Source organism: Coffea arabica, chromosome 9e (assembly GCF_036785885.1).
Source record: "Coffea arabica cultivar ET-39 chromosome 9e, Coffea Arabica ET-39 HiFi, whole genome shotgun sequence".
Lineage (NCBI taxonomy): Eukaryota > Viridiplantae > Streptophyta > Magnoliopsida > Gentianales > Rubiaceae > Coffea > Coffea arabica.
In genome coordinates this window covers 14,248,515-14,320,603 of record NC_092327.1, presented here as the reverse complement: position 1 = coordinate 14,320,603, position 72,089 = coordinate 14,248,515, and positions in this window count along the sequence as shown.

Here is a 72,089-nt window from a genome sequence, read left to right as displayed (position 1 = left end):
ATAGTCATGTGGGTTGGTAAACGGTTCACGGTTCACGGTTAACGGTTGAGTAGTGACGGTTATTTGACAGGCATTTGCCATATTAATAGGCCATCATTGGCCGTTATCTTATTTTTATCACGCGAGAGTCGAGGAGATTCACAACACGTAAACTGGTCGAGGGATTCACGAAAACATTTCACACAAGTCACCACTCGAAAGGCTAGTGTGATAAAGTACACACTGCTCACTTCGATGGATCAAAAATCATTTTTCAAATTATCACATATCGAGTCAAGAAAACACTTTAACCAAATAAGCATAGAACAAGCAGGGATACTCATTTTACAAAACCAAGTAGGTTAAGTAAGTAATCTAGCAAATTAAACATGTATCGAGTTCATATAGTCATTTGATATGGTTAATCATTTAACCAATTCCTGTTGGTATACAACGCAAGTATTCATTATTTACATAGACATGAGTATGGTAAAAACTTAACACTTAATAATCATGAAATGAGCATGTCCTAGACTTATTCAATTACGTATTCCTATATGGAACACTCACCTAGCAACAAGAGCAATAGGTTAAATTTGAAGTTCAAGCGTTCTCTGTCGGATCCTGTTGAAGGTCCTCGTGTGCGCCTGAACAAATGGTAATAGTCTATCATTTACAATCCCTACTATTGATGAAGATCGTATCATAGTACAATCTTAGGAAAACTCTCGTGAAACAAGCCCTAAATTATCCTAAATCAAGACTCTCAAGCGGGGTTTCAAAGTACAAGAGGAATTAAGTCTACATCATGAGAATCAAGGATAAAACATTTGAATAATATCGAAGGAATAAGGAGTACTTGAAAAACTCCCTTCCGTGGAATTCGGAAAATTTTCAGTTTTGATACGATATTTTGAAAAATCGTATCTCACATTCTACATGTCAAAAATTAGAAAGATTGGTACCAATGGAAACCTCTTCCAAAGTACTAAAAGTTCCTAGAATACACTTTTCTAAGATTCCACATGGAAAGCATTCAAAAATAAGCTCAAAATCTCTGTTTTGGTTCATAAGGCAGATTTAAGTTGGTTTTTGGCCAACTTTGGAAATTCGGTAAAATTCACTTGATTGGAACTAGCTTTTGAAATTTGGAACTCTTTTAGAGTCGTAATCCATGTTTACAACAAAATGACCGGAACGAGGAATGGAGTTTTGAGTATTAAGATATGACAACTCAAAGTTACCAAAATTTCCTTGTGAATCATGGGTTTTCAAACTCAAGTCATAAACTTTGGTAATTTATTTGAGTCATGAAACGGTCTCGGAATAACACCATAATTAGCAGTATAATACTACTATATAAGGGCTATTCCTCTGTCAAAATTCATAGAAAAATATGCACGGGAAGTCACTTAACAAAATCACTCAAGTTTCCAAAATTTTAAGGCAAGGCTGCCTTGTGTATGAAAATTTTCTTTTCTAAGCTTTTGACCAAGAGCAAATCCTCTAGACATGGTTCATTTGTATAGGCAAAATCTAAGGAGCATTCATGGTACCTTTGGTGGGTGTTTAACACCAAGAAATTTAATTAGCAAGTCTATACCAAGCCTTGCATCAAATCTGTCCAAAAGTTAGGATTTCCAAGAGCAGGGCAGGTTCCGTATTTTGATCACAAATCACTCAATTCAACTCAGAATTGAGCATGGTTAGTGGCGTTGGAAAATAAATTTGTAAGGGTATAATTTCACAGAAGAAATCATTTTCAAATTCCATTCACAAACAACTCGTTTTTGAGCATCAAGATACAAGTCCTGTCCTGTCTCCTAGAGAGAAACGAAACAGGACAGTGATTTTCAATCGGATGGTGTGGCTCACTCAAGTGGAACCAGAACGTGCATTTGATACCAATGGAAATCTGGGAATGTCTAGTTTCAAATGCCACTGACGGCACTCGATTTTGACATCGGAGCTCAAAATTATGGCGGTAATACGAAAGCTGGTCGGAGCATTACGAAAATAGTTTTCCAGATTTACTAGCTTCACGAAATTGATCCAATTGACCACCCAAACTTCAATATTTTTAAATGAAACTTTGTACACCATATCTTCAACATATAAGCATGATATACAAGTCATGAAACCCTCAAAATTTTGCAAAAAGGGGTGCGATTAAAACAGGGCAAATCTGAACATTTTTGAACTATGCATCTCTTGGAGTCTAGACTAGCTAGGTATCATTAATCTACCTATTTAAACACTAACTAGCATTATATCCATCATCAATCCAAGGGTGGGAGTTCATAGAGCCCACCATCAAAATTTTCCGACATGAAATAAAACAAATAGCATGTGATTTTGGCAAATAATTCCACCACAATAAATCTGTCCTCGGCTAAACAGAATTTCCAGCAGCTAGTTGGTCATAGAACCAATTTTTTTTCCTCAGTCAGATCATGGTATTAAGTACTCAAATCCGACATGCAAATATTTGACTAGCTAATCAGATCATCCAAGTCATTGTGGGAATTCATAGAGCCCACTCACCAAGTTTCCATTAAAACTCAAAAGAGCCACCATCGGCTAAGCTGGAAAAAAAATTGCAGCAGCTATGTTTTAACATTTTTGGTCAATTCATCCAACGGATCAAGTACTTTACAACTGAATATCTTACAAGACTTAAGACACATATATTTCATGCATTTCTAAACATTGTTTGCTAATGAAAAAAAATTCCAGAAACCAATTGAAAATTCCAGCTCAACCTTCTTGGACGTCAAAATTTTTCCAGCACTTAAGTGTTCATAAAACCAATATTTCCTCAACTAAAATATTGATTTAAGTACTCAAACTCATTATGCAGACACTTAGCTAGCCAATCAATGTTTCTAGTACCAAATAAGGTTCGAATAGCAACCATTTATATCAAAATTTCCCAGAAATTATTCCTGCTTGGCTCGGACGAACATGCATGAAGCAAATTTCTGTTTTCATTTTATTTTCTTGGTTAGCCGAGCTAGTTAACCTCTTGCAGAACCTAATTATCCTGTTATTAGCTAGTTAATCGCAACTATCAACTCAGATTATCACATTTAATTAGATTGAACTGCAATTCCACTCTCCAGCTCTCGGCAATTCCAATTTTTCCCAAAACAGATTTTCTCAAGCTTCTAAGTTCATCATCCGAACACACAACCGAGACATGCATGACTTAATCATCTCATTTCCACCTAGTTAAACATAGCTATAAGTTTAGAGCAACAAAATTAACCCAAATAAAACTGCATTTTTCAAGACAAGTTCTCGGCAGAAATTATTCTTTTGCATAACAGATTTCTTAAGTCTCAATTCCTCATCTAACCTCACAAACCCACATGCATGCGTTTAGACAGCTTCATCAACCCGTAAACAATTCATCTAAGTCCAGGATTTACCTTAGCTTGAAGCCTATAACACACAACTAGCAGCTGCAACAATTCTCACTCTCGGCTGTCCAGAATTGCAGTCCGCAACTCTCCCTCTCCCTGGCTCAAACTTGCGGCTGGATTGGAGAAGGTTTGGCTCTCGGTTCTCTCCACCAGCTCACGGGTAGAATGGAGAATGAACAGCAGGTCTTGCTTTCTTTTTTTTTTTTTTTTTTAGCTTACGGCAGAATGAAAAAAAAGTGAGAGGCTCGGTTCACTCCCTCTCTGTCGTTAACTCCAAGGAGTTTGCTCACTCACGGCTAAAGAGCAATTAAAATGGATAGATTGCAGTGGGTGGTAGCTGATATACTAGTGTGTGATATAGTGGAGTACGTTAGTGGTTATAAGTTGGCATAAGGATGGAAGGTGCTGGAATGTTAAGTGGAAAATGGAACCGGCAGAAATTGGGAAGTGTTTGGAATTGAGTTGGTTCAAGAATTCTTTTTCTCTTTTTTTTTTTTCCATGGCTGCATGGTGAAATTTGAATTGAAAGAGGGCCAATTTGGTCTTTTCACATTTCATCCGAATATCCACTCAAGCCCTCAATTTTAACCAACTTCTAAAGTTTACCCCAAATGTAGTTTAAACACCTAATGATACACTAATCTCGCAGGAGTTCGATTATCGAAATTTTAACGTCATAAGTATACTTAGTGTTCTTGTAACGATTTTGCCTACAATCTATCAACCTCATCTTATTACTAAGGTTCCTATTAACCCTTAACATTATTAACGATTAAACTTAGCTATCGGAATTTAAAGAATTTATTTCAAGGCAATAATATTAATCTAACTCTAGAAATATTAATTTAGTATAACAAAACCAATTAATTTAATATTTGGCACAATTATATTATTATTATTATTTTTTAATAACTCAATAAAATAAAATAAATTCAAAATATATGTAATTTCTCGAATCGATTATTTACTCCAGTCGCGTATTTACTATTTTCACCTAACGAGCCTTCAGAAATTAAATTTCGAAACGAATCGTTTTAAAAATATAACTAAGCTATGGATACATTTAATTAGGGCTAAAAGGGTTAGAAAATAATAATCGGAGAAATCGGATGAGTAAATACTTATTTGAGCCAATAAAATAAATAAAATAAGCAAAATTTTCGGGTCCTCACAATAAAGATCTTGATAAACTATTGTCATTAATACAAAATGTTGAAAGAAAAGATTTGTTTAAACAAGGGAATAGCCACACTAATACCTATATGATTTCTCATGCTTTGTCAAGCACACCTCATATAGAATATTTTACTGATTTCCAAAATTATTTTCTGAAGTAGAAAAGATATATCCACCTTCGATCACCAATATAGAAGAATTGGATGGTGAATTCGAATTAAATTTAAAAATAAAACCAATGATTAATCCTTAAAACAAGATACTGCCTAGATTATCTTATTCTGATAGGGGAGTAGCAAGTAGTCAAAGATTTAATTCTATGATAACAGCTGATAAAAAGGTCAAACACCAATTATAAGATAGATGGTGAATATTATGATGGAACTAATTATTCTCCATGTAAAATACTTATAGATATAGGTGTAAGTGGTAGTTATATTAACCACAAACTGATAAGAAATTTAGTTTGTTATTGATTACAAGAACCTTATCAATATAAAAATTTTAATGGTGAGGTACATGATGTAGATACGGCAGTAGAAACAAACATACGGTTAGGAGAAGTAAAAATACCTATACGGCTTTTAGTCGAAAATGAAGGATTTAATGATACTTTAGAGATTGTGCTTGGAACTAGTTTTCTAGAACAAGTATCCCCTTACAAGATAATAAATTTTGGGTTACAGATTAATTATACCTAGATGACTAGCCCAACTAGTATCTATATTCCAATTGGAATAACTTATAAAGATTTTAAAGAAAAATATTTGCTTCTTTTATAAATAGTGGGTCAGGATCTTGTTTATGCAAACATACATGTTTTCCTGACCAATATTTAGAAAAACTAAATGGTATCATTGGATTAGACATACTTTTAAACAACAAATACATTTCAAAAGACCATGTGGACATTAGATTATTATCAACAGACTCAAAACTGCTCATGCAAGAAAGACACCGATTTCCTTTTAATCTCGCACAACCCAATGTGGTGATATAGGATACAAAGAAAAGCCACTTTTTTCAAAAGGAAAACCCATGCTAAAGATAGAAAGTATGATAGATAAAACTCCAAAAAAAATGGAAACGATAATTAAGGGATTAGAAACAATAAAATTAAAGATTAGACAATGTTATACAGATAATCTTTTACAATTTTGGGACAAAAATAAAGAAGAACCAATATTAGGAATGGTAGACAAAAGTAAGATAATAAGAGTAAATACAATGAGATATAGTTTTTAAGACCGAGAAGAACTTAAGATACAATTAGATGAGTTAGAAAAACTAAAGATAATTCAACAAAGAAGATCTCCACACTCGTCACCAGCATGTATGGTTAGAAACCATGTAGAGATAGTAAGAGGCAAGCATAGAATAGTAGTCAATTACAAAAAACATAATGATAATACTATTTTTTATGGATATTTTTTTACCTCATAAACCAAGTTTGATTAAAGGTACTAGAGGAAAAAAGATATTTTCTAAATTTGATCGCAAAAGTGGATTTTGGCAAATAAAGATATTATATAATATACAACATTTTCATCCCCACAAGGACAATATGAATGGCTTGTAATGCCCTTTGGGTTAAAAAATGCACCTCAAATATTTCAAAGAAAAATAGATAATATTTTCAAAACATATTCTTTTATACATGTTTATGTTGATGATAATTTAATTATTAGTGATAATATTTCTCAGCATATAAATGCTTTTGCAGATTTGTGTATACAACATGGATTAGCCCTTTCTGAAAAGAAAGCAAAAATAGGATTACAAGAAATAGAATTTCTTGGAATGGCGATAGATGGAAAAGGAGTAAAACTTCAATCTCATATACTTGAAATGATTAATCAATTTCCTGATAAACTAACATATAAGAAGGTTCAGAGTTTTCTTGGAATTCTAAATTATGTATCAGATTTTATACAAAATCTAAGCAAATATAAGAAAATCTTTTCGAAAATTATTAAAGAAAGATTAAAGTTTTGATTTTTCTCGTTATCTAGAAGATCATGTTAGAAAAATTGAATTACCTTGTAAAGATTTACCAAAATTATACTTACCAATGATAAAGATGATTTAGTATTAGAAATTGATCCCTCTGATCACATATGGAGTGGAATTCTAGAGAAAATAGACTACGATAATAATCATCATAAGATTGGAAAAAACTCGTTGTAGATAAACTTCAGGTAACTTTTCAGAAACACAACAAAGATATCATATAAATGAAAAAGAATTATTAGCGGTAGTAAAAAGTTGTCAAAAATTTTACTGCCAAAATGATTTTCATCAAGAACAGATAATACCTAGGCAAAAGCATTTATTCGAAATAATTTACTACCAAAACCTGAATATAAGTGATTTCTTAAATGGTAGATATTATTATCTGAATATACCTTTGATATTGAAATTATTAGATTTGGCAAAAACTATCTTGCAGATTTTTTTAACTTGCGATGGTAGAGATAAATTTGGAAGAACATATTCGTGAGCTCATTGCTCAAATGTCACAAAAGATTGATAGCCTTCAAGGCTCTGTACACGATATTCTTGAAATTGCAAACTTTTAAAGCATATCCAAAGAAGATTTTGAATTCCTTGCTTTGTATTGCAAGAATATTCAGATTAAAATCAATGACTATGGACAAATTGAAAATAAGCTATTTACCCTATTCAGACATTAGTGCTGAAATGTACAGTAAAAGTCTCCTAGAATACTCGATGATAGTATAGTCAAACCTCTAAGAAATTGAGATATGTAGCGTGTTGAATCCATATTCTTATAATATTAAGAATTATTTGTTGAACATGGTATACTTCTTTCTTCTAGACCATTAACAACAATAGAAATAATTTTTTATCAAAACTCTCCACTGCTAATAATAAATATAGATAATATAACTACTCTGACTATAGATTTGAACCGGCAAAAAAATTTGCTTTCTAACGCCGAATAGCACGGCGGCATCAGAGCCACCATCCACATAGATTTTGAATATAATTTAATTTTAAATGAAAATTTTGATAGATTATCTTAGGATTTTTAATATTATAAGAATATGGGTCCAATACGCTTCATACCTTAATTTCTTAGAGGTTTGACCGTACTATCACCGAATATCCGATGAGACTTTTACCGTGCACATCAACACCAACCAAAACGATAATTAAGGGATTAGCAACAATAAAAATAAAGATTAGACAATGTTATACAGATAATCCTTTACAATTTTGGGACAAAAATAAAGAAGAAGCAAGATTAGAAATGATAGATAAAAGCACTCTTTCATACATGTTTATGTTGATGATATTTTAATTGCTAGTGATAATATTCCACAGCATATTATACATTTAAATACTTTTGTAGATTTGTGTCTACAACATGGATTAGCCCTTTCAAATAAAAGCAAAAATAGGATTGCAATTGGTGCTAAAATGCATGGAAAAAGTTTCGTCAGATACTCGATGATAGTACAGTCAAACCTCCATTTTCTACAGATTTCTTTATTGCCTAGATGGATTCAAGAGGGTGTCAAAGATTGTTATACTCTTTGGATGTACTATAACTAGTGTTAGACATACATTTATATGAGGATTTTCTCGTAATTCCTCCTTTACATCTACTTTAATATTTACCATATTATCTAAATTCAATTGATCTATCTATTCAATTGATTTATCAATATCTGAATCTTCTCCCTTAATTATTTTATCCATTTTTTGGCAATTTTATTGTAGCAATCTATTTAAATAAATGTTGTTCCATCTTGTTTTCATATCTTTTAGGCGTATAAATTGGCTCAATCACTTCATTATTTATTTTTTTAAATTCTATTTTTTGGAGTCGATCCTGGGTTATCTTAACTTCATTTTCTAATTTTTCTATTCTTTTTGTTATTTCATGTTTGAAATATTATCATTTTTTTGTATTTTTTCTAAATCCTTTTCTAATTTGAGTCCTTCTGATTTTATTATTTTGAATTCTTCCATTAAGCTAAATGATATCTTTTATAATGGTCTTGTAACTCAAGATGATGATCTATCTATTCCTATATCTGTTCCCCTTATATATATATATATGTGTGTGTGTGTGTGTTCCTTTTTGCAAAATTGATCCCCTTAAAGTATATCTCATTCTTACTTTACCCATAAACTTTTTTGTCTCACTTTATCCCATGTCGGAAAAAAATTACCCATCTATTATTCTGAACTCTTATTCTTTTTCTCTCTTTTGTTTTTTTCTTTCCCCTTTTTCCTTCCTTTATTTTCTTTGTCTATTTCTTCTTTATTTAATTCTTCCTCTTACCCAAAAACTTCATCTTAGTGACTGAAACTAAGAAAAGAAAATTGCAAATATTTACGCAATTGCTGCCCTTATTGCATAGGCTAAACTCCATATGCTACTGAAAGGGTTGAAAAAAAAGTCCTTAGGGTGGAGTTTTTTCCAAGTTGTGGTGACAGATGTATCTGCCAATGCAACGCATTCTTAAGGGATAGCAGGGTAGTATTTCAGAAAAATAGCTTGATGTATTAACACTTGGAAAGAATATACAGTACAAGCTACTAACAGAATGTTTTTGGTTAATATAATATAATTCTTTAGAGTTTGCCAATAGATTGTAGGATACCATATTCAGGATTCTGCCTGTTGAATTTAGATAGATCAGGGATGGGACAAGGATGCAAAAGTACTCTATCATCTTATACTCAAAGTGCTTTGATTAAATCAAAGTTGGCATATTGTATAAACATCAAATATAAATTTTTATAATACAAAAGTGGGAATGATGTTATTAAGTTGATTGCATGCATGTGCCAAAAAAAAGTTAATTGCATGTATACCTCTTATGTAGTTGACTTTTCCCTCGTTCAATTTTTGTGTTCAATTTTTGTGGTTGTCCTTTTTGGTGAGTGTTTGTGATTATGGGACTCAGAATTGGTTTTTGTCAAATAGGAGAGTGGCCACTATGAAATGTCTCATATTCGTACTATTCACCTATCAGGGACTTGCAAATGCATTGAAATTTATGGAGCAACTAAAGGAGATGGAGGACGAGTGTAATGAAAAACTGAATTTTCTAAGTGGATGTGTTTGATAAGTGACTAATTTACGTAATAATTGTATGACATTTTATATTATTTTTAGTCACTTTGGTTATATTATTGGAAGAATATGAATCATTTTGGCTATAATTGGTGAAAAATGCTTTTAAGTGATTAAATGAGGTTTTTATCACTTTTTACTTGGATTTTGTGTATTTTGACAGTTTTGACACATTTTCGTATTTCGGCTATAACTTGAGTTACAATGATCGGATTAAGATGATTCTTGAACCAATTTGAAGATAAGAGATAGATCTACAACTTTGGTGAAGACATCTAAATCCAGTTTGAAGGTTTTCCAGGTCAAAATGCCGAATTACAGTAGCAAATTTCTACTGGTCGAAGCTGGAACAGGGCAATGAGCAGGCAAGGATATTTCTGTCATATCTCAGCCTACACAGATCCAAATGAGGTGATTCTTGATGCATTAGAAAGATAACTCAAAAGGCTACAACTTTCGTGTTTTAGACATGAGCTGGTTCAGCCTCTAACATCAAGAAAAGATTGGTTGAAGTTGGGCCAAAAACAGAGCAAGTGATCCACACTCGGATCCACTATTCATCCGAACCCTCGGTTGTTTCTGGGTTAGTGGATCCGAGCTCGGATCCATACGGATCCGAGGTACTGTAGCAGCTCGGATCACTGGTCAGAAAAGACTGCTCTGTACGCGTAAAACTCAATTTCACCCCCACCAACTCACATTGGATGCTATACATGTGAGAAACATTCCCAGCTGTAAAAGGGAGATGTAATCCTCATTTCTTGACCACCTTTCATCATTAAATAGCCAAATGCATTGCAAAAAATAGGAGATTGTAGAGATTGGAGTCCATAGCAGAAAATAGAGAGTGAGCTACGGGAGAAAGCTTGAAGCTGCAGAAATGTAGCTCTTTCATCTCCCTAGTGTTAGTTTAGCTTAGTATAGAGTAGTGTAGCTTTTCCATTCTTGTTTATTATCTAGATTAGGATGAAGATGGAGGATGAAGAAGGCAAGGAAGAAAGCTCATGTGACAAGGGTTGTATTCCTTCCAATTTCTTTATCTTTTGTATTTGATTCCAAGTTTAGTTAATATACAAGTTCTGGATTTTGTGTTCATTATGTGTTTCTAAAGTTTATACCTTGGGTTTGGTTGAACTTTCTATAATTGTTAGTGTTTATTATTTGGTTATTTGATTGCTATGATTTGAGCAAGTTATTTAGCACTTTGGCTCTTTAAATCATGATTAATCTGGTACCATTGATTGTGATTATCTAAGGTGTTGTTTCTGCAATGGAAATTGAGATTTAACACTAGTTCAAAAAAGTGCTAAACATAGGGAGTACACTCACGAAAGTAGAGGTGCACTTATGTGGTTTTTAGTGATTCATTTCATGTAATTTCATTGAAGAAATGAACTTGTAGCTAATTTCATAACCATGAAAATAGGTATGGATTAGTTATGAGTATAGTTGATTCACTACGAAAGTAGGTTTCACATGTTTAAGGAAATTACACTATAACTAGCCTAGATGTAGTAATTAATGATCCAAATATAGCACTTGCATGAGTAGTTAGGGATACCACAACCCAAGGAGCTTTTATTTGCTATTTTCTTGCATAATTTCAGTAGGTTTTAATTTGTTATAATTCATTGATAGTCTAAATAATAGAGAAGCTTAAGTAGTACCGGTAATTGCAATCTTCCTTGTGGGATCGACCCTTAATACCCTATACTAGCTCACGATTCGTATACTTGCGATAAATCGCGTGTGGGGTATTTAGGAGTTTATAAATGTAAAACTTGATTAGGATGAGCTTAATTGTATATGTATACTCCGCGCACGTCAAGTTTTTGGCGCCGTTGCCGGGGAAGATTTGGCAATATCGGTGTGAAGAGTAACTTTATTAGTTTAGACATTTTATTAGTTATTGTGTGAATGTTATTTTCTGTCATTTTAGTATTTTCTGTGTGTATGCATTTTATCACCTATTCTTCTTACTAATTTTGCTCTTAAGTTGTTTAAAAGTAATTTTAGGTGATGAGAAGGGTAGGACAATTTGGAGGACAATGCTTGAGAAATGGAAGATTGGTAATGGATGGTTACCAAGTGCAAAGCTCCTTTAATAGAGGTAACCAAGAATTTACTGAATGTATGTCTTTTGAAGATGGTTTAAGGTGCTTAAAGGCAAAATTTGATGTAATTAAGTTACAAGTTCAAATGGACACCATGATGCATGAAATTGAGCAGAGAAGGAATGTTAATACTTTTAATTCTTATCATGTGATTTGTGACTTGTGTGGAGATTATCATGCTACTAACACATGCATGCAAGCACAAAATGTGGATTATTATGATGAATTAGAGCATTACAATCCCTGTTTTGATCGATATAGTGCTAATGCTTATGGTTGGGATAATCAATGTGTATATAGTGATTCTCCATATTCTTATGATTACCAATCTGAAAGTGTCCAATATGAATCAAAACCATCTTGGGAGTTGGCAATTGAAATGGTAGCTAATGATTCTAAGCCATCTTGGGAGTTAGCTTTAGAAAAATTAGCTAATGCAACTTCCAACCGTTTTGACAGGATTGAGGAAAGGTTAGATGAATTAGCTTCTCACTTTGGTAATATACATGAGCAATTGAATGTATTGTGTGAAGTTATTTCTTCTAATAATTTGCAAAATGATCCTAGCATGAATCGTGGAAATGTTGTATGTGAAAATGGATTGCATTTGGATGAAAATGATGAATCTCAATTATATTTCAATGAGCAAATATCCATTTCACATGATAATACCTTTGAAACTAACTTTGAGCCTCAAGAGGTGAGTTTTAATGACTCATTTTTCACCCCTCTTGAGGAGTGCATTGAAAGTATAGGTTCTAAGGGTATTGCTGCCCAAGATACTCTCATGACATTTCCTTTGGTAAATTCTCAAGTGGTGCATATTCAAGGTAATATCTATGAAACACTTGGAATATGTAAGTCACTTCCATCTCTCACATCATTAGATCATGTGGCTTTTTCTATTAAGTCACCTTACAATGATCCACCAAGGCCTAAAATGGTGGATTATTCGTTAACTAAACCTCCTTGAAAAATGAGGTGAAATAGTCAAGCTATTGACTTTAAAGAAGCGCTTATTGGGAGGCAACCCAATGTTTGTTTAAGTTTATGTTACTTTGGAGTGATTTTATGTTTAAAGTATAAGTTTGAGTAATTTTGTTGTTTTTCATTTGTAGGTTTTGGAAAAGTGACCAAATGAGGTGAAAAAGGCGAAGTTTGATCAAAGATCTCAATACCTCAAATTCAGTAATTGTGAATTTTGATGCATTAAAGAGGTTTAGAATGCATGTTTAGATCATTTTACATGTGCGTGAATGATTTATTTTGACATAGAAATGATCTAGGGTGTATTTTGAAGAATTGAGGTCAAACTGAAAATTGCAAAAATTCTGCAAGAAGTGCAGATTCAATGGATCCAAGGCCTCGGATCCATATGGATCCAAGGCCTCGGATCCACTTCTGCAATCAGAGAAAAACTTCGAGCTTCTTGATCCGAGCTCGGATCCATATGGATCCGAGGCCTCGGATCCACTTCTGCAATCAGAAAAAATTCGAGCTTCTTGATCCGAGCTCACTTATCATGATCCGACCTCGGATCCTTTCAAAAACGACCTCGGATCCTTTCCAAACGAAGCCTCGGACCACTTTTCCTCATTCTTCTCTCTTTTTCCTCCTTCAACTCCACTTTTCTTCTTGTTGGTTGCAAGCTTTTACTCTTAAGAATTGTATTTTTGTTTTTTTTTCAAGGTGCATTAATTGAAGTCTCCATTCTTTCAAGTAAAGTTGGAAATTCATCACATTGCCATGGATTCGGATCGCGCAAGTTCATTAGGGGAGTATTACTTTCTCTTATTTTCGTTATTTTTCCTTTCTCACATTGAGGACAATGTGAAGTTTAAGTGTGGGGGAGGAAAGTATTGAACTTGCATTTACTTGCCATGTGATGATATTTTGTGGATTTAAATGCTTAGAAATGTTGGAATTATGTTTGAACTATTTGCCATGTGGATAATTTGCTTGAAATTGGATTTGTTGGCACAGAGTTTTCATCCATTTATAAGGAGAAACTCTGTAAAAAAAAAATTTTCTAAAATCTTTTCCAATATTTCACTATGGCCCAAAAGTTCTTCAAATTTTTGTATTTTCATTCAAAAAGGGCTAATTTGTTCCAACTTTAAGTGTTTTATTCTTCCAATTGTTGAAACTTTATGTGTATTTTGGAAGGTTTAGTCCTCATTTAACTTGGAAATAGTTATTATGCAATTAGAATTTTTACATTTTAGAAAGTATATTTGGTAAAGTGAGGAAAATTATGCCTATAATTTTACATGTTTAATGAGATTTCTTCTCTTTACTTAATTTTGCAAGTAAGTGATTGATATAGTTGATAAAGGTTATACTCCTTCTTTGATTATTTTTATATATTTTTCTATGAGGGAAAAATAAAAAAAGAAAAAAAGAAAAAAAAAGAAAAGAAAAGAAAAGAAAAGAAAGTAAATAAAAATTGTTCTACTCCAATGATTCATGTACCGAGTAACCGGGGGTTGGCATCAACAAATGTCGACATTCGCGTAAAAAGGTACTTGAATTAAGAGTATGCATAGCAACTTGAATAAGTGAAATGTTGAGTAACCGGGGATCTTCACCTAAAAGTGTCGATTTTCGCGTAAAAAGGCATTCTCACTATTTAAGTAAAATTTGTGTGAATAAATCCCTCTTAGTTATAGAATTTTGAGAAAAAAGATGATTATAGGAGGAGGAAAGCTATAAATTGACTATGTGATTTGCTTATTTGTAAAATTAAGTTAGGGTAAGAGATTAAGTTTAACTTGTTGAATTTAGGGTATAATTATCTTTCCTTTACTTGATATTATAAGTATTTAGTGTAAATTGAATAATTGTATAATGATTATTTTCCAAGTCTTGAGGAATTAAATTGGACAAAGTGCATATATTGTTTCACCTCTTGAATCATTGCATTTGATTATGTGTGAATTGCTTGAGGACAAGCAATGATTTAAGTATGGGGGAGTTTGATAAGTGACTAATTTACGTAATAATTGTATGACATTTTATATTATTTTTAGTCACTTTGGTTATATTATTGGAAGAATATGAATCATTTTGGCTATAATTGGTGAAAAATGCTTTTAAGTGATTAAATGAGGTTTTTATCACTTTTTACTTGGATTTTGTGTATTTTGACAGTTTTGACACATTTTCGTATTTCGGCTATAACTTGAGCTACAATGATCGGATTAAGATGATTCTTGAACCAATTTGAAGATAAGAGATAGATCTACAACTTTGGTGAAGACATCTAAATCCAGTTTGAAGGTTTTCCAGGTCAAAATGCCGAATTACAATAGCAAATTTCTACTGGTCGAAGCTGGAACAGGGCAATGAGCAGGCAAGGGTATTTCAGTCATATCTCAGCCTACACAGATCCAAATGAGGTGATTCTTGATGCATTAGAAAGATAACTCAAAAGGCTACAACTTTCGTGTTTTAGACATGAGCTGGTTCAGCCTCTAACATCAAGAAAAGATTGGTTGAAGTTGGGCCAAAAACAGAGCAAGTGATCCACACTCGGATCCACTATTCATCCGAACCCTCGGTTGTTTCTGGGTTAGTGGATCCGAGCTCGGATCCATACGGATCCGAGGTACTGTAGCAGCTCGGATCACTGGTCAGAAAAGACTGCTCTGTACGCGTAAAACTCAATTTCACCCCCACCAACTCACATTGGATGCTATACATGTGAGAAACATTCCCAGCTGTAAAAGGGAGATGTAATCCTCATTTCTTGACCACCTTTCATCATTAAATAGCCAAATGCATTGCAAAAAATAGGAGATTGGAGAGATTGGAGTCCATAGCAGAAAATAGAGAGTGAGCTACGGGAGAAAGCTTGAAGCTGCAGAAATGTAGCTCTTTCATCTCCCTAGTGTTAGTTTAGCTTAGTATAGAGTAGTGTAGCTTTTCCATTCTTGTTTATTATCTAGATTAGGATGAAGATGGAGGATGAAGAAGGCAAGGAAGAAAGCTCATGTGACAAGGGTTGTATTCCTTCCAATTTCTTTATCTTTTGTATTTGATTCCAAGTTTAGTTAATATACAAGTTCTGGATTTTGTGTTCATTATGTGTTTCTAAAGTTTATACCTTGGGTTTGGTTGAACTTTCTATAATTGTTAGTGTTTATTATTTGGTTATTTGATTGCTATGATTTGAGCAAGTTATTTAGCACTTTGGCTCTTTAAATCATGATTAATCTGGTACCATTGATTGTGATTATCTAAGGTGTTGTTTCTGCAATGGAAATTGAGATTTAACACTAGTTCAAAAAAGTGCTAAACATAGGGAGTACACTCACGAAAGTAGAGGTGCACTTATGTGGTTTTTAGTGATTCATTTCATGTAATTTCATTGAAGAAATGAACTTGTAGCTAATTTCATAACCATGAAAATAGGTATGGATTAGTTATGAGTATAGTTGATTCACTACGAAAGTAGGTTTCACATGTTTAAGGAAATTACACTATAACTAGCCTAGATGTAGTAATTAATGATCCAAATATAGCACTTGCATGAGTAGTTAGGGATACCACAACCCAAGGAGCTTTTATTTGCTATTTTCTTGCATAATTTCAGTAGGTTTTAATTTGTTATAATTCATTGATAGTCTAAATAATAGAGAAGCTTAAGTAGTACCGGTAATTGCAATCTTCCTTGTGGGATCGACCCTTAATACCCTATACTAGCTCACGATTCGTATACTTGCGATAAATCGCGTGTGGGGTATTTAGGAGTTTATAAATGTAAAACTTGATTAGGATGAGCTTAATTGTATATGTATACTCCGCGCACGTCAAGTTTTTGGCGCCGTTGCCGGGGAAGATTTGGCAATATCGGTGTGAAGAGTAACTTTATTAGTTTAGACATTTTATTAGTTATTGTGTGAATGTTATTTTCTGTCATTTTAGTATTTTCTGTGTGTATGCATTTTATCACCTATTCTTCTTACTAATTTTGCTCTTAAGTTGTTTAAAAGTAATTTTAGGTGATGAGAAGGGTAGGACAATTTGGAGGACAATGCTTGAGAAATGGAAGATTGGTAATGGATGGTTACCAAGTGCAAAGCTCCTTTAATAGAGGTAACCAAGAATTTACTGAATGTATGTCTTTTGAAGATGGTTTAAGGTGCTTAAAGGCAAAATTTGATGTAATTAAGTTACAAGTTCAAATGGACACCATGATGCATGAAATTGAGCAGAGAAGGAATGTTAATACTTTTAATTCTTATCATGTGATTTGTGACTTGTGTGGAGATTATCATGCTACTAACACATGCATGCAAGCACAAAATGTGGATTATTATGATGAATTAGAGCATTACAATCCCTGTTTTGATCGATATAGTGCTAATGCTTATGGTTGGGATAATCAATGTGTATATAGTGATTCTCCATATTCTTATGATTACCAATCTGAAAGTGTCCAATATGAATCAAAACCATCTTGGGAGTTGGCAATTGAAATGGTAGCTAATGATTCTAAGCCATCTTGGGAGTTAGCTTTAGAAAAATTAGCTAATGCAACTTCCAACCGTTTTGACAGGATTGAGGAAAGGTTAGATGAATTAGCTTCTCACTTTGGTAATATACATGAGCAATTGAATGTATTGTGTGAAGTTATTTCTTCTAATAATTTGCAAAATGATCCTAGCATGAATCGTGGAAATGTTGTATGTGAAAATGGATTGCATTTGGATGAAAATGATGAATCTCAATTATATTTCAATGAGCAAATATCCATTTCACATGATAATACCTTTGAAACTAACTTTGAGCCTCAAGAGGTGAGTTTTAATGACTCATTTTTCACCCCTCTTGAGGAGTGCATTGAAAGTATAGGTTCTAAGGGTATTGCTGCCCAAGATACTCTCATGACATTTCCTTTGGTAAATTCTCAAGTGGTGCATATTCAAGGTAATATCTATGAAACACTTGGAATATGTAAGTCACTTCCATCTCTCACATCATTAGATCATGTGGCTTTTTCTATTAAGTCACCTTACAATGATCCACCAAGGCCTAAAATGGTGGATTATTCGTTAACTAAACCTCCTTGAAAAATGAGGTGAAATAGTCAAGCTATTGACTTTAAAGAAGCGCTTATTGGGAGGCAACCCAATGTTTGTTTAAGTTTATGTTACTTTGGAGTGATTTTATGTTTAAAGTATAAGTTTGAGTAATTTTGTTGTTTTTCATTTGTAGGTTTTGGAAAAGTGACCAAATGAGGTGAAAAAGGCGAAGTTTGATCAAAGATCTCAATACCTCAAATTCAGTAATTGTGAATTTTGATGCATTAAAGAGGTTTAGAATGCATGTTTAGATCATTTTACATGTGCGTGAATGATTTATTTTGACATAGAAATGATCTAGGGTGTATTTTGAAGAATTGAGGTCAAACTGAAAATTGCAAAAATTCTGCAAGAAGTGCAGATTCAATGGATCCAAGGCCTCGGATCCATATGGATCCAAGGCCTCGGATCCACTTCTGCAATCAGAGAAAAACTTCGAGCTTCTTGATCCGAGCTCGGATCCATATGGATCCGAGGCCTCGGATCCACTTCTGCAATCAGAAAAAATTCGAGCTTCTTGATCCGAGCTCACTTATCATGATCCGACCTCGGATCCTTTCAAAAACGACCTCGGATCCTTTCCAAACGAAGCCTCGGACCACTTTTCCTCATTCTTCTCTCTTTTTCCTCCTTCAACTCCACTTTTCTTCTTGTTGGTTGCAAGCTTTTACTCTTAAGAATTGTATTTTTGTTTTTTTTTCAAGGTGCATTAATTGAAGTCTCCATTCTTTCAAGTAAAGTTGGAAATTCATCACATTGCCATGGATTCGGATCGCGCAAGTTCATTAGGGGAGTATTACTTTCTCTTATTTTCGTTATTTTTCCTTTCTCACATTGAGGACAATGTGAAGTTTAAGTGTGGGGGAGGAAAGTATTGAACTTGCATTTACTTGCCATGTGATGATATTTTGTGGATTTAAATGCTTAGAAATGTTGGAATTATGTTTGAACTATTTGCCATGTGGATAATTTGCTTGAAATTGGATTTGTTGGCACAGAGTTTTCATCCATTTATAAGGAGAAACTCTGTAAAAAAAAAATTTTCTAAAATCTTTTCCAATATTTCACTATGGCCCAAAAGTTCTTCAAATTTTTGTATTTTCATTCAAAAAGGGCTAATTTGTTCCAACTTTAAGTGTTTTATTCTTCCAATTGTTGAAACTTTATGTGTATTTTGGAAGGTTTAGTCCTCATTTAACTTGGAAATAGTTATTATGCAATTAGAATTTTTACATTTTAGAAAGTATATTTGGTAAAGTGAGGAAAATTATGCCTATAATTTTACATGTTTAATGAGATTTCTTCTCTTTACTTAATTTTGCAAGTAAGTGATTGATATAGTTGATAAAGGTTATACTCCTTCTTTGATTATTTTTATATATTTTTCTATGAGGGAAAAATAAAAAAAGAAAAAAAGAAAAAAAAAGAAAAGAAAAGAAAAGAAAAGAAAGTAAATAAAAATTGTTCTACTCCAATGATTCATGTACCGAGTAACCGGGGGTTGGCATCAACAAATGTCGACATTCGCGTAAAAAGGTACTTGAATTAAGAGTATGCATAGCAACTTGAATAAGTGAAATGTTGAGTAACCGGGGATCTTCACCTAAAAGTGTCGATTTTCGCGTAAAAAGGCATTCTCACTATTTAAGTAAAATTTGTGTGAATAAATCCCTCTTAGTTATAGAATTTTGAGAAAAAAGATGATTATAGGAGGAGGAAAGCTATAAATTGACTATGTGATTTGCTTATTTGTAAAATTAAGTTAGGGTAAGAGATTAAGTTTAACTTGTTGAATTTAGGGTATAATTATCTTTCCTTTACTTGATATTATAAGTATTTAGTGTAAATTGAATAATTGTATAATGATTATTTTCCAAGTCTTGAGGAATTAAATTGGACAAAGTGCATATATTGTTTCACCTCTTGAATCATTGCATTTGATTATGTGTGAATTGCTTGAGGACAAGCAATGATTTAAGTATGGGGGAGTTTGATAAGTGACTAATTTACGTAATAATTGTATGACATTTTATATTATTTTTAGTCACTTTGGTTATATTATTGGAAGAATATGAATCATTTTGGCTATAATTGGTGAAAAATGCTTTTAAGTGATTAAATGAGGTTTTTATCACTTTTTACTTGGATTTTGTGTATTTTGACAGTTTTGACACATTTTCGTATTTCGGCTATAACTTGAGCTACAATGATCGGATTAAGATGATTCTTGAACCAATTTGAAGATAAGAGATAGATCTACAACTTTGGTGAAGACATCTAAATCCAGTTTGAAGGTTTTCCAGGTCAAAATGCCGAATTACAATAGCAAATTTCTACTGGTCGAAGCTGGAACAGGGCAATGAGCAGGCAAGGGTATTTCAGTCATATCTCAGCCTACACAGATCCAAATGAGGTGATTCTTGATGCATTAGAAAGATAACTCAAAAGGCTACAACTTTCGTGTTTTAGACATGAGCTGGTTCAGCCTCTAACATCAAGAAAAGATTGGTTGAAGTTGGGCCAAAAACAGAGCAAGTGATCCACACTCGGATCCACTATTCATCCGAACCCTCGGTTGTTTCTGGGTTAGTGGATCCGAGCTCGGATCCATACGGATCCGAGGTACTGTAGCAGCTCGGATCACTGGTCAGAAAAGACTGCTCTGTACGCGTAAAACTCAATTTCACCCCCACCAACTCACATTGGATGCTATACATGTGAGAAACATTCCCAGCTGTAAAAGGGAGATGTAATCCTCATTTCTTGACCACCTTTCATCATTAAATAGCCAAATGCATTGCAAAAAATAGGAGATTGGAGAGATTGGAGTCCATAGCAGAAAATAGAGAGTGAGCTACGGGAGAAAGCTTGAAGCTGCAGAAATGTAGCTCTTTCATCTCCCTAGTGTTAGTTTAGCTTAGTATAGAGTAGTGTAGCTTTTCCATTCTTGTTTATTATCTAGATTAGGATGAAGATGGAGGATGAAGAAGGCAAGGAAGAAAGCTCATGTGACAAGGGTTGTATTCCTTCCAATTTCTTTATCTTTTGTATTTGATTCCAAGTTTAGTTAATATACAAGTTCTGGATTTTGTGTTCATTATGTGTTTCTAAAGTTTATACCTTGGGTTTGGTTGAACTTTCTATAATTGTTAGTGTTTATTATTTGGTTATTTGATTGCTATGATTTGAGCAAGTTATTTAGCACTTTGGCTCTTTAAATCATGATTAATCTGGTACCATTGATTGTGATTATCTAAGGTGTTGTTTCTGCAATGGAAATTGAGATTTAACACTAGTTCAAAAAAGTGCTAAACATAGGGAGTACACTCACGAAAGTAGAGGTGCACTTATGTGGTTTTTAGTGATTCATTTCATGTAATTTCATTGAAGAAATGAACTTGTAGCTAATTTCATAACCATGAAAATAGGTATGGATTAGTTATGAGTATAGTTGATTCACTACGAAAGTAGGTTTCACATGTTTAAGGAAATTACACTATAACTAGCCTAGATGTAGTAATTAATGATCCAAATATAGCACTTGCATGAGTAGTTAGGGATACCACAACCCAAGGAGCTTTTATTTGCTATTTTCTTGCATAATTTCAGTAGGTTTTAATTTGTTATAATTCATTGATAGTCTAAATAATAGAGAAGCTTAAGTAGTACCGGTAATTGCAATCTTCCTTGTGGGATCGACCCTTAATACCCTATACTAGCTCACGATTCGTATACTTGCGATAAATCGCGTGTGGGGTATTTAGGAGTTTATAAATGTAAAACTTGATTAGGATGAGCTTAATTGTATATGTATACTCCGCGCACGTCAAGTTTTTGGCGCCGTTGCCGGGGAAGATTTGGCAATATCGGTGTGAAGAGTAACTTTATTAGTTTAGACATTTTATTAGTTATTGTGTGAATGTTATTTTCTGTCATTTTAGTATTTTCTGTGTGTATGCATTTTATCACCTATTCTTCTTACTAATTTTGCTCTTAAGTTGTTTAAAAGTAATTTTAGGTGATGAGAAGGGTAGGACAATTTGGAGGACAATGCTTGAGAAATGGAAGATTGGTAATGGATGGTTACCAAGTGCAAAGCTCCTTTAATAGAGGTAACCAAGAATTTACTGAATGTATGTCTTTTGAAGATGGTTTAAGGTGCTTAAAGGCAAAATTTGATGTAATTAAGTTACAAGTTCAAATGGACACCATGATGCATGAAATTGAGCAGAGAAGGAATGTTAATACTTTTAATTCTTATCATGTGATTTGTGACTTGTGTGGAGATTATCATGCTACTAACACATGCATGCAAGCACAAAATGTGGATTATTATGATGAATTAGAGCATTACAATCCCTGTTTTGATCGATATAGTGCTAATGCTTATGGTTGGGATAATCAATGTGTATATAGTGATTCTCCATATTCTTATGATTACCAATCTGAAAGTGTCCAATATGAATCAAAACCATCTTGGGAGTTGGCAATTGAAATGGTAGCTAATGATTCTAAGCCATCTTGGGAGTTAGCTTTAGAAAAATTAGCTAATGCAACTTCCAACCGTTTTGACAGGATTGAGGAAAGGTTAGATGAATTAGCTTCTCACTTTGGTAATATACATGAGCAATTGAATGTATTGTGTGAAGTTATTTCTTCTAATAATTTGCAAAATGATCCTAGCATGAATCGTGGAAATGTTGTATGTGAAAATGGATTGCATTTGGATGAAAATGATGAATCTCAATTATATTTCAATGAGCAAATATCCATTTCACATGATAATACCTTTGAAACTAACTTTGAGCCTCAAGAGGTGAGTTTTAATGACTCATTTTTCACCCCTCTTGAGGAGTGCATTGAAAGTATAGGTTCTAAGGGTATTGCTGCCCAAGATACTCTCATGACATTTCCTTTGGTAAATTCTCAAGTGGTGCATATTCAAGGTAATATCTATGAAACACTTGGAATATGTAAGTCACTTCCATCTCTCACATCATTAGATCATGTGGCTTTTTCTATTAAGTCACCTTACAATGATCCACCAAGGCCTAAAATGGTGGATTATTCGTTAACTAAACCTCCTTGAAAAATGAGGTGAAATAGTCAAGCTATTGACTTTAAAGAAGCGCTTATTGGGAGGCAACCCAATGTTTGTTTAAGTTTATGTTACTTTGGAGTGATTTTATGTTTAAAGTATAAGTTTGAGTAATTTTGTTGTTTTTCATTTGTAGGTTTTGGAAAAGTGACCAAATGAGGTGAAAAAGGCGAAGTTTGATCAAAGATCTCAATACCTCAAATTCAGTAATTGTGAATTTTGATGCATTAAAGAGGTTTAGAATGCATGTTTAGATCATTTTACATGTGCGTGAATGATTTATTTTGACATAGAAATGATCTAGGGTGTATTTTGAAGAATTGAGGTCAAACTGAAAATTGCAAAAATTCTGCAAGAAGTGCAGATTCAATGGATCCAAGGCCTCGGATCCATATGGATCCAAGGCCTCGGATCCACTTCTGCAATCAGAGAAAAACTTCGAGCTTCTTGATCCGAGCTCGGATCCATATGGATCCGAGGCCTCGGATCCACTTCTGCAATCAGAAAAAATTCGAGCTTCTTGATCCGAGCTCACTTATCATGATCCGACCTCGGATCCTTTCAAAAACGACCTCGGATCCTTTCCAAACGAAGCCTCGGACCACTTTTCCTCATTCTTCTCTCTTTTTCCTCCTTCAACTCCACTTTTCTTCTTGTTGGTTGCAAGCTTTTACTCTTAAGAATTGTATTTTTGTTTTTTTTTCAAGGTGCATTAATTGAAGTCTCCATTCTTTCAAGTAAAGTTGGAAATTCATCACATTGCCATGGATTCGGATCGCGCAAGTTCATTAGGGGAGTATTACTTTCTCTTATTTTCGTTATTTTTCCTTTCTCACATTGAGGACAATGTGAAGTTTAAGTGTGGGGGAGGAAAGTATTGAACTTGCATTTACTTGCCATGTGATGATATTTTGTGGATTTAAATGCTTAGAAATGTTGGAATTATGTTTGAACTATTTGCCATGTGGATAATTTGCTTGAAATTGGATTTGTTGGCACAGAGTTTTCATCCATTTATAAGGAGAAACTCTGTAAAAAAAAAATTTTCTAAAATCTTTTCCAATATTTCACTATGGCCCAAAAGTTCTTCAAATTTTTGTATTTTCATTCAAAAAGGGCTAATTTGTTCCAACTTTAAGTGTTTTATTCTTCCAATTGTTGAAACTTTATGTGTATTTTGGAAGGTTTAGTCCTCATTTAACTTGGAAATAGTTATTATGCAATTAGAATTTTTACATTTTAGAAAGTATATTTGGTAAAGTGAGGAAAATTATGCCTATAATTTTACATGTTTAATGAGATTTCTTCTCTTTACTTAATTTTGCAAGTAAGTGATTGATATAGTTGATAAAGGTTATACTCCTTCTTTGATTATTTTTATATATTTTTCTATGAGGGAAAAATAAAAAAAGAAAAAAAGAAAAAAAAAGAAAAGAAAAGAAAAGAAAAGAAAGTAAATAAAAATTGTTCTACTCCAATGATTCATGTACCGAGTAACCGGGGGTTGGCATCAACAAATGTCGACATTCGCGTAAAAAGGTACTTGAATTAAGAGTATGCATAGCAACTTGAATAAGTGAAATGTTGAGTAACCGGGGATCTTCACCTAAAAGTGTCGATTTTCGCGTAAAAAGGCATTCTCACTATTTAAGTAAAATTTGTGTGAATAAATCCCTCTTAGTTATAGAATTTTGAGAAAAAAGATGATTATAGGAGGAGGAAAGCTATAAATTGACTATGTGATTTGCTTATTTGTAAAATTAAGTTAGGGTAAGAGATTAAGTTTAACTTGTTGAATTTAGGGTATAATTATCTTTCCTTTACTTGATATTATAAGTATTTAGTGTAAATTGAATAATTGTATAATGATTATTTTCCAAGTCTTGAGGAATTAAATTGGACAAAGTGCATATATTGTTTCACCTCTTGAATCATTGCATTTGATTATGTGTGAATTGCTTGAGGACAAGCAATGATTTAAGTATGGGGGAGTTTGATAAGTGACTAATTTACGTAATAATTGTATGACATTTTATATTATTTTTAGTCACTTTGGTTATATTATTGGAAGAATATGAATCATTTTGGCTATAATTGGTGAAAAATGCTTTTAAGTGATTAAATGAGGTTTTTATCACTTTTTACTTGGATTTTGTGTATTTTGACAGTTTTGACACATTTTCGTATTTCGGCTATAACTTGAGCTACAATGATCGGATTAAGATGATTCTTGAACCAATTTGAAGATAAGAGATAGATCTACAACTTTGGTGAAGACATCTAAATCCAGTTTGAAGGTTTTCCAGGTCAAAATGCCGAATTACAATAGCAAATTTCTACTGGTCGAAGCTGGAACAGGGCAATGAGCAGGCAAGGGTATTTCAGTCATATCTCAGCCTACACAGATCCAAATGAGGTGATTCTTGATGCATTAGAAAGATAACTCAAAAGGCTACAACTTTCGTGTTTTAGACATGAGCTGGTTCAGCCTCTAACATCAAGAAAAGATTGGTTGAAGTTGGGCCAAAAACAGAGCAAGTGATCCACACTCGGATCCACTATTCATCCGAACCCTCGGTTGTTTCTGGGTTAGTGGATCCGAGCTCGGATCCATACGGATCCGAGGTACTGTAGCAGCTCGGATCACTGGTCAGAAAAGACTGCTCTGTACGCGTAAAACTCAATTTCACCCCCACCAACTCACATTGGATGCTATACATGTGAGAAACATTCCCAGCTGTAAAAGGGAGATGTAATCCTCATTTCTTGACCACCTTTCATCATTAAATAGCCAAATGCATTGCAAAAAATAGGAGATTGGAGAGATTGGAGTCCATAGCAGAAAATAGAGAGTGAGCTACGGGAGAAAGCTTGAAGCTGCAGAAATGTAGCTCTTTCATCTCCCTAGTGTTAGTTTAGCTTAGTATAGAGTAGTGTAGCTTTTCCATTCTTGTTTATTATCTAGATTAGGATGAAGATGGAGGATGAAGAAGGCAAGGAAGAAAGCTCATGTGACAAGGGTTGTATTCCTTCCAATTTCTTTATCTTTTGTATTTGATTCCAAGTTTAGTTAATATACAAGTTCTGGATTTTGTGTTCATTATGTGTTTCTAAAGTTTATACCTTGGGTTTGGTTGAACTTTCTATAATTGTTAGTGTTTATTATTTGGTTATTTGATTGCTATGATTTGAGCAAGTTATTTAGCACTTTGGCTCTTTAAATCATGATTAATCTGGTACCATTGATTGTGATTATCTAAGGTGTTGTTTCTGCAATGGAAATTGAGATTTAACACTAGTTCAAAAAAGTGCTAAACATAGGGAGTACACTCACGAAAGTAGAGGTGCACTTATGTGGTTTTTAGTGATTCATTTCATGTAATTTCATTGAAGAAATGAACTTGTAGCTAATTTCATAACCATGAAAATAGGTATGGATTAGTTATGAGTATAGTTGATTCACTACGAAAGTAGGTTTCACATGTTTAAGGAAATTACACTATAACTAGCCTAGATGTAGTAATTAATGATCCAAATATAGCACTTGCATGAGTAGTTAGGGATACCACAACCCAAGGAGCTTTTATTTGCTATTTTCTTGCATAATTTCAGTAGGTTTTAATTTGTTATAATTCATTGATAGTCTAAATAATAGAGAAGCTTAAGTAGTACCGGTAATTGCAATCTTCCTTGTGGGATCGACCCTTAATACCCTATACTAGCTCACGATTCGTATACTTGCGATAAATCGCGTGTGGGGTATTTAGGAGTTTATAAATGTAAAACTTGATTAGGATGAGCTTAATTGTATATGTATACTCCGCGCACGTCAAGTTTTTGGCGCCGTTGCCGGGGAAGATTTGGCAATATCGGTGTGAAGAGTAACTTTATTAGTTTAGACATTTTATTAGTTATTGTGTGAATGTTATTTTCTGTCATTTTAGTATTTTCTGTGTGTATGCATTTTATCACCTATTCTTCTTACTAATTTTGCTCTTAAGTTGTTTAAAAGTAATTTTAGGTGATGAGAAGGGTAGGACAATTTGGAGGACAATGCTTGAGAAATGGAAGATTGGTAATGGATGGTTACCAAGTGCAAAGCTCCTTTAATAGAGGTAACCAAGAATTTACTGAATGTATGTCTTTTGAAGATGGTTTAAGGTGCTTAAAGGCAAAATTTGATGTAATTAAGTTACAAGTTCAAATGGACACCATGATGCATGAAATTGAGCAGAGAAGGAATGTTAATACTTTTAATTCTTATCATGTGATTTGTGACTTGTGTGGAGATTATCATGCTACTAACACATGCATGCAAGCACAAAATGTGGATTATTATGATGAATTAGAGCATTACAATCCCTGTTTTGATCGATATAGTGCTAATGCTTATGGTTGGGATAATCAATGTGTATATAGTGATTCTCCATATTCTTATGATTACCAATCTGAAAGTGTCCAATATGAATCAAAACCATCTTGGGAGTTGGCAATTGAAATGGTAGCTAATGATTCTAAGCCATCTTGGGAGTTAGCTTTAGAAAAATTAGCTAATGCAACTTCCAACCGTTTTGACAGGATTGAGGAAAGGTTAGATGAATTAGCTTCTCACTTTGGTAATATACATGAGCAATTGAATGTATTGTGTGAAGTTATTTCTTCTAATAATTTGCAAAATGATCCTAGCATGAATCGTGGAAATGTTGTATGTGAAAATGGATTGCATTTGGATGAAAATGATGAATCTCAATTATATTTCAATGAGCAAATATCCATTTCACATGATAATACCTTTGAAACTAACTTTGAGCCTCAAGAGGTGAGTTTTAATGACTCATTTTTCACCCCTCTTGAGGAGTGCATTGAAAGTATAGGTTCTAAGGGTATTGCTGCCCAAGATACTCTCATGACATTTCCTTTGGTAAATTCTCAAGTGGTGCATATTCAAGGTAATATCTATGAAACACTTGGAATATGTAAGTCACTTCCATCTCTCACATCATTAGATCATGTGGCTTTTTCTATTAAGTCACCTTACAATGATCCACCAAGGCCTAAAATGGTGGATTATTCGTTAACTAAACCTCCTTGAAAAATGAGGTGAAATAGTCAAGCTATTGACTTTAAAGAAGCGCTTATTGGGAGGCAACCCAATGTTTGTTTAAGTTTATGTTACTTTGGAGTGATTTTATGTTTAAAGTATAAGTTTGAGTAATTTTGTTGTTTTTCATTTGTAGGTTTTGGAAAAGTGACCAAATGAGGTGAAAAAGGCGAAGTTTGATCAAAGATCTCAATACCTCAAATTCAGTAATTGTGAATTTTGATGCATTAAAGAGGTTTAGAATGCATGTTTAGATCATTTTACATGTGCGTGAATGATTTATTTTGACATAGAAATGATCTAGGGTGTATTTTGAAGAATTGAGGTCAAACTGAAAATTGCAAAAATTCTGCAAGAAGTGCAGATTCAATGGATCCAAGGCCTCGGATCCATATGGATCCAAGGCCTCGGATCCACTTCTGCAATCAGAGAAAAACTTCGAGCTTCTTGATCCGAGCTCGGATCCATATGGATCCGAGGCCTCGGATCCACTTCTGCAATCAGAAAAAATTCGAGCTTCTTGATCCGAGCTCACTTATCATGATCCGACCTCGGATCCTTTCAAAAACGACCTCGGATCCTTTCCAAACGAAGCCTCGGACCACTTTTCCTCATTCTTCTCTCTTTTTCCTCCTTCAACTCCACTTTTCTTCTTGTTGGTTGCAAGCTTTTACTCTTAAGAATTGTATTTTTGTTTTTTTTTCAAGGTGCATTAATTGAAGTCTCCATTCTTTCAAGTAAAGTTGGAAATTCATCACATTGCCATGGATTCGGATCGCGCAAGTTCATTAGGGGAGTATTACTTTCTCTTATTTTCGTTATTTTTCCTTTCTCACATTGAGGACAATGTGAAGTTTAAGTGTGGGGGAGGAAAGTATTGAACTTGCATTTACTTGCCATGTGATGATATTTTGTGGATTTAAATGCTTAGAAATGTTGGAATTATGTTTGAACTATTTGCCATGTGGATAATTTGCTTGAAATTGGATTTGTTGGCACAGAGTTTTCATCCATTTATAAGGAGAAACTCTGTAAAAAAAAAATTTTCTAAAATCTTTTCCAATATTTCACTATGGCCCAAAAGTTCTTCAAATTTTTGTATTTTCATTCAAAAAGGGCTAATTTGTTCCAACTTTAAGTGTTTTATTCTTCCAATTGTTGAAACTTTATGTGTATTTTGGAAGGTTTAGTCCTCATTTAACTTGGAAATAGTTATTATGCAATTAGAATTTTTACATTTTAGAAAGTATATTTGGTAAAGTGAGGAAAATTATGCCTATAATTTTACATGTTTAATGAGATTTCTTCTCTTTACTTAATTTTGCAAGTAAGTGATTGATATAGTTGATAAAGGTTATACTCCTTCTTTGATTATTTTTATATATTTTTCTATGAGGGAAAAATAAAAAAAGAAAAAAAGAAAAAAAAAGAAAAGAAAAGAAAAGAAAAGAAAGTAAATAAAAATTGTTCTACTCCAATGATTCATGTACCGAGTAACCGGGGGTTGGCATCAACAAATGTCGACATTCGCGTAAAAAGGTACTTGAATTAAGAGTATGCATAGCAACTTGAATAAGTGAAATGTTGAGTAACCGGGGATCTTCACCTAAAAGTGTCGATTTTCGCGTAAAAAGGCATTCTCACTATTTAAGTAAAATTTGTGTGAATAAATCCCTCTTAGTTATAGAATTTTGAGAAAAAAGATGATTATAGGAGGAGGAAAGCTATAAATTGACTATGTGATTTGCTTATTTGTAAAATTAAGTTAGGGTAAGAGATTAAGTTTAACTTGTTGAATTTAGGGTATAATTATCTTTCCTTTACTTGATATTATAAGTATTTAGTGTAAATTGAATAATTGTATAATGATTATTTTCCAAGTCTTGAGGAATTAAATTGGACAAAGTGCATATATTGTTTCACCTCTTGAATCATTGCATTTGATTATGTGTGAATTGCTTGAGGACAAGCAATGATTTAAGTATGGGGGAGTTTGATAAGTGACTAATTTACGTAATAATTGTATGACATTTTATATTATTTTTAGTCACTTTGGTTATATTATTGGAAGAATATGAATCATTTTGGCTATAATTGGTGAAAAATGCTTTTAAGTGATTAAATGAGGTTTTTATCACTTTTTACTTGGATTTTGTGTATTTTGACAGTTTTGACACATTTTCGTATTTCGGCTATAACTTGAGCTACAATGATCGGATTAAGATGATTCTTGAACCAATTTGAAGATAAGAGATAGATCTACAACTTTGGTGAAGACATCTAAATCCAGTTTGAAGGTTTTCCAGGTCAAAATGCCGAATTACAATAGCAAATTTCTACTGGTCGAAGCTGGAACAGGGCAATGAGCAGGCAAGGGTATTTCAGTCATATCTCAGCCTACACAGATCCAAATGAGGTGATTCTTGATGCATTAGAAAGATAACTCAAAAGGCTACAACTTTCGTGTTTTAGACATGAGCTGGTTCAGCCTCTAACATCAAGAAAAGATTGGTTGAAGTTGGGCCAAAAACAGAGCAAGTGATCCACACTCGGATCCACTATTCATCCGAACCCTCGGTTGTTTCTGGGTTAGTGGATCCGAGCTCGGATCCATACGGATCCGAGGTACTGTAGCAGCTCGGATCACTGGTCAGAAAAGACTGCTCTGTACGCGTAAAACTCAATTTCACCCCCACCAACTCACATTGGATGCTATACATGTGAGAAACATTCCCAGCTGTAAAAGGGAGATGTAATCCTCATTTCTTGACCACCTTTCATCATTAAATAGCCAAATGCATTGCAAAAAATAGGAGATTGGAGAGATTGGAGTCCATAGCAGAAAATAGAGAGTGAGCTACGGGAGAAAGCTTGAAGCTGCAGAAATGTAGCTCTTTCATCTCCCTAGTGTTAGTTTAGCTTAGTATAGAGTAGTGTAGCTTTTCCATTCTTGTTTATTATCTAGATTAGGATGAAGATGGAGGATGAAGAAGGCAAGGAAGAAAGCTCATGTGACAAGGGTTGTATTCCTTCCAATTTCTTTATCTTTTGTATTTGATTCCAAGTTTAGTTAATATACAAGTTCTGGATTTTGTGTTCATTATGTGTTTCTAAAGTTTATACCTTGGGTTTGGTTGAACTTTCTATAATTGTTAGTGTTTATTATTTGGTTATTTGATTGCTATGATTTGAGCAAGTTATTTAGCACTTTGGCTCTTTAAATCATGATTAATCTGGTACCATTGATTGTGATTATCTAAGGTGTTGTTTCTGCAATGGAAATTGAGATTTAACACTAGTTCAAAAAAGTGCTAAACATAGGGAGTACACTCACGAAAGTAGAGGTGCACTTATGTGGTTTTTAGTGATTCATTTCATGTAATTTCATTGAAGAAATGAACTTGTAGCTAATTTCATAACCATGAAAATAGGTATGGATTAGTTATGAGTATAGTTGATTCACTACGAAAGTAGGTTTCACATGTTTAAGGAAATTACACTATAACTAGCCTAGATGTAGTAATTAATGATCCAAATATAGCACTTGCATGAGTAGTTAGGGATACCACAACCCAAGGAGCTTTTATTTGCTATTTTCTTGCATAATTTCAGTAGGTTTTAATTTGTTATAATTCATTGATAGTCTAAATAATAGAGAAGCTTAAGTAGTACCGGTAATTGCAATCTTCCTTGTGGGATCGACCCTTAATACCCTATACTAGCTCACGATTCGTATACTTGCGATAAATCGCGTGTGGGGTATTTAGGAGTTTATAAATGTAAAACTTGATTAGGATGAGCTTAATTGTATATGTATACTCCGCGCACGTCAAGTTTTTGGCGCCGTTGCCGGGGAAGATTTGGCAATATCGGTGTGAAGAGTAACTTTATTAGTTTAGACATTTTATTAGTTATTGTGTGAATGTTATTTTCTGTCATTTTAGTATTTTCTGTGTGTATGCATTTTATCACCTATTCTTCTTACTAATTTTGCTCTTAAGTTGTTTAAAAGTAATTTTAGGTGATGAGAAGGGTAGGACAATTTGGAGGACAATGCTTGAGAAATGGAAGATTGGTAATGGATGGTTACCAAGTGCAAAGCTCCTTTAATAGAGGTAACCAAGAATTTACTGAATGTATGTCTTTTGAAGATGGTTTAAGGTGCTTAAAGGCAAAATTTGATGTAATTAAGTTACAAGTTCAAATGGACACCATGATGCATGAAATTGAGCAGAGAAGGAATGTTAATACTTTTAATTCTTATCATGTGATTTGTGACTTGTGTGGAGATTATCATGCTACTAACACATGCATGCAAGCACAAAATGTGGATTATTATGATGAATTAGAGCATTACAATCCCTGTTTTGATCGATATAGTGCTAATGCTTATGGTTGGGATAATCAATGTGTATATAGTGATTCTCCATATTCTTATGATTACCAATCTGAAAGTGTCCAATATGAATCAAAACCATCTTGGGAGTTGGCAATTGAAATGGTAGCTAATGATTCTAAGCCATCTTGGGAGTTAGCTTTAGAAAAATTAGCTAATGCAACTTCCAACCGTTTTGACAGGATTGAGGAAAGGTTAGATGAATTAGCTTCTCACTTTGGTAATATACATGAGCAATTGAATGTATTGTGTGAAGTTATTTCTTCTAATAATTTGCAAAATGATCCTAGCATGAATCGTGGAAATGTTGTATGTGAAAATGGATTGCATTTGGATGAAAATGATGAATCTCAATTATATTTCAATGAGCAAATATCCATTTCACATGATAATACCTTTGAAACTAACTTTGAGCCTCAAGAGGTGAGTTTTAATGACTCATTTTTCACCCCTCTTGAGGAGTGCATTGAAAGTATAGGTTCTAAGGGTATTGCTGCCCAAGATACTCTCATGACATTTCCTTTGGTAAATTCTCAAGTGGTGCATATTCAAGGTAATATCTATGAAACACTTGGAATATGTAAGTCACTTCCATCTCTCACATCATTAGATCATGTGGCTTTTTCTATTAAGTCACCTTACAATGATCCACCAAGGCCTAAAATGGTGGATTATTCGTTAACTAAACCTCCTTGAAAAATGAGGTGAAATAGTCAAGCTATTGACTTTAAAGAAGCGCTTATTGGGAGGCAACCCAATGTTTGTTTAAGTTTATGTTACTTTGGAGTGATTTTATGTTTAAAGTATAAGTTTGAGTAATTTTGTTGTTTTTCATTTGTAGGTTTTGGAAAAGTGACCAAATGAGGTGAAAAAGGCGAAGTTTGATCAAAGATCTCAATACCTCAAATTCAGTAATTGTGAATTTTGATGCATTAAAGAGGTTTAGAATGCATGTTTAGATCATTTTACATGTGCGTGAATGATTTATTTTGACATAGAAATGATCTAGGGTGTATTTTGAAGAATTGAGGTCAAACTGAAAATTGCAAAAATTCTGCAAGAAGTGCAGATTCAATGGATCCAAGGCCTCGGATCCATATGGATCCAAGGCCTCGGATCCACTTCTGCAATCAGAGAAAAACTTCGAGCTTCTTGATCCGAGCTCGGATCCATATGGATCCGAGGCCTCGGATCCACTTCTGCAATCAGAAAAAATTCGAGCTTCTTGATCCGAGCTCACTTATCATGATCCGACCTCGGATCCTTTCAAAAACGACCTCGGATCCTTTCCAAACGAAGCCTCGGACCACTTTTCCTCATTCTTCTCTCTTTTTCCTCCTTCAACTCCACTTTTCTTCTTGTTGGTTGCAAGCTTTTACTCTTAAGAATTGTATTTTTGTTTTTTTTTCAAGGTGCATTAATTGAAGTCTCCATTCTTTCAAGTAAAGTTGGAAATTCATCACATTGCCATGGATTCGGATCGCGCAAGTTCATTAGGGGAGTATTACTTTCTCTTATTTTCGTTATTTTTCCTTTCTCACATTGAGGACAATGTGAAGTTTAAGTGTGGGGGAGGAAAGTATTGAACTTGCATTTACTTGCCATGTGATGATATTTTGTGGATTTAAATGCTTAGAAATGTTGGAATTATGTTTGAACTATTTGCCATGTGGATAATTTGCTTGAAATTGGATTTGTTGGCACAGAGTTTTCATCCATTTATAAGGAGAAACTCTGTAAAAAAAAAATTTTCTAAAATCTTTTCCAATATTTCACTATGGCCCAAAAGTTCTTCAAATTTTTGTATTTTCATTCAAAAAGGGCTAATTTGTTCCAACTTTAAGTGTTTTATTCTTCCAATTGTTGAAACTTTATGTGTATTTTGGAAGGTTTAGTCCTCATTTAACTTGGAAATAGTTATTATGCAATTAGAATTTTTACATTTTAGAAAGTATATTTGGTAAAGTGAGGAAAATTATGCCTATAATTTTACATGTTTAATGAGATTTCTTCTCTTTACTTAATTTTGCAAGTAAGTGATTGATATAGTTGATAAAGGTTATACTCCTTCTTTGATTATTTTTATATATTTTTCTATGAGGGAAAAATAAAAAAAGAAAAAAAGAAAAAAAAAGAAAAGAAAAGAAAAGAAAAGAAAGTAAATAAAAATTGTTCTACTCCAATGATTCATGTACCGAGTAACCGGGGGTTGGCATCAACAAATGTCGACATTCGCGTAAAAAGGTACTTGAATTAAGAGTATGCATAGCAACTTGAATAAGTGAAATGTTGAGTAACCGGGGATCTTCACCTAAAAGTGTCGATTTTCGCGTAAAAAGGCATTCTCACTATTTAAGTAAAATTTGTGTGAATAAATCCCTCTTAGTTATAGAATTTTGAGAAAAAAGATGATTATAGGAGGAGGAAAGCTATAAATTGACTATGTGATTTGCTTATTTGTAAAATTAAGTTAGGGTAAGAGATTAAGTTTAACTTGTTGAATTTAGGGTATAATTATCTTTCCTTTACTTGATATTATAAGTATTTAGTGTAAATTGAATAATTGTATAATGATTATTTTCCAAGTCTTGAGGAATTAAATTGGACAAAGTGCATATATTGTTTCACCTCTTGAATCATTGCATTTGATTATGTGTGAATTGCTTGAGGACAAGCAATGATTTAAGTATGGGGGAGTTTGATAAGTGACTAATTTACGTAATAATTGTATGACATTTTATATTATTTTTAGTCACTTTGGTTATATTATTGGAAGAATATGAATCATTTTGGCTATAATTGGTGAAAAATGCTTTTAAGTGATTAAATGAGGTTTTTATCACTTTTTACTTGGATTTTGTGTATTTTGACAGTTTTGACACATTTTCGTATTTCGGCTATAACTTGAGCTACAATGATCGGATTAAGATGATTCTTGAACCAATTTGAAGATAAGAGATAGATCTACAACTTTGGTGAAGACATCTAAATCCAGTTTGAAGGTTTTCCAGGTCAAAATGCCGAATTACAATAGCAAATTTCTACTGGTCGAAGCTGGAACAGGGCAATGAGCAGGCAAGGGTATTTCAGTCATATCTCAGCCTACACAGATCCAAATGAGGTGATTCTTGATGCATTAGAAAGATAACTCAAAAGGCTACAACTTTCGTGTTTTAGACATGAGCTGGTTCAGCCTCTAACATCAAGAAAAGATTGGTTGAAGTTGGGCCAAAAACAGAGCAAGTGATCCACACTCGGATCCACTATTCATCCGAACCCTCGGTTGTTTCTGGGTTAGTGGATCCGAGCTCGGATCCATACGGATCCGAGGTACTGTAGCAGCTCGGATCACTGGTCAGAAAAGACTGCTCTGTACGCGTAAAACTCAATTTCACCCCCACCAACTCACATTGGATGCTATACATGTGAGAAACATTCCCAGCTGTAAAAGGGAGATGTAATCCTCATTTCTTGACCACCTTTCATCATTAAATAGCCAAATGCATTGCAAAAAATAGGAGATTGGAGAGATTGGAGTCCATAGCAGAAAATAGAGAGTGAGCTACGGGAGAAAGCTTGAAGCTGCAGAAATGTAGCTCTTTCATCTCCCTAGTGTTAGTTTAGCTTAGTATAGAGTAGTGTAGCTTTTCCATTCTTGTTTATTATCTAGATTAGGATGAAGATGGAGGATGAAGAAGGCAAGGAAGAAAGCTCATGTGACAAGGGTTGTATTCCTTCCAATTTCTTTATCTTTTGTATTTGATTCCAAGTTTAGTTAATATACAAGTTCTGGATTTTGTGTTCATTATGTGTTTCTAAAGTTTATACCTTGGGTTTGGTTGAACTTTCTATAATTGTTAGTGTTTATTATTTGGTTATTTGATTGCTATGATTTGAGCAAGTTATTTAGCACTTTGGCTCTTTAAATCATGATTAATCTGGTACCATTGATTGTGATTATCTAAGGTGTTGTTTCTGCAATGGAAATTGAGATTTAACACTAGTTCAAAAAAGTGCTAAACATAGGGAGTACACTCACGAAAGTAGAGGTGCACTTATGTGGTTTTTAGTGATTCATTTCATGTAATTTCATTGAAGAAATGAACTTGTAGCTAATTTCATAACCATGAAAATAGGTATGGATTAGTTATGAGTATAGTTGATTCACTACGAAAGTAGGTTTCACATGTTTAAGGAAATTACACTATAACTAGCCTAGATGTAGTAATTAATGATCCAAATATAGCACTTGCATGAGTAGTTAGGGATACCACAACCCAAGGAGCTTTTATTTGCTATTTTCTTGCATAATTTCAGTAGGTTTTAATTTGTTATAATTCATTGATAGTCTAAATAATAGAGAAGCTTAAGTAGTACCGGTAATTGCAATCTTCCTTGTGGGATCGACCCTTAATACCCTATACTAGCTCACGATTCGTATACTTGCGATAAATCGCGTGTGGGGTATTTAGGAGTTTATAAATGTAAAACTTGATTAGGATGAGCTTAATTGTATATGTATACTCCGCGCACGTCAAGTTTTTGGCGCCGTTGCCGGGGAAGATTTGGCAATATCGGTGTGAAGAGTAACTTTATTAGTTTAGACATTTTATTAGTTATTGTGTGAATGTTATTTTCTGTCATTTTAGTATTTTCTGTGTGTATGCATTTTATCACCTATTCTTCTTACTAATTTTGCTCTTAAGTTGTTTAAAAGTAATTTTAGGTGATGAGAAGGGTAGGACAATTTGGAGGACAATGCTTGAGAAATGGAAGATTGGTAATGGATGGTTACCAAGTGCAAAGCTCCTTTAATAGAGGTAACCAAGAATTTACTGAATGTATGTCTTTTGAAGATGGTTTAAGGTGCTTAAAGGCAAAATTTGATGTAATTAAGTTACAAGTTCAAATGGACACCATGATGCATGAAATTGAGCAGAGAAGGAATGTTAATACTTTTAATTCTTATCATGTGATTTGTGACTTGTGTGGAGATTATCATGCTACTAACACATGCATGCAAGCACAAAATGTGGATTATTATGATGAATTAGAGCATTACAATCCCTGTTTTGATCGATATAGTGCTAATGCTTATGGTTGGGATAATCAATGTGTATATAGTGATTCTCCATATTCTTATGATTACCAATCTGAAAGTGTCCAATATGAATCAAAACCATCTTGGGAGTTGGCAATTGAAATGGTAGCTAATGATTCTAAGCCATCTTGGGAGTTAGCTTTAGAAAAATTAGCTAATGCAACTTCCAACCGTTTTGACAGGATTGAGGAAAGGTTAGATGAATTAGCTTCTCACTTTGGTAATATACATGAGCAATTGAATGTATTGTGTGAAGTTATTTCTTCTAATAATTTGCAAAATGATCCTAGCATGAATCGTGGAAATGTTGTATGTGAAAATGGATTGCATTTGGATGAAAATGATGAATCTCAATTATATTTCAATGAGCAAATATCCATTTCACATGATAATACCTTTGAAACTAACTTTGAGCCTCAAGAGGTGAGTTTTAATGACTCATTTTTCACCCCTCTTGAGGAGTGCATTGAAAGTATAGGTTCTAAGGGTATTGCTGCCCAAGATACTCTCATGACATTTCCTTTGGTAAATTCTCAAGTGGTGCATATTCAAGGTAATATCTATGAAACACTTGGAATATGTAAGTCACTTCCATCTCTCACATCATTAGATCATGTGGCTTTTTCTATTAAGTCACCTTACAATGATCCACCAAGGCCTAAAATGGTGGATTATTCGTTAACTAAACCTCCTTGAAAAATGAGGTGAAATAGTCAAGCTATTGACTTTAAAGAAGCGCTTATTGGGAGGCAACCCAATGTTTGTTTAAGTTTATGTTACTTTGGAGTGATTTTATGTTTAAAGTATAAGTTTGAGTAATTTTGTTGTTTTTCATTTGTAGGTTTTGGAAAAGTGACCAAATGAGGTGAAAAAGGCGAAGTTTGATCAAAGATCTCAATACCTCAAATTCAGTAATTGTGAATTTTGATGCATTAAAGAGGTTTAGAATGCATGTTTAGATCATTTTACATGTGCGTGAATGATTTATTTTGACATAGAAATGATCTAGGGTGTATTTTGAAGAATTGAGGTCAAACTGAAAATTGCAAAAATTCTGCAAGAAGTGCAGATTCAATGGATCCAAGGCCTCGGATCCATATGGATCCAAGGCCTCGGATCCACTTCTGCAATCAGAGAAAAACTTCGAGCTTCTTGATCCGAGCTCGGATCCATATGGATCCGAGGCCTCGGATCCACTTCTGCAATCAGAAAAAATTCGAGCTTCTTGATCCGAGCTCACTTATCATGATCCGACCTCGGATCCTTTCAAAAACGACCTCGGATCCTTTCCAAACGAAGCCTCGGACCACTTTTCCTCATTCTTCTCTCTTTTTCCTCCTTCAACTCCACTTTTCTTCTTGTTGGTTGCAAGCTTTTACTCTTAAGAATTGTATTTTTGTTTTTTTTTCAAGGTGCATTAATTGAAGTCTCCATTCTTTCAAGTAAAGTTGGAAATTCATCACATTGCCATGGATTCGGATCGCGCAAGTTCATTAGGGGAGTATTACTTTCTCTTATTTTCGTTATTTTTCCTTTCTCACATTGAGGACAATGTGAAGTTTAAGTGTGGGGGAGGAAAGTATTGAACTTGCATTTACTTGCCATGTGATGATATTTTGTGGATTTAAATGCTTAGAAATGTTGGAATTATGTTTGAACTATTTGCCATGTGGATAATTTGCTTGAAATTGGATTTGTTGGCACAGAGTTTTCATCCATTTATAAGGAGAAACTCTGTAAAAAAAAAATTTTCTAAAATCTTTTCCAATATTTCACTATGGCCCAAAAGTTCTTCAAATTTTTGTATTTTCATTCAAAAAGGGCTAATTTGTTCCAACTTTAAGTGTTTTATTCTTCCAATTGTTGAAACTTTATGTGTATTTTGGAAGGTTTAGTCCTCATTTAACTTGGAAATAGTTATTATGCAATTAGAATTTTTACATTTTAGAAAGTATATTTGGTAAAGTGAGGAAAATTATGCCTATAATTTTACATGTTTAATGAGATTTCTTCTCTTTACTTAATTTTGCAAGTAAGTGATTGATATAGTTGATAAAGGTTATACTCCTTCTTTGATTATTTTTATATATTTTTCTATGAGGGAAAAATAAAAAAAGAAAAAAAGAAAAAAAAAGAAAAGAAAAGAAAAGAAAAGAAAGTAAATAAAAATTGTTCTACTCCAATGATTCATGTACCGAGTAACCGGGGGTTGGCATCAACAAATGTCGACATTCGCGTAAAAAGGTACTTGAATTAAGAGTATGCATAGCAACTTGAATAAGTGAAATGTTGAGTAACCGGGGATCTTCACCTAAAAGTGTCGATTTTCGCGTAAAAAGGCATTCTCACTATTTAAGTAAAATTTGTGTGAATAAATCCCTCTTAGTTATAGAATTTTGAGAAAAAAGATGATTATAGGAGGAGGAAAGCTATAAATTGACTATGTGATTTGCTTATTTGTAAAATTAAGTTAGGGTAAGAGATTAAGTTTAACTTGTTGAATTTAGGGTATAATTATCTTTCCTTTACTTGATATTATAAGTATTTAGTGTAAATTGAATAATTGTATAATGATTATTTTCCAAGTCTTGAGGAATTAAATTGGACAAAGTGCATATATTGTTTCACCTCTTGAATCATTGCATTTGATTATGTGTGAATTGCTTGAGGACAAGCAATGATTTAAGTATGGGGGAGTTTGATAAGTGACTAATTTACGTAATAATTGTATGACATTTTATATTATTTTTAGTCACTTTGGTTATATTATTGGAAGAATATGAATCATTTTGGCTATAATTGGTGAAAAATGCTTTTAAGTGATTAAATGAGGTTTTTATCACTTTTTACTTGGATTTTGTGTATTTTGACAGTTTTGACACATTTTCGTATTTCGGCTATAACTTGAGCTACAATGATCGGATTAAGATGATTCTTGAACCAATTTGAAGATAAGAGATAGATCTACAACTTTGGTGAAGACATCTAAATCCAGTTTGAAGGTTTTCCAGGTCAAAATGCCGAATTACAATAGCAAATTTCTACTGGTCGAAGCTGGAACAGGGCAATGAGCAGGCAAGGGTATTTCAGTCATATCTCAGCCTACACAGATCCAAATGAGGTGATTCTTGATGCATTAGAAAGATAACTCAAAAGGCTACAACTTTCGTGTTTTAGACATGAGCTGGTTCAGCCTCTAACATCAAGAAAAGATTGGTTGAAGTTGGGCCAAAAACAGAGCAAGTGATCCACACTCGGATCCACTATTCATCCGAACCCTCGGTTGTTTCTGGGTTAGTGGATCCGAGCTCGGATCCATACGGATCCGAGGTACTGTAGCAGCTCGGATCACTGGTCAGAAAAGACTGCTCTGTACGCGTAAAACTCAATTTCACCCCCACCAACTCACATTGGATGCTATACATGTGAGAAACATTCCCAGCTGTAAAAGGGAGATGTAATCCTCATTTCTTGACCACCTTTCATCATTAAATAGCCAAATGCATTGCAAAAAATAGGAGATTGGAGAGATTGGAGTCCATAGCAGAAAATAGAGAGTGAGCTACGGGAGAAAGCTTGAAGCTGCAGAAATGTAGCTCTTTCATCTCCCTAGTGTTAGTTTAGCTTAGTATAGAGTAGTGTAGCTTTTCCATTCTTGTTTATTATCTAGATTAGGATGAAGATGGAGGATGAAGAAGGCAAGGAAGAAAGCTCATGTGACAAGGGTTGTATTCCTTCCAATTTCTTTATCTTTTGTATTTGATTCCAAGTTTAGTTAATATACAAGTTCTGGATTTTGTGTTCATTATGTGTTTCTAAAGTTTATACCTTGGGTTTGGTTGAACTTTCTATAATTGTTAGTGTTTATTATTTGGTTATTTGATTGCTATGATTTGAGCAAGTTATTTAGCACTTTGGCTCTTTAAATCATGATTAATCTGGTACCATTGATTGTGATTATCTAAGGTGTTGTTTCTGCAATGGAAATTGAGATTTAACACTAGTTCAAAAAAGTGCTAAACATAGGGAGTACACTCACGAAAGTAGAGGTGCACTTATGTGGTTTTTAGTGATTCATTTCATGTAATTTCATTGAAGAAATGAACTTGTAGCTAATTTCATAACCATGAAAATAGGTATGGATTAGTTATGAGTATAGTTGATTCACTACGAAAGTAGGTTTCACATGTTTAAGGAAATTACACTATAACTAGCCTAGATGTAGTAATTAATGATCCAAATATAGCACTTGCATGAGTAGTTAGGGATACCACAACCCAAGGAGCTTTTATTTGCTATTTTCTTGCATAATTTCAGTAGGTTTTAATTTGTTATAATTCATTGATAGTCTAAATAATAGAGAAGCTTAAGTAGTACCGGTAATTGCAATCTTCCTTGTGGGATCGACCCTTAATACCCTATACTAGCTCACGATTCGTATACTTGCGATAAATCGCGTGTGGGGTATTTAGGAGTTTATAAATGTAAAACTTGATTAGGATGAGCTTAATTGTATATGTATACTCCGCGCACGTCACCTGCTTTCCATGTGGACAAGAGCCTTCGGTGGTTCCAGTTTGGTTTAAGTTACCAAAATTGCCACTGCATTACTTTAACAAAGAATGCTTGTTCCAGATTGCAGGAGTTTTGGGGAATCCTTTGTTTGTAGATTCTGCAACCATGGTGGCTTCCAGGCCAAGTGTTGCTAGGGTGTGTGTAGAAGTAGACTTGTTAAAACCTCTTACTCCTAGGGTGTGGATTGGTAATGGTGATCATGAGGGCTTTTGGCAAGCTTTAATTCCAGAAAATCTGCCTAAATATTGTTCCCATTGTTTTAAGCAGGGACATATCCAAGAGGACTGTCATATGCTATATCCGGATCTTAAAATTCAGAGACCGTTAGCTTCCAAGAAACAGGATGGTCATGCACGCTTTCAACCTACTTCTTCACCTGGCTTGGGCACAATAGGCAAACAGGATGATCATTCTGGGAAAGAGGTGGATCCAATCATTGTGGCTAGCAAACAGGATGATCAATCTGGGAAAGAGGTGGATCCAATCATTGTGCCTGCTACTACGGAGGAGGATGTGGGTGTGGTTGATAAGGAGGGGCCTTCAAAAACTCCTAAAGTCACGACTCCTTTTGTTGAAGACGCAAATATTTGTACTGGGATTTTCACAGAACCTGCTACATATTCATGTTTTGATACTCAGGCGGTGGTGTCTCAGTATGATCTTGATGGGCTGGAAGATACTATAACGGTGGCTCCTACTGTTGATCCCTCAAACAGGCAAATTGACAACTTGGAACTTATGGCTGGAAAGGAAAACCGGCAAGCCCGTTCTACTTGTCAGCTGGAGCAGAATGCTCTTGTCATTGATATATCTCATTGTGCTGTGCTGGAGGATTTGCAGGCAAAACAATCATCTGTGGTTGCGGATATCTTTAATCTTGAACCGATCATTCAACAAGTTAGTGAAAAGCTCCAGCATGAGGAAGGTTTACAGGTGGTTACGCACGGCAAACCGAAAGGTATCAGGGCTAAATTTTCATCTGATCATTCGCTGCGATCGAAAGCCAAGGTTTCCTCAAACTCTTCCTCTTCCTTGTCTCAATGATTAAGTTTATGTTTTGGAATATTAGGGGTGTATCTCGCGCCCCAAATTTTCGAAGATTGAGGTATTTGGTAAAACACCATTCCATTCAACTAGTAGCTATTTGTGAGTCGAAAATTCAAGTTGCAGAGATCCATTCGATTAGGATGAGACTTAATATGGATCACGCTGTATTTAGTAGTTCGGGTGATATTAGGATTTTTTATAAAGCCTCTATTTTTGTCGTATAGTTGGAGAATCTAATCAACATTTGTCGTTACAAATTGATTCTGCAATATTTGCTGTCCCTATTATTTTTTCATTTGTCCACGCCAAGTGTACTGCCCTTCAACGAGTAGAATTATGGAATAGCCTTCTTGTGGACAAACCGACTCAGTCTGCCTGGCTTCTTGTGGCGGATTTTAATGTCATTGTCTCGGAGGAGGAGAAAAGGGGTGGGGTGCCATTTAGACCAGAGGAATGTTGGGATTTTTTGAACTTTATGTCTCAAGCTGGGATTTTTTATGTGGGGTATTCAGGGTCTATTTTCACATGGCGCAACAATAGATATGGTCGGGCGTGTATTTGGAAGAGATTAGACAGGTTGCTTATGAATCAGGTTTCTTCCAATTTAGGCTTAGGTTTTGCCGTACAACATTTGTGTAGAGACCCATCAGATCACGCTCCATTGTTATTGTCGGCTCTTACAAAATTGGATAACAAGCCAAAGCCATTTCATTTTTTGAATTTCTAGACATCTAAACCAGAACTGTTGGACGTGGTTAGGTGCAATTGGAACGGGAATTTTTCAGGCCCACCATTAAAGGTCCTTGCAGCCAAGCTTCGGAATGTAAAGGTGGCATTACGAACGTGGTCGCGCGAGGTTTTCGGTGATATCTTTGAAGCTGTAAAGGTGGCGGAACAACGTGCTCTCAATGCTGAGTTTAGTTATGATGCTGATCCGTCTGAGGCAAATTTAGTTGTATTACACGAAGCACAAGCCCAGCTAAGGCGTTCACATGCACTTGAGAATATGTTCTGGCAACAAAAATCTAGGATTAAGTGGTTAAAGGATGGTGATAGGAACTCCAAGTATTTTCATTCTGTGGTGGTGAAACGATGAAGTACATCATTAATCCATCGCATCAAGTCGTCTGCTGGGAAGTGGTTGGACAGTACATCTGATATTGAGGGAGAGGCTGAATCGTTTTTTAGACGTTTGTTCACGGCTGAATCATATGCTCAATCCTTTGAAACTCTTGAGGTTATCCCTAAATTAATTACTTCACATGATAATGTGATGTTGGAGAAAATCCCATCCAAGGAAGAAGGTAAGTTGGTGGTGTTTTCTTTGGATGGTGATAGCTCGGCTGGTCCGGATGGCTTCTCGGGTAAGTTTTTTACGTTTGCATAGGACATTGTGGCTGAGGATGTATATACGGTAGTTATTAGTTTTTTTTGTGGGGAGGTTTTGCCTAGAAGTATCTCTTCAACTTCAATAGTGTTGATTCCAAAGTTGCATTCTCCACAAGACTTTACACAATTTCGTCCTATAAGTTTGTGTAACTTTATCAACAAGGTGATCTCAAAAGTTTTATCGGATAGATTGTCTTGTCTCCTTCCTAAGATTATTTCGCCTTAGCAGAGTGGATTTGTCAGAGGAAGGCAAATTTCAGATAATTTTTTGCTGGCTCAAGAGATGCTTTCTGGGATTCGGCAGTCTAATCAGGGGGGGAATGTGGTTTTGAAGTTGGATATGGCCAAAGCTTACGACAGAGTCTCATGGCTCTTTTTGTTGCAAGTACTGCGACGCTTTGGTTTTGGTGAGCGGTGGATCGATATGATTTGGCGATTGATTTCCAATGTCTGGTTTTCGGTTCTTATTAATGGCTCCCCATGTGGTTTTTTCCAGTCAACTCGGGGACTACGCCAAGGAGATCCCATTTTGCCGGCTCTTTTTATTATTGGGGCAGAGGTTTTATCTAGATTGCTGAATTCTTTGGTAGGACAGAGAGGTTTCCTTCCCTTTAAGGTCCCCCCTTCATGCCCTATTGTCACGCATCTAGCTGATGCGGATGACGTGATTATTTTTTGTAGTGGAGTTAAGCATACTTTGAAGAAAGTCATGAGTGTTTTGGAGAACTATTGTGGTGTATCTGGTCAGCAACTTAACTATCAAAAAAGCTGCTTTATTGATCATGATGCTTTGACTTTACCTCGTAAACGTGTCATTTCACAAATCTCTGGTTTTCACGTCAAGTCACTTCCTATTAGATATCTTGGCTGTACTCTCTACTCAGGGAGAAGGAAAAGGAGTTATTTTTCAGATATCTGCACTTCAGTTGCTAAGAGAGTTTTGTCTTGGAAGGAGAATCTTTTGTCGTCTGGAGGGAGGTTAGTGTTACTCAAAAGTGTTTTATCATCTTTACCTATACATGTCTTAGCTGCTTCGACTCCTCCGAAGGGTGTTCTCCGCACCCTTGAGAAAGCATTTGCAAATTTTCTATGGGGTACGACTGAAAAAGGGTCTCGGTATCATTGGATTGCATGGGATTCATTATGTAAGCCGTATGCCGAAGGGGGTGTGGGAGTGAGGGCTTTGACTGATGCGTTTGATGCCTTGTCATTGAAGTTATGGTGGTCTTTAAGGCAACGTCAATCCCTTTGGGCCGAATTTATGCACACTAAATATTTACATAATTTGCATGCTTGCGAAGCTGAATTTCAGCCATTACAATCGATAACTTGGAAGAGATTGGTTACATATCAGTCTTTGGCAAATTCCCACATTCAATGGGTGTTGCAGAATGGCTTGATAAACTTCTGGCATGAGAATTGGACTGGTACAGGTCCTTTGTGTCAGCAAATCGAGATTTTTGAAGATCACACAGTGGCGGACTTTGTTTTAAATGGTCACTGGAACATTCCAATGTTTCGTCAATGGCTCCTAGAAAATATTGTATCTACGATTCTACAAATAACTCCCCCTGATGTTTTTTCTAATCAATCTGATAGGATGGTGTGGGATTTAGAAATTTCTGGTTCATTTTCCTTTTTTTCAGCGTATAAGGTGGTCCGCAACGTTCCAACACGTCAATCTTTTCATCTAACATTTGGGTGAAGGCCTTGCCAGCAAAAATCTCATTCTTTATGATGAGGATGCTATCTTGGAGACTACCGGTGCAGGATGTGTTGCAGCGCTTTGGTGTGTGCCGACCATCTCGTTGTGTTTGCTGCCAAAATCCTAGGTTGGATTCTACTGATCATGTTTTCTGTACAGGTGAAGTCCCTCGCCAAGTTTGGCAATCGTTTCAAGTAGAGATTGGCGAGTTTACCACGCATTCAACGCTAAAGCATGCAGTCATTCAATGGTGGTTGTGGCCAGCTAAAAACATGAAGCTTAAATTGGTTTATCAGCTGCTGCCATCGCTGATTTGCTGGCATCTTTGGAAAGCTAGGAATGCTGCGGTTTGGGAAGGCAAGGTGTTGTTGGTCATGCAGATTCATACTTTTGTTCTTTTTGATCTCTATGATATTTTCCAATTACATTTTACAGACATGGGAGTTGGAAGGTACTCGTGGCCATGTTTTTACTCTTCACTGGTGAGTTGGAAAAAAACATTTAAGTTCATCCTGGTTAGGTGGATCCCTCCATTCTTGACAATATGTAAACTGAATACCGATGGTTGTTCTCTAGGTAATCCGGGAAGGAGTGGTGGTGGGGGGGTTTTGAGGAATAGCTCGGGGATGTTTTTGTTAGGTTTTGCGTGTTATTGGGGTGTCATGTCGAGTTTACATTCAGAGTTGAAGGCTTTGTTATTTGGAGTTAAGCTTTGTGTTATGCGAGGTTTCTTTTGCTTGCATTTGGAATCAGATTCTTTACTTCTAGTCCAAATGGTTAAGGGGGTTAGTAGATGTCCATGGGGTTTGCAACGAGAGCTGGATCAATTGCTCACTTTTAGGCATTTCTTTCAATCCGTCACTCATTGTTATCGTCAAGCGAATGTGTCTGCAGACCGCTTATCTAAGGTTGGAACTGAGTTAGAATCCAATATAATGTATGATTCATTGTTGCAATTGCCACGATTGGTTCGTGGAGACCTCAAGTTGGATAGGTTAGGTTATCCTAATTTTCGGGTTTACTAAACATTTGGATTTCTGGAATGGAATCTAGGACGTCCACAATCATTCAAGCGCTGTTGCTGCTGCTGTTGTTTCGCTGTTGCTGCTATTGTTGTTTGGCTCTCCAGTTGAGCAATTCTCTCTTTTTGCTGTTTTGGATGTTTTTGCACCTCTGTTTGGCATCTGCTGATGTAATGTGAAATTTATTTCTCAATAAAAGTTATAATATTTTGCCTAAAAAAAATAAATTGGGTAGCATGCAGTTCACTGTTGAACTCAAAGCAACTCCTACAGTTCTACATCGTCTCAAAACTGTCAAACCATAGTGGTGTGAATGTGTGATGTTTGTCCAACGTCAAACTGCTTCATGCTTGTTTTGTTTGGCTGGGTAAGGTAACTTTCGTTAATATTAACAAGGAAGAGTACTAATCTTGCAATCAAATTATTGTGTATCAACCTCCTTTCTCTTTTTTTTTTTAGTGTAAACGGGAGGATTTGAACCCGAGACCTCTTGCTTACACTCCCTCCCCCCATACCACCCAACCCAACCCTTCCCCCCTATTAAACTCCTTTCTCAATTTCCACAAAATGGCACCAAGTAATCAATTACCAGTCCAAGAGTTACTTTTCTATCAAACTCCCCATTCCATTTTATTTGGACTCTCTTTTCTCAATTTCCACAAAATGGCACCAAGTAATCAACTACCAGTCCAAGAGTTACTTTTCTATCAAACTCCCCATTCTATTTTATTTGGACTCCTAGCTGAAGTGAATAATATAATTGGGTTTATAATCATTGAGGCTTTAGTGCATGGACAACGAAGCTTGCTGAGATTCCCTTTGTGTAAAAAAAAAAAGAAGAAGAAGATGAAGGTACAGTAATGCACTTATTTGATTTGAGGGTCCAACCTGCAGCTCCTTTACATATTCTAATTGGCCGCCGTCGTCCTCATGGTGTGAGAATATAATACGCATTGTACATGTAAATACAAATATATAAGTTGCATAGATAAAAAAAAGATTAGAAAACTCATGTAAATTGTATTTGTAGCATTTAGAGTTTAAATTTATGTATAAATCAATTAGTGATATATGGAAATTGAAACTGGTAAATAGCAATGAAAAGCATAAATTTAGATGTTAACTGTCAACACATATTTCTTTTATTCTTTTCACTTCTTTTTATTTCATTTATCAATCTTTTTTGAAAATTTTTTTGCTAGCAGTGATGAGGTAAAATTTAAGAAGTGGAGGAGGAAGAAAGGGAAGGGGGTTTTTGAACCCAAGATCTCTAAATTTTGGCATCCCAATCTTAACCATTAAACTAAAACCTCCTTTGCTTTCATCTATCACCATTTTTGCTTTATAACATAGCAATGTTGTCTTCTCATCTCTTGAAAAAATATGTAGAGTAGTGTCCTTCTATGATAACACTAAATTGGCAGTCATTTTGTTTTCTTTAGATATTTAGGATTTATCCATTTTAACTTTTACTTTCTAGGAACATGCTAAAAATTGTCTATTATATGATAATGAATAAGTAGTATTATTTCTTGAATTACACTGATATTTCTGGAGGTTTGATTTTGTCTTAAAGACCATTTTATAATTTTAAAATCATACTCACGTCCCTTATTAGCTTTTTAAAGTTGTTTACAACAATAACTTTATTAAAAAATCTCACCTCTCAGTAAGATGATGGTAATTTTAGGACTATAAACACATCTTAGAAACATTTATTGAACAAGTTGCAGAATATTAAAAAATTGAATTTCTTAATTATGCTTTAGAATAGATAAATACAATTGACCTTTCTAGAAGACTATTCACCCCTTTAGGTGTTATTGTTTGTAGATGTGGAATAACTTCAATGAAATAAAGCAAATAAAGTCATTGATTTTATTTAAAGTTCACCCCATTATATAGAAACCTGGAGTTACGCATAATTATTGTATGAATCTTACCACAGGTATTTTAAGTTTTTTCAAACATTTTTTCACTAGACTTTTGATTCTTGCTTAGCAAGTAGATAGTAATAAACATCTTATGTTGTTTAAGAGGTACGGTGAAATTGCAAAGTATTTTGCATATTATGAGCTGCAAAACTATGGAAAATGTAAAAATTTGAATGCAAGCAAGTCTAATTTCTGATAATCTCAAAGCTGGAAATGGGAAATTACTAATATTTTTAGAAGACACTTATGACTACAGTCTTAGGGGTATGAAATACTATTTTTAGAACAATCCTTATGCCCTACAAGTAACCAGTGATAACTTTTAACCTCCTTACTACCAATACATATTTATATCTTACTCTTCAATAGAAATCACATGACAAATTTTAGCATAGCCAACAAAACCATTTAAGTATATCAATGAACTAAACATTTTTCAAATAACCTGACAACATAATTTTCCTCTCAAAATATTCTATTGATGATAACTCTACCTAATGTGGAAGAAATTTTTTTTTTTTAAATGACAACTAATCATCCGAATGTGGTTTTTGGTCCACTATGACTCTTTAGTTCAAATGCATGAACTTTCAATGAAAATAGTTCAAATACATGATCTTTCAATGAAAATTTTTTTAACAGAGCTATCAGTGTCTAAGTTAAAGACTTAGTAAGTCCATTAATCTTTGTCGCCCATCTAACGAAGAAATCACAAGACCTTATTGTCATGCTTCATCAGTGGACAAATTGAAAGCAGAATAGATGCATATGAAATGAAAGTACTAGCATTAAAATATGATAACACACCTATTATAGTTCATTGAATATAATGATAAACTATTATAGTTGTGACGACCCGGCCGGACCCTAAGACAAATCGTAGGGCTTAGCAAACCAACTGTCTAACTGTGACAGCCCCACCTCCCTCTAGGGCGTATCCCAGGGTTCGGCGGGTCGCCTGCTCAACTCTCGCCAGGACTCACTCACTCATAACTCAAGAAAAATAATGTACATCCATAGAAAATAAATAACACATCAACTTCAACTTAATATATACATTGATGCTCAAAATCCAAATACAAAACTTCTACACAACAAAATACATCAAGTGTTTACAATTCGAGTACAATCAACCCTAGTCGGGTGCTAGCTTGAGTACAAATTCAAAATTTCAAAAACTAGACTACGCTAGTCTGTACACGTCTCACGCCTCGCTCGTACCCCCTGTAAGGAAAATAAATGATGTGGAATGAGCTAAAAGCCCAGTGAGGTTCTAAATAACAAGTTGACCATTATTTAAAAGTGCAAGTATCACGTAGCAAAGTAATGAGCATGAAAAGTTCATAAAAGTGAGTAATAACACTTCAAATAGCAAATCTCAAAATGAGCGAGTGTAAAATTTTCTTTTAAAACAAAACAATAACACGATAAGTACTAATCATTCCAAAGTATAAGGATACGGATGGCTCTCAGGAGCCAAATTCCCATTGCATCACCAGAGCTTGATCAAGTAATAGTTGACACTCCGTCAACTTTCAAGTAAGTAACCAATCCAGTAGAGCACCACTTAAACTACTCTCCGTCCACCATCCAACCCCATACCGGGCCCGAACTCCAAGATAAACACTGGTGGTAATACTCGAGTATACCAATTAGTCGAGGAGATAACACTCCACTCGACAACACTAGATACCCATGGTTCGTTATCTAATCGATCAAGCCCTTGCCGGCTCGACTCGATTAACTAGCCAGGGGGTTTGGATCCCCAAGAAGTCGATGAGTTATCATCTCCAATCGACTGAATTAAAATAAAAGTACGGAGACAGGAATGAGAGGCACTTCCCACTCACAATGAGTGTGGTACATGCTACCGCTCAGCACTTACAAGTCAAGTACAAGTATATCAAGTCGATTGCAACAATAAACAAGTATATATCATATTAGGGCAAGTGCGATAAATTACACTCTCGCCCGATCAAACAAATTACATATCATTAAATCACATTGGTCAAGTATTGAAAACAAATATCCAGTTCAATCAGGTATTTGGAAGCACTCACCAAAGGTCTAGTGCCTCTCAAAAGTCACGTTCAGGTCCAACTCCTTGGTTGGCGTCCAAATCTGCGATAATATATTATTTGCGAATGTAAAACTCTCTAGAGTTCGAAACATAGGAGTTTCGCTTCAAGAAAATCAAGTAAATGCAACTCATTTAAGTAGTATTCAAAATACTTATCAAATTTCGAAAAATTCACGCTCGCTCTTAAAACTTTGAAACTTTGAAGCAATTATACTTTGAAATACCATTTGAGTCGATGAAATGGAGAAAACGTATTTCTATTAGTCGTAAATTTCATTTTTCCAAGGGTACAAGTTTCGGCCGAATGCTAACTTATAGATCTCTATGAAACAATACTAGAATACCCTAGACGATTCAAGTTCAATTCGTCCTCAAACCCTTACTCAAGTCGTGACTATATCTACCTAACCTTCGAGTGAAAATTTGGGTAGCACGCCCTTTGTGTTTACTTATTTTCCAGCAATTTATGGTTTCATTATTTTTCTCATTTCAGCCCCCCAAAACACACACACACACAATGTCACCAACATAGGCCTTCAATTAGGCTCCACAATCATCCAAGTACAACACAAATATAATAATCCAATCGAAAATCAAGTTTTGAAGGCAAAACTAAACAGCAGATTTGACGTCCCTTAGCGTTTTGGTCACAACCGACGCTACACTTATCGGATTGGGGTAGAATTTATACCATTTTGAATTTAAGACAAAGGGTTACAACTTTCATGAAGACAACTCAACCCAGTTCACAAGTGATCCAAGTCGAAATTACAGATGACAGAACCAAAATGTCCTTGCCAGTATGATTGTCAGTACTGAAGTCAAATGACAATAACTCAGGCTACACAACTCCGTTTGAGGTGTTTTCAGCTGCGTTGGAAAGCTGAAACATAGGACTAAAACTTTTGTGCTTTGGCCAAAGACTGGTTTGATACGGATCAAAGTGAAAAATGAAGCCAAAAGTGTGAAATCACAAAACTGTCTGCAAAATGAAGCTTTTGGCAGTCAGTGGTATTTTGGTCATTTCAGATGATACAGTTCTCGGATCAAGCTTAAATTTTACAGGAAGCTATAAAAAACCATTTCCTATAACTTTCATGTTTTGACCTAAGCCTAATTCGGCCTCTATCATAGACGAACTAAGCAATCAGAACAGGGCAGATTCATCACTATCGATGCTGGAACTTTCTCTACTAAAGCTGGAATTCTAGAACTAAAGCTGAAAATTTCAACCAAAGCTAGAAAACCATATACCAAAGCTTAAAAGTTCACATCAAAGTTAAATCATCTCATATCAAAACTATCAAGTTTATCTCAGGGTTGGAAAATGCATATCAAGGCTTGAAATTGAACATTAAAGCTGGAAACTACATGCTACCCTAGCCAAAACCATAAAATCTTTCATAACCATGCTTTTTTTAGCCTTAATCATACCTTATCTTGAATGAATCTCAAGAGTCAAGTAAAAAGAGATGTTTTCTAGAAATTTTACCTCAAAACCCCAAGATAACAAGCAACTCAAGAGCTTTCTTTCCCAAGTACCCTACCAAAAGTTTCTTCCTCCAAAAACTCTCCACCAAAGCTCCTTCTCCTACTTCAAAATCAGTTTTTTATGGATTGTTTTGGAAGGTTGGGATAAAACTCAAATATCAAGCAAGGTTTTTGGGTTGTAAATGGAGTTTGCTCTCTCCTTTCTCTTGAGAGGAGGTTCGGCCAAGAGAAACAAACAATGAGAGGAGTTTTAGTCCAAAATTCTAAGATAAAGACCAAAGAAGTCTTGGTCAAAAATGAGGTAGTTAATTTGACACTTGTGAAGGTAAGAAATAATGCCCAAAAATAGACCAAAATATCTCTCTTTTTCTCCTTGCAACATTCGGCCAAGACAAGCAATAAATGGAGGAAAAATGGTGATGGAATGATAGCTTAGTCTTGATCAAGTCTTAGTCAAACTTTCTGGCTTGTCATTGTCAATAAGAGAAAAATAATAGCTTAGTCTTAATCAAGTCTTAGTCTATCCCTTTTGTTTTGTCAACAATTTCAGCCACACTAGGATAATTATTAGGGAAGAATAAATGAAAGAAAAATAATAAAATTAGGAGAAGAAAGTATTAGTCAAGCGATGCCGTCGACCGGTACAAACGGCGCGAGTCGGTTCAAGCCGTTTTTCCTTAACTTGCCCGTACTAGTGTTTTCACTGATGATTCACTCACTTATTATTAACATTTCTAATCACACATTTTTTTTATCTAAAACTCACTCTTAACTATCAAATTTAGTACACACTCCGTACCGAATAATCAAACTACGAAAAGACGTAAAAACCCTAATTTACGCTAATGATAAGTGAATATTTAACGTATATTTTGTACAAATTTGGCATGAATTTTTAGTTTATTTTGAGAAGATTAAAGCCATATTTGAACTCTTTTGGTGATAATTGCTTAAATATTATTTAAGGGTTCAAAACTTGATAAATGAGTGGATTAATGCGTTAATTTTGTGAAATTATGAAGGTTATTGAAGTATGAAATTCATGCACGAGTTGAAAGAAATGTAAGGGTCATCCAGAGGACAAAGTACACAAGAAATTAGGAGCAAAAATGTAGAAAAAGGAAAGAAGTGAAAAACTGGAAAAATTGATCAACACGGATCCGAGCTCGGATAGCTCAGATCCGTGTGAACAAGAGGGATCTGAGCCCTCGTCTGTATTTCTGGAGGAGTGTATCCGAGGTCAGAACAATCCGACCTCGGATCCATCGTGGGAAGTCCTCGGATCCACTAATCCGAGCTCGGATCCATTTTCACCCCTCAGATCCGAGGCTCGGATCTGTCTCTCTCCTCAGCAAGTGGCACAACCATTTTTCTTTACCTTTCTCACAACTTTTCCAGCTATTTTGAGGGACAGAAATCGGTGGCACGTGCTTCTTCAACAAAAAGGAAGACAAAATGAGTTATTGAGAAGTCAAAACAATATATCTTTTGACTTCCTTTACAAAATCTATGTGGTTGAAATCATGAAGGAGAAAATATTGCCTTTCTACCACCTTTTATGCAGAGACACAGGAGAGAAGAAGGACATTACCATACATAGCTAGTTTTCCTGCTTGTAACATTTTTCTCTCTAGTTAAGAGTTCTTGGAGAAGCATTTTGGAGTTTTTCACTTGTAATCATATTGTGCAAGAGCATAGCAGGAATTGGAGAGCTTCACCTTCAATTGGCTAAGCTTTCTTTTATCTTTCTTATACTTGTACTTTATGATGTTTTGCATTAATAAACTTGTGAGTTTGATTGTTAAATCATTCATGAGTAGCTAATTTTCTTTATCTAGGGAGTAGATGAAACTTATGGCTAAATAATATGAATTGAATGTGATTTACACTTGTTATATCTTGTATTGACTTGTTTACTTGTGTAGCTGTGATTACTTGTTATTGATTGATCACCAATAGCATGTTTATAGTTGTTATTATTCAATGAGAATTGGTAGTAACAATGGAAACACATGAGTAGAGCTTAAGTTGTATGTTCATGAAAATAGAGATACACTTAAATGGATTATTTAGCATTTCATGAAATAAAACAGAGTAGTAGTAGTATTTCACCATGAAAATAGGGAAATCTATATTGCTTTACGCCATTTCATCATGAAAATGAGACTTGGAAACTTTGGAAATGAATCTCTGGTTAAACAAGAATAATAACAAGAAGTAAATCCATTCATTTGTGTTGTTTGTGCCATAAGTGGAATCTACATCCCTAGAATCTTCCTTAAGTGAAATTTCTTTATTTGCATTCAGCATTTGTTAAACTAGATTTGTATATCAGATTTGTAGACTGCAGCAATATACTTTCTCTGCTCAAATTAATTGTAAGTCTAAATAATAGAGAAAACAAGGGCTTAGTAATTGTTTAAATTGCTCCTCGTGGGATCGACCCGATACACATCTTGTACTACAATTGTGACCTGTATACTTGCAGTCCAACGGGTGTAAAATCGGAATTAAACTTGCATTGATATAAAAATCCCGTCAGCTAACAAGAAAACAAACGAAAAAACCCTTGATTCTATGTTTGTTTGCACTTATTGTGGGGTGAATGAGTTGTAAGGCTTTTAAAAAGTAATAAATGTCAAATAAAAGAGAATTTTAAGAAAATATAAGGAATTTTACAATTCCGTAGATTAAAATTAGGGTTTCGACTAAAATATGAGAGATTTAAGAAAACCTGTTTGTCACAAGTAAAACTAGGGTTTTGAGTACAAGTAGGGCTTCTAATCTTTAAAACAAAACAATGTCTTAAAACAAAAATAAAATAGAGAAACCGTAATATCCTAAAAGTCGGGGTATCACACTAACTCTCGCCAAAATCACTCACATTAACTTGAGAGATAACATTCACTTAGACTAAAACCATTAAAAGTTTGTTCATACTTAAGTACATATCCTAGCAAAAGTAAGAATTGTCTTAGCCTATGTGACGGCCCCACCTCCCCCTAGGGCGTACCCCAAGGTTCGGCGGGTCGCCTGCCCAACTCTCGCCAGGACTCAGTCGATCACTTCAGTTCTCAATTAAAATCGGAATAAAACCACAAGAATAAATAGGCAACTATCCAAAACTTAAAGCGGAACTTATATACATTGTCATCCCAAAAGAGAGTATAAACATCGAATATACAAAGGTTCTCAATCCTTCATACGTCCAACCCGTGCCAAGCACTAGGGCGAGAACCATTACAACAGAACTAAACTGGCTAGTCTATGCTCTCATCCTGCTCGCCGTCCCCTGTTAAGGAAAACAAAACTAAAGGATTGAGAAAACATTCCTAGCCATAATTCAGTGAGGTTCCGAACACATATACAAGTAATAAACCCAATACATTAACCCATAATTCAAGAAAACATTTACAATACAAAGCGATAAACACATTCATTAAAAGGATACGTTCATTCGTTCGTTCTCCTGTCATTCCCCTTTCCTTCATTCATTTGAAAATGCATTTTTCGTTTAGACATAAAACCCTCGTTCGTTCGTTCATTCGTTCATTTCATTCACCCTTTCCTGGACATTGGCCAGGCTCCACCAACCTCCACCAACCTTCAAGGTAATACTCGAGTATACCAAACGTTCACCCAGGTCACCATATCGCCCGACCGAGTCCGCTTCTGGCTCGAATCGATCGGTAACAAGGGGCAGTGGCCAGTTCAGCAAAAAGGCTTACATTCATGCACAAGTAACATTTCAATCGTTCAATCATTGAAAATTTCACAATCATTTAGGCTGAGTGCGATAAAGTACACACTCGCCTAGAAAACTCGTTTTGGCTAATCATTGAAAGCGTTTAACATGTTATCAGTCATATATACAAGCCATATAATCAAGAAACATAACAAACAAGGAACACTCACCTATACAAGCAAAATAACGTCCAATTCCTCAATCACCAATGAAACCTAAAATTAAGCAAGAGAACATATTACAAGTTATCTAGTAAATCAACTAGGTAAAATTAAAGGAAGTCTGACTAATTACTAGTAGGACATATAAAGATGATTCTTAAGTGAAAAGAGGGTATTTGAATCTGTGGTCGGAAATAATTAGGGTTTCGTAATCCAAGCGAGAAACCAAATTCAAAAGAGTTATAAAATTTTCCAATGGAAATCCTTGAACTAACGACAAGTCAGAATCCAACTCGATAGGCTAAGAAATACTGTTTTCGGAATCGTTTATATGGTTCAAAATCATCTCATATTCAAGTAGATATTATAGACTAAATGCCTTAATGAAATTCATGTAAAAGGGAGGACAAAATACCCAAGAAAAACCCTAAACCACTCCTCTTTATTTGGGTAAGAGTAAGTAAATATTTGGAGTTTCCAATTGAAGAAGGATCATGTTTTAAGATGGAAAAACAGTCATAGGATTTGCCAATCGAAAATATATAAGTTCAAATAGAAACTTAGCTTTTAGGCGAAAATTTGGACAGCACGCCCTTTGTGTTTACCTATTTTCCAGCCATTTATGGCTTCATTATTTTTCCTCAACCAATCCCAAAGACATACATATCATAGATTCAAGTCAATAGCCGTTCCATAGGCTCAAAACAATATAAGAACAAGAATTAAACTAATAACAAGTGCGGAAATGCAATCTAGCAAAAGACAGATTTGACGTGTGGTTGCAGAAAGAACACATCCGAGGCTACGCTTATCGGATTGGGATGAATCTTATGCTGTTTCGAAGCTAAGACACAGGGCTACAATTTTCATGAAGATCACTTAGTCCAGTTTCCAATGAAACCTAGTCAAATTCCCAATTTACAGAACCAAAATCCAACTAGTTGGCTAATTAACCGCACTACATTTAAATGGCTATATCTCAGGTTACCAAGGTCCGATTAAGGTGTTCTTGGAGGCATTTAAAATCTAAGACAGAACACTAATTCATGTTTTGGCCATTGGCTAAATCAGTACGTATCATAGTGAACAAACACGATTAACTGGATGAATTGTCGAACACGGGTCACCGGAATGCATCCTAGGGCAGCGAGAGTATTTTGGTCTTTTCTCAGTCTACATTACTTAGATTGGGCTGAAAGTTTGTAGGCACCTATAAAATACCATTATCTACAACTTTTATGTTTTAGGACAAGCCTAATTCGGCCTCTAACTATGAGTACTAAAACCGGGCAGAACTGAACTGAAATTTTCCAGAAATCTGGGATTCTTGCAATCAATTGCTAATTTCCTTATTTTTGGCTTGCTTCACTACCTTAACTTCCCATATCAGATTATAAACATCCAAGCCCCAATTTTGAAGCACTAGAAAAATTATAGGAAAGCTGTAAAAATTCCAATAAAAATGGAAAATCATGATCCAAGCCTCTATTTCACCACATACATCAATAATTCAACCATATGTGACATATTTAGCAACTAATCGCGAATTTAATCAGAGAGTCAAGGTTCTAGCATGTATACCTTTCCAAGGAGACTAGAAACAAGTGTTTAAGGCCTTTGTTCCTCAAGAAAATTACACCGGTAGGTAGCCCTTGTGCTAGATAACAACTTAATCGGAGTAGATTTGCGCGAATAGAAGAAACTTTTCAAGATTTGGAGAAGAACAAGATGAACTCTCTTTGTCTTTCTCTCTCTCTCTTGTCTCGGCTATGGAGCAGAAAAATGAAGAAGAAAGGCTGTTCTTAGGGAGTTAAGAAGACAAGGGATTAGGATTAATCTAAGCCACAAGTTTGGCCAACACTTGGCTTAATTACAACCACAAAAATTTCTCTTTCTTCTCCTTGCATTTTAGCCACAAATTTCGGTCAAGAGATAGCCATGAGAGGGAAGATATTTTGCTCAATTAGTGATAAGCTTGTTTGGCAAGAAAGTGGTGATCAAGTGGTGGTTAAATTGGTAGTACACGGTACGCGTCGGTTCGAGCCTTTTTTCCTTAAATCACACGTACTAGGGTTTTTTTTTTCTTTTCACTAACTTTTTATCATTGCTTCTAATCACATATTTTTCTCACTTAAAAGTCACTCTTAAGCACCAAATTTGATCCGTACTCTGTACCGGATAATTACACTGCGGATACACGAAAATTCTTATTTCACCTTGAATTGAAAACGAATAGGAAAACCCTAATTTCCTATGACTTTTGGCACTTTTCTGGGGTGATTTAGCCGTAGGATGGTATGAATAATAATTACCAAATAATTTTCAAATAAAAGGAAATTTGAGAAAATATAAGGAATTTGCAAGTCCTCACAGCCTACATTATTTAATATGTACATCCCTTAAAATATTCATCCAAGTACAACTTCAAGTCTCAAGATTATTTCTGGCAAGTCTACTCCCACACCTTTCTTACGCTTTTGTTAGGAAAACAAACTATTAGGTTGAGTTAAAACTCAATGAGGTTTTCCAAGTGAGCAATAATCAATAAACACTTAACACGTAATCAAAATTAAACAAGAAAAGAACACTTCATTGAATAAATTACAGAACACTTCAGTGAACAATAACTTTCAAAAAGATATGGTGCTGCATTACAGCCACCTTAATGCACTACACAGTCCGCTGAACACCTCCTTATAACCTCCAAAACAATACACACTTCGCTCACTTAGACGGCCATATTACTAATTTGCTACTCTATGGTAATACTCGAGTATATCGAAACACTTACCCAAAACTATCGTCCTACCTGACCAAGCCCTTCGCTGGCACGAATAGTCTGTTGAACAGAGAGTTTTGGAGTCCAATTCAGCCGATATGGTAAAGTACACACACGACTTATAGTTATGCACACTTACAGTAACACTTGGTCAATTATCAATCTTCAAACTCAAACTAAGTCAAGTGTGATAAAGTACACCCCGACTTAGAAGGCGAAGGACAATTGTAAACACTTCACAATAAAGCACTAACATAATCACATAAACATCACTTAAGTAACACATAGGCAATTTAAACACACAAATGTGGAAACACTCACCTAAAGTAGTTGGAGTTCACTCCTCGGTGCTCGATCCCTCCTCTGGTTCACCCTCGGCCCCTGATATTTTGTAAATTTGTTAGATTATTTGTTAAATTTTCTAAAGTGATGTTTAAGAGTAATACTTGGTGAAATTAAGGTTTTAAGTGATTATTCTAAATTTTTAGGCTTACTTGTGTGACGACCCCACCTCCCCCTAGGGCTTACCCAGGGTTTAGCGGACCACCTGTCCAATTCTCGCCAGGACTCACTCACTCACTTCAAGAAAATAGATTTCAACCTCGAGAGTACAAGAAATAACAGTTCCCAAGTTTGGAACGTACAAACACATTCATTTCGATTTTAATCATCCATACAGTTCCAAATATATCAAAAGATATGAGTTCCATATACATTCAGCTCTAATCGAGCACTAGCGCGAGTACAATCACAAAATTTCAAAAGCTAGACTGTGCTAGCCTGTACTAGTCTCACGCCCTCGCTCATACCCCCTGTAAGGAAAACAAATTTAACGGAATACAGTGAGCTAAAGCTCAATGAGGTTCCAAATAGCAAGTTGACCATTATTCAAAGTGCAAGTATCAAAGTAGCAAAGTAGCGAGCATAACAAGTTTATAAAAGTGAGCAATAACACTTCAAATAGCAAATCTCAAAATGAGCGAGTGGAAAGTTTTTGAAAAGAAATAATAACACTACGAGTAACAATCAAAGTATAAGGATACAGATGGCTCTCAAGAGCCAATTTTCCGTTGTGTCACCATAGCTTGATCAAATAGTTGTTGGCACTCCGTCAACTTTCAAGGAACGTAACCAGTCTAGTAGTGCTTCTCTTCACACCAATCCGTCCACCATTCAACCCCCCTACCGGGCCCGAACACCAACTAAACACTGGTGGTAATACTCGAGTATACCGATTAGTCGAGGAGATAACACTCCACTCGACAACACTAGATATCCATGGTTCGTTATCTAATCGACCAAGCCCTTGCCGGCTCGACTCGATTAACTAGCCAGTGGGGTTTGGGTCCCCAAGAAGTCGATGAGATAACATCTCCAATCGACTGAATCAAAATAAAAGTACGGAGGCGGGAATGAGAGGCACCTCCCACTCGGATTGAGTGTGATACATGCTGCCGCTCAGCACTTACAAGTTAAGTACAAGTACATCAAGTCAATTGCAACAATAAACAAGTATATAAAGTACACCCTTGCCCAATCAATCCAATCCAATATCAAGTATTTAAATCAAGTATCATGTTCAATCATGTACTTGGAATCACTCACCAAAAATTTAGTGTTTGTCAAAATCACGTTCAGGTGTAACTCCTTGGTTGGAGTCCAAATCTACGATACAATATCATTTAAAAGCTTGAAATCAACCAGAGTTCGAAATATAGGACTTTCGCTTCAAGTAGATCAAGTAAATGAAACTCATTTAGATAGGATTCATGTTACGTATCAAACTCTAGAAAATTCATGCTCGCTCTTTTGGTGTTGCTAAAGATGCAACTAAACTTTGGAATTCGCATTTGAGTCTAAAAGACGAGGAAAACATATTCCGAGTGGTCACTACTTTCATTTTTCCAAGGGTACAAGTTTCGGCCAAATTTCAGCTTATATACCTTTACGAAAGAAGACACGAATACCATAGACCATCCAAGTTCAATTCAACCTCAAATCTTCGCTCAAGTCGCGAGTACACACGCCTACCCCTCGAGTGAAAATTTGGGCGGCATGCCCTTTGTATTTAGCTATTTTCCAGCCATTTATGGCTTCATTATTTTTCTCAACTCAGCCCAAATTCACACATAAACAATCTTAACACAATAGCCCTTCAACTAGGCTAATGTCATCCCAATACAAGGCAATTCTAGCAATGCAGCTATCAAAATCAAAGCTGGAACTAGTATTAATATAAAGAAGAATAACTAAGTAACAGGTTTGATATCTTCCGGCGTTTTGGTCACAGCTAAAGCTATGCTTATCAAATTGGGTTACATTTTATGGCGTTTTGAAGCTAAGATAGAGAGCTACATTTCTTATGAAGACATTAACACCCAGTTCGTGCATTTTCAAGATCAAAATATGAAATCTCAGAGAAAACAGAAAGCTGCCCGCGAAATAGGCTTTTGGCAGTCAGGGGTATTTTAGTCATTTTATACTCTACAGTACTCCGATTGAGCTACAATTTTACAGGAAGATAGTTAAGTTCATTTCCTACAACTTTCATGTTTTGAACAAGACCTGATTAGGCCTTCATCATGGACGAATATACAGTACAGAAACAGGGCAGATTCTACTACAATTGCTGGAATTTGATGTTTCAATGCTTAACACTAACATTCACGTCTTGAATCACTACCACAAGTCCCTATCCAAGCTCATCAACATCATATACTAGATAAACAACAATAATCACAACTGAAATTTTCAAACCCTAGCTAAACATTCCACCATATCATTGAAAACTAACTAATTAACCATAGGAAACCAAGAACATAAGCTTATTTCCCAATTTTAACATGACTAAGTACAAGAAAAGGAAAGGAACCCATTATACCTTACAAAAGCTGCTTGTAGGTGAAAACCAACCCCTTTCTTCCAAAAATTTTACCACACAAACCTTGCCAAACACCAAAAGAGAAGTTTAATCGGTTTAGTTTTGTGGATTTTAATCAAACAAGGCAAAATCTAAGATTGGAGTTGAAAGTTTCTCTCTTGTTTTTCCTCTCCTAAGTTTGGCCAAGATGGAACAAAAATGGAAGAAAATGGAGCCAAGAAGAAGATAAGAAGGAAAGAAAAATCCTTGGTCAAAATTTCCTATGCTTTCGACAAGTGTCACCACAAGAATAATTCTCATTTTTCTTTCTTTTCTCTCTTTTTCTTGGTCCAAAAATTCGGCTGGATTGAGGATATTTTGGGGCTGATTTTGCTCAATTAATAACAAGGAGATTAAGGTAATAAAGTGGTGTTCAAGTGGTGCACTCAGTCGGTAGTAACGGTGCACGTCGGTTCAAGCCATTTTTCCGTAACTCGCACGTTCTTGTGTTTTTTACTTATGGTTCACTCACTTATTATTAACAATTCTAATCACACACTTTTCTTACCTAATACTCATTCTTATCCACCAAATTTAGTACACATACCGTGCGAGACCCCGAAATTTTACTTGTCTTTATAACCCTTATGTGAACTCACTTACCTTTGATTCTCGATTTCTTTCATGGTTGAATTTGAGCCAAGAGAGTGAATTTTGTTAAGAAAAGTTTCATATTCTAAAGTTGTTAGAAAATCTAGAAATTTTCGCAGGAGACTCTGTGCAGCTTTGGAAAATTGGCTATAACTTCGTATAGAAAAATTGGAATTGAGTTCCATTTGTTGCATTTGAAACTAGACTCATAGGGCTTCCTATGGAATAAAATTCAGAGTTTGATTCAATCTCTATAAATTCCAGCAAATTGGCAAAATTGACTGAAAATTCTGCCCTGCACAAGTAACAATAGGAATGTTCTAGTAGTTTATGGCTCAATTTGGACCAACTTATGAACTGAATCTCTTTGAGGTGTCTTCTAAAGATTAGTAGTATTTGAAGTCTAGTTTTTAACTGGTCAAGTTTTATGAATTTTTTATATTTATAACTCAATTTATGATTTTTCTAAAGGAAGGACATAAGTTAGGATTTTTTTTGTGCATACTAGGGTTTTGGTGCGTCTTTGGTGCATTTTGGTAGTGTGATCACTTGGTGAGGTGTGTGTACTAAATTTTGTGGATAAGAATGAGTATTAAGTAAGAAAAGTGTGTGATTAGAAGTGTTAATAATAAGTGAGTGAACCATAAGTAAAAATACAAGAACGCGCAAGTTAAGGAAAAACGGCTTGAACCGACGTGCACCGTTTACTACCGATTGAGTGCACCACTTGAACACTACTTTATTACCTTAATCTCCTTGTTAATATTTCAGAAATATCAACCCTAAAATATCCTCCCAACCACCCGAAAATCTTGACCAAAATAAAGAGGAAAAGAAGAAAAATTTAAGCTTTAATCTCGCGGCGACACTTGGCGGTGATCTATCCAACTTTGACCAAACTAATTTCCTATCTTCTTATCTTTCTCTTGGCTTCATTTCTTCTCCATTTCTTCACGTTGGCTGAGCTTGAGGAGGGAAAAATAGCAAGAGAGAAAACTCCAACTTTCACCATGAGTCCATCCTTGTTTGAGTAAAAACAACCAAATTAAACCGATTAAACTTCTCTTTTGATGGTTGGAAAGCTTTGTGTGGTAAAAGTTCTGGAAGAAAGGGGTGTAGTTTTCACTTACAAGCAATTATTGGAAGGTATCACGATTTCCTTTCCTTTTCTCTTCCTTAATCTTGTTTAAATTTGGATAAAAGCTTATGTTCTTGGCTTGTTATGGTTAATGATTCAGTTTTGGATGTTATAATGGAAGGGTTAGCTAGGGTTTACATTTTCAGCCTTGGTTATGGTTGTCTACCTAGTAATTGATGGTATTGAGCTAGTAATTTATGGTTTTGATGATATAGGACTTGATAGTATTGAGCTAGCATATGAATTTTGAGAGTAGAAATGAATTTCCAGCTTCGATGATGAATCTGCCCTGTTCCTGACTTGCATATTCGTCCATGATAGAGGCCGAATCAGGTCTTTCTCAAAACATGAAAGTTGTATAAAATGGAGTTAAAAATCTACCTGTAAAATTTCAGATCAATCAGAGTACTGTAGCATGTGAAATGACTAAAATATCCCTGACTGCCAAAAGCCCTATTTCACAGGCAGCTTTCTATTTTCTCTGAGATTTCACATTTTGACCTTGAAAATGCACGAACTGGGTGTTGATGTCTTCATAGGAAATGTATATCTCTGTCTTAGCTTCGAAACACCATAAAATGTACCCCAATCCGATAAGTGTAACTTCAGCTGTGACCAAAACGCCAGAAGGTGTCAAACCTGTTACTTAGTTGTTCTTCTTTAATACTTGTTCCAGCTTTGATTTTAGGATTGCATTGCTAGAATTGCTTTGTATTTGGATGACATTGAGCCTAGTTGAAGGCCTATTGTGTTAATATTGTTAGTGTGTGAATTTGGGCTGAGTTGAGGAAAATAATGAAGCAATAAATTGCTGAAAAATAGCTAAATACAAAGGGCATGCCGCCCAAAATTTTCACTCGAGGGTTAAGCATGTGTACTCGCGACTTGAGCGAAGATTTGAGGTCGAATTAAACTTGGATTGTCTATGGTATTCGAGTCTTCTTTCGTAGAGGTATATAAGCTGAAATTTGGCTGAAACTTGTACCCTTGAAAAAATGAAAATAGCGACCATTCGGAATATGTTTTCCTCGTCTTGTTGCCACTTTACGAACTTAAACGTTGTAACCGCTTCCTTACCGAAACTAAAAGAGGGAGCATGAGTTTTCTAGGATGTGGTAAGCAAAATGAATACTACTTAAATGAATTTCATTTATTTGATTTTCTTGAAGTGAAACTCCTATGTTTCGAACTCTAGAGAGTTTTACATTCTTAAATGATATTTCACCGCAGATTTGGACTCCAACCAAGGAGTTGGACCTGAACATGATTTTGAAAAACACTAGACCTTTGGTGAGTGCTTCCAAATACATGATTGAACTTGATACTTGATTTAAATCCTTTACCAACGTGATCGGATAAGATTTGTTTGGTTTGGTCAGGCAAGTGTGTACTTTATCGCACTTGACCTAACTCAACTAAACACTTGATATCTCATTCATGCTTGTACAAGTAACTTGATTTGCATTGACCTGTACTTGTATTTGTACTTGTGCTTGACTTGTAAGTGCTGAGCGGCAGTATGTACCACACTCAATCCGAGTGGGAGGTACCTCTCATTTCCGTCTCCGTACTTTTTCTCTTGACTAAGTCGATTGGTCATCGACTATGTTGACTACTTGGGAACCCAAATCCCACTGGCTAGTTAATCGCGTCGAGCCGGCAAGGGTTTGGTCGATTAGATAACGAACCATGGGTCTCTTGTTTTGTCGAGTGGAGTGATACCTCCTCGACTAATCGGTATACTCGATTATTACCACCAGTGTTTAGTTGGTGTTCGGGCCCGGTAAGGGGGTTGAATGGTAGACGGATTGGTGTGAAGCGAAGCACTACTGGACTGGTTACGTTCCTTGAAAGTTGACGGAGTGTCAACTACTATTTGATCAAGCTATGGTGACGCAACGGGAAATTGGCTCTTGAGAGCTATATGTATTCTTATACTTTGATTGTTACTCGTAATGTTATTGTTTCTTTTCAAAAACTTTCCACTCGCTCATTTTGAGATTTTCTCGTTGAAGTGCTATTACTCATTTTTATGAACTTGTTATGCTCACTACTTTGCTACTTTGATACTTGCACTTTAAATAATGGTCAACTTGCTATTTGGAACCTCACTGAACTTTAGCTCACTCTATTCCGTTAAATTTGTTTTCCTTACAGGGGGTACGAGCGAGGGCGTGAGACTGGTACAGGCTAGCATAGTCTAGTTTTGGAAATTTTGCAATTGTACTCATGTTAGTATTCGATTAGGGTTGAATGTATCTGGAACTCATATCTTTTGATATATTTGGAACTGTATGGATGATTGAAATAGAAATGAATGTGTTTGTACGTTCCAAACTTGGGAACTGTTATTTCTTGTACTCTCGAGGTTGCAATCCATTTTCTTGAAGTGAGTGAGTTAGTCCTGACGAGAGTTGGGCAGGCGGTCCGCTAAACCCTGGGGTAAGCCCTAGGGGGAGGTGGGGTCGTCACACACCTCACCAAATGATCACACTACCAAAATGCACCAAAAACACACCAAAAACCCTAGTATGCACAAAAAAACCCTAACTTATGCCCTCCCTTTAAAAAAAATCATAACTTGAGTTATAACTATCAAAAATTCATAAAACTAGACTTCAAATACTAATAATCTTTAGAAAACACCTCAAAGAGATTCAGTTCATAAGTTGGTTCAAATTGAGCCATAAGCTACTACAACATTCCTATTGTTACTTGTGTAGGGTAGAATTTTCAGTCAACTTTGCCAATTTGCTGGAATTTATAGAGATTGAATCAAACTTTGAATTTTATTCCGTAGGAAGCCCTATGAGTCTAGTTTCAAATGCAACAAATGGAACTCAATTCCGACTTTCCTATACGAAGTTATAGCCAATTTTCCAAAGCTGCGCAGAGCCTCCTGCGAAAATTTCTAGATTTTCTAACAACTTTAGAATATGAAACTTTTCTTAACAAAATTCACTCTCTTGGCTCAAATTCAACCATTAAAGAAACCGAGAATCAAAGGTAAGTGAGTTCACATAAGGGTTATAAAGACAAGTAAAATTTCGGGGTCTCACAACTTGACTCTTTTAACTGAACTCAACTTAATATGATACAATGGGCTAAAAGTGTGTGTGTATATATATATACCTATATGTATGATTCAAGATATTTAATTGTATACATAGTGTTTTGAGGAAATCTTAGTACTTATCTTATTCTAGTAACCCCTTTTAAGTCTTAAAATTCTACGTTTTATCAAAATATAGTAAGTTAAGGTGATTAAGTTGTAGTTACAACTACATTTTCTTATAAAAGTTGGAATCTAAGTCCTAAGGGTCATTTTAGAAATCAAAGTTCAAAATTGATAAATTTCCTAGAGATTGGTAGCTTAGTATTCCTATGAACTTCCTTGATTTTATCCTATATTTTGGATGAATTTTCACAAGTAAAATTGTTACAAGATGGTTTGAAGAGAATTTGGCCAGTTTTGGTTCAAGTTCCTTTTTAGAATTCAAAGTTAAACTAAAATCTAAGCACTTGTTTTAGAATGGTTTGAAAGAGTTTTCCAACAGTGGGTAGTCAAGTTTCTTCCTTTTGTTTGCTATTTTCTTGCTTAAACTTCCTCAAATTCAAGGTACATTTTACTATCATTCTGTTATAGATCGTTTTTGGTTAAGACTCATCTAAAATTTCCAGAAAAATTCAACAATACAATCGAAATCATCTAATCAACCCAAATCTGTCAAAACAATTCCGCATGCTCGACCCGCTCCCATTTCTTTCTCTAAAATTCAATTATTTCCACCCAAATCAGGACAATCACAATATACAGAGTAAAACGGAGGAGTAGGGATGTTTTTTATCAATATATGCATAAATTTTAGGTTACAAGATGAAATCTAAGCTTGAGAAAACACAACAGCATTCTCGGCTTCAAAGTTGGGATTTCCAGCCATATATCTTCACCAAAATTTCATCAATGCATCAAACATCAACCAAATTTGACATGCATTCACATAAACATTGCAATTAGACCATGTAGCTTCGAAATCCAGTAAAAACTTCTCATCAAATTCCTGTTTTAAACCAAAATCTCAGGTAATGCTCCATCTGACAGGTTATCAAGCCAATATACAGTTAATTAGTCATTTTATCCCCATTTCTGCCCCTGTGATCAAGTGTTCACCAAGAAAACTAGCATGCAACACTAAATAAAGATTATACTGAGAATATAATATGATTTTCTAGCCATATTTCACCACAATACCCACTCAAAATCAAAAGATTCATCATCGGCTAAGCTGGAATTTTTCAGCAGCCATTCAGCTTTCATTACTCAAGTTTCTTGCTCAAAAGTCCAACCTTACTTCAGTAATTTCAACATGCATTTAAGTTCTCTAATCCTACTATGAAAGTAGAGTATTTTGGTGGAAAAATTCTATCTTTTGACAAGTGAACAAAAGCTGAAATTCAAGGGATGCAGTCTTCCTTTCTTCCTTAGTTTCTCTAGCTCAAGAGTGGCTGATTTCGTCTTTGTCCGCCCCCCCCCCCTCTGTCTTCCTTTCTCACGGCTGAAATGGAGTGGATTGTCCAAAGTTTTGAAGCTGAAACAAGGGAAAAATGGTCCAGCTTTCTCTCTCTCTCTCTCTCTCGGGTTTTGAATAGCGAGAAAAGGAACCAAATTCCTCTCCTAGTTTTCTCTCTTCTCTTTCTTTCGCTCTCGGTTCCTTTGGAATGAGTACTAAGGTGTTTTTATGAGTGAAATAGTTGAGAGGAAGAGCTTTTATTTGGCCTAAGTGGCTGCCTTTCCATCGGCCAATGATTTTTCATACAAGGAAATCCATTTGTCCAATTTTATAATCATGGTTTATACTTGAAATCTTATTATGTTGTTACCCCATTAGTTCTTGTTCTAATTAGTATTATATCCCTAGGTTTAAACCTGCAATGAATTAAAATGCACCTAAACACATAAGTTACAACAAAAACAATTAAATATGTAATTAAATCGATAAATAAGTAACATGACACATTCAAATTTCTAATTAAAACGTGAAGAGTATTTATATGAATTTTGGATTGTCACACTACAAACTTCTATTATTTACTTCTCGAGTGGTAAAAAAAATTAAACACTTAAGTTCATCAATAATAAGATATATAAAAATTAAAATAAAAGCATGAAATTTACACAAAATTTTCGGATCCTCACACTAGTCCCACTAGAGTAAAGGTCAATGTCAAAATTTACCATTTTACAATTGATTAAATGGTGAAATACAATATGCACAAGGTTATGATTACGTACATTAACGCCAAACGCAGTCTCAAGATAGATAAGAAACATTAACAAAGAAAGCTTTGAGATTGTTAGAATTTTTTAATTTATCATCATAATGGCTTCCTTTGCTGTTTTCAGTTCCCAGCTACTATCACATCGGAAGTATTATAAAACTTCTACATCTATTCTATATGAAAAGGCAAAAGTAGCTATTGGATAAGAGAAAAAAAAACTAATGAGAAAAATTTGTTTGGCTTAGACAAAGTACAACCCCCTAATGAACACTACTACTATGCAAAGAAGAATCCTATTAAATATTAATTAAAAATGAAAATATATATTATAAAACAACATTATCTAAGTATTAGATTATGAAATAGTGTATTCTTTTGGATGAATTTTGAAATTTTGACAATGACAGTTGCCTTGAGATAAATAAAAATATCTTTTTTATATAGGAATTTGTACTAATTGGTATTATTGTGAGTTTACACTGCAAGTTTGTGGACCAAAAGGTTTAACATTTGAGTTTGACTAGAAATCGACAGTTTAGTTGTGAGAAAAGTGGTGTGAAAATCAAAATACAAAATATCAACTAATTAATGTTACAGATCTTAATTTCTCTCTCTGCTTTTTTTTAGTGTCACTACTCTTAGGTGAACGTAAAAGATGGCTTAAGATTTACATGATAAATAGTGGAGAAAGGAATATAGTATTGGTAATTGATAATAGTACATAGAACAACAAGAGCAAAAAGTGGAACCAAAATAATTTTAAAACAATTAGGATATAAGTTTAGACTAACTAATCAGTGAAATAACCATTTTAAGTTTAAACTAATTAATAACTCAAGAATAGACTAGGAAGTACTGTCGAGAAACTTTGTTTGGTTCATGGATGTTCATACCTTTCTTAAACTTAATCAATGTGAGTGGATGTTCTATAAACTGAAAGAAGAAAATAGATAATGATACTAAATGAAGTGGATAAAAGACTATCTAGGGTGGGCATTTGGTGCATGTACCAATTTGAACTTAATGTACAGTTAAAACCTGTTGAGTGTGGAAGTACAATTCAGCAAATCTATAAAATTAAGAGTTTATTCATTACAGTTATAATGTTATAGTTGTGTAGATATCTTGCAATCCTTTCAACAAAAATTTTAATCAATGGATAATTTTTATTAGCTTTTTTATGGTAATAAGTAAGTATGATTAACCACTCAATTGTAGCAGTTGACGTGCGCGGAGTATACATATACAATTAAGCTCATCCTAATCAAGTTTTACATTTATAAACTCCTAAATACCCCACACGCGATTTATCGCAAGTATACGAATCGTGAGCGAGTATAGGGTATTAAGGGTCGATCCCACAAGGAAGATTGCAATTACCGGTACTACTTAAGCTTCTCTATTATTTAGACTATCAATGAATTATAACAAATTAAAACCTACTGAAATTATGCAAGAAAATAGCAAATAAAAGCTCCTTGGGTTGTGGTATCCCTAACTACTCATGCAAGTGCTATATTTGGATCATTGAGTACTACATCTAGGCTAGTTATGGTGTAATTTCCTTATGCATTTGAATCCTACTTTTGTAGTGAATCAATTATACTTATAACTAATCCATACCTATTCTCATGGTTATGAAATTAGCTACAAGTTCATTTCTTCAATGAAATTACATGAAATGAATCACTAAAAACCACATAAGTGCACCTCTACTTTCGTGAGTGTACTCCCTATGTTTAGCACTTCTTGAACTAGTGTTAAATCTCAATTTTCATTGCAGAAACAACACCTTAGATAATCACAATTAATGGTACCAGATTAATCATGATTTAAAGAGCCAAAGTGCTAAATAACTTGCTCAAATCATAGCAATCAAATAACCAAATAATAAACACTAACAATTATAGAAAGTTCAACCAAACCCAAGGCATAAACTTTAGAGACACATATTGAACACAAAATCCAAAACTTGTATATTAACCAAACTTGGAATCAAGTACAAAAGATAAAGAGTTTGGAAGGAATGTAACCCTTGTCACATGAGTTCATCTCCTTGCCTTCTTCATCCTCCATCTTCTTCTTCATCTAGCTAATAAACAACAATGGATAACACTCTACTCTATACTAACCTACTGCTACTACTCAGAAAATGCAAGAGCTACATCTCTGCACTCCAAGCTTCTCCCGTATGTCTCTCTCTCTCTCTTACAATGAATTTGGCTATTTAATGATGAAAATGGTCAAGGAATGAAGCTTTACACTTTCTCCTTACAGCTGGTAATGTCTCTCACATGTCTAGCATCCAATGTGAGTTGGTGGGGGTGAAATTGAGTTTTACGCGTACAGAGCAGCCTTTTCTGACCACAATCCGGCCAGGAATCCGGCCAAATTCAGGCCGGATTGCTACAGTAAATCTGGGCTGCTACAGTGATCCGAGCTGCTACAGTACCTCGGATCCGTATGGATCCGAGCTCGGTTCCACTAACCCAGAAACAACCGAGGGTTCGGATGAATAGTGGATCCGAGTGTGGATCACTTGCTCTGTTTTTGGCCCAAATTCAACCGATCGTTTCTTGATGATAAAGGCTGATTTAGCTCTTGACCAAAACATAAAACTTGTAGCCCTTTGAGTTAGCTTTC